This window comes from Nesoenas mayeri, assembly GCF_963082525.1.
Source record: "Nesoenas mayeri genome assembly, chromosome: 26".
Taxonomy (NCBI): domain Eukaryota; kingdom Metazoa; phylum Chordata; class Aves; order Columbiformes; family Columbidae; genus Nesoenas; species Nesoenas mayeri.
In genome coordinates, this window is record NC_137552.1 from 1464478 (window position 1) to 1536091 (window position 71614).

Sequence of the window (71614 nt, forward strand, 5' to 3'; positions counted from 1 at the left end):
TAAACAGTGGCTTCAGTGGGCCTTAGGAGCATCAGTGTAGCAGTGACTCACCTTCAGCAGGGACTCCAGATCCTGCAGCTCCAAGGGGGTGCTTATCAGGCTCTGACAGTGGGGACAGTGGCAGGAGATTTTCCATTGGCCGAGGGGAGGCAGGATGGGGACAATGGTAGGACAAGGGGTAATGGGTTCAAACTGGAACACAAGAGGTTCCACTTCAATTTGAGAAGAAACTTCTTCTCAGTAAGGGTGACAGAACACTGGACCAGGCTGACCAGAGCGGGTGTGGAGGTTCCTACTCTGGAGACATTCAAACCCACCTGGACACCTTCCTGTGTAACCTCATCTGGGTGTTCCTGCTTCATGGGGGGATTGCACTGGATGCGCTTTCCAGGTCCTTTCCAACCCCTGACATTCTAGGATTCTGTGATCTCTCAGTTGAAAATGTCCCTCCAGGCTGGCAAATTCACAGGCATAGGAGAGCTGGGGGCACCCCACTGGGATCCTGGGAGAGCAACAACTTGCTTGAGGCTGTTGACTGTCCAGGCCTCCTGGAGAGATTTCACAAAGCCTTGAAGGAGGGCTCCTTGTGTCAGCAGGCAGACTAACAGGACACATTTCCATGGATATGCCTTCAATCCTTGGGTCCTACATTCACCTGAACCAGCTGCAAATGTGTCTCTTTGAGAGGGACTTTCCAGCTCAGAGCCCTACTGGAATCGGTGAAAGGTCATGGCAGAGATGCAGCCCTGGAAGCCAAATTGCTCTAGATGTGCTTCTTGGGCAGTATCTGCATGGTGAATGAGTTTTGTGCCACCGGGATGTGATGTTCTTGGCTTGTTTTGATTCTTCTTTTTCTTTTTCAGTGGAGCAACACAGTGGAATCTACACTGATCTCCAATGAGCAGTAAACTTTGTAGGTGTTAGCTGTGAAGAGAAGCTGCTAAATTAATATATACTATGATTAAGTTACAAAAGACATACCCATCATTAACCAATGACATGGTAAATGCTTTCTAACCACCTGCAGAAGGAGGGGATATTTTTCAAGTTTTAGGTTCTTCTGCGTGAGAAGAGGGATACAGAAGATGAAGTGATACATTGTTTAGAAGGAGAGTGCTTAGCTTATATTTGACTAGTAATTAATAGATGTTTTGTAAGTAAGAAACTAATCAATGATAACGAACTTCATACTAACTTTATGCAATTATTTCTTAGTGTAGATGTATGTTAAAAATTTTCAAAAATTGTAATAAATGTGTGTCCTGGTTTTGTCAAAAACAAGTTTCTCTTTTAGTGAATTTCCCTGTCAGCTAAAGCCTTCCTACTGACTGCACTTTTCTGAAAGTTAGAAATATGTTTTGGTAGACATAGCAATGGTATGCAAGATCGCTGGACTGATAAGGATGGATGCACGTCCCGTGAGAGGGGCAACGAGAAGTAGTGAACTGAAACTGACCAACTAAGTATTCCATCCCATTCACATGATATTTCATATAAAAGTGGGAGATCATGACAATCTCATCCCTTTTTCCTTATGGCCAACATTAGGAGAGGACCTTGTGAGTCATCCCTGCGAACTGAGGCCTAGTGACAGACTGAATCCAGCTCCGATTGGCTGCGTAATCCAGTCCAGGACTTCCGGGTGCCAGCCCTCCATCTGCCAGAGCGGTTGCTGGGACTTTCAAGATTGGTTTTGTGTGTTTTGTATTATTTTCTCTATTTTTATTAGTAGCATTAGTTAAACATTTTTAATTTTTCCAGCTCTCTTCTCTCGGTCCTTCTTTCCCTCCCAGTCGTCTGTCCATAGTGGGAAAGGGGGAGAGGGACGGGTTAGAGAGGGAAAGGGAGGAATAGGGGGTTAACAATATATCTGCCATGGTTTATTGTCACCCTGCAATCAAACCTTAACAATATGCAATAATTGTGTGAAGATAAGCAACTCAAGAGTGTCCAGACATTGGAGTACTTGTGGTGGATGATCCCCAGCGCTGTTAATAAAGAATGACTTCTTATCAATACAATTTACTTTGCTGTTGAGTTTCTTTGTTTCAGCTGTCTCTTTTTGCCCTGGAAAAAGGGGGACTGTAGGGAGACACCAAGACCATGCTGCAATGGAAAACACATCTCTTCTTCCAGTCACTCACCTTTCCTTCCCTCATCCCTGAAAGGCAGCAGGTATCACCAGGGCAGGGATCCCCTCACTGAGCAGAGCATGTCTGTGCCCCTGGGGAGCTCAGGAACCCCATAACCAGCACATCTCCACACACATCCACGCTCTCCCGGCCTGTGTGTCCCACTCCACAGCCGCACAGGCAGGTCTGGGACCTGCTCTTGGACACAGCCCACGCAAGCCAGCGCTCGATCGGATGCTGCGCTCTAACCGCTGGGCTGCACCCCCGTCTTGTAGCCAGAGGGACTTGAGTTTGCAGAATCCAAGTCCCTGCATCATTAGCCATCTGCTTTGATAAAGTATCTCTCTGCTGATTTCTTCACCCACTGAACATTTACATTTTGGTTGCAGAACGATGCAATCATGAGGCAGACAATTGGTTAACCATAAGTATTGGACAATAAAATCATCACCACCACGACCAACAACAACAAAAATCGCTAAAGACACAAACAACAAATTCACTAGAGGCACAAATGACAACAAAATCACTAAAGGTACTGAAAAAGGTTATTAGGAAGGTGCTGGAGAGGGACTCGAACTCTCGTGGGTTACTCTGAGCAGTATTTATTGTAGAAGATTTGCAGCAACAGCAGGGTTGGATCACCTCCTCAGAGAGTGACAATCATACAGCCATACAGCTAGCCATTATATAGGGTTCTAACAGTTATTATGCAACTAAGCAAAATTTATCACTGTCTATCACTGTCGATGTCTTCAGGTTCCTTACATCCCAGTGGTCTGCAGGTTTCACTTTTTCCTTCATGTTCCACTTTGGCAAGTACTGAACTAAAAGTCCTCGGGTTGCAGGGCTAGCTTTGAAGTTCTACCTGTCTCATTTGTTATCCATAGTTCATCAATCTAGTACAGAAATCAGCAAACCTAAGAATAGCATTTATCAATGTCTAAGGGTACAAAGCAAGCATAAGGTAACCACACTCGTGGTTCTGGGCAAGGGCTATACAGGAGACAAGCTGAGACTTGCAGCCTTAGCAGCACAGCTTATAACACTGATATAGTCCTAAAATCCTAATTCCCTATTTTCCTACAAGAGGTACCTTTATCAAATTACTGTTTTCTTGTTTTTCTCCATTTTTTTTTCCTTTTTTCTCTCTTTTTTCTATTTTTTTGAAAGTTAGCAAAGACCCAATGCACTGGTGTTCCCCCAAGAGGTAGACAAATCCACACATCTCTCTTCGGTCACAATTATCGATACAACACATTCCGGAATAGACTAGCTCACCTATAGCACTGCTGTCACCACACGTCTTATGTAGGTAGTATCCAAACCAAACTAAATGTTTTAAAAAGTGCCTTATCTCTATTGATGGCATCTCACCTGCATTCCAGGCTGGTCCAAGGATCTGTGGTCCCTTCCAGGAATTCCCTGGTGCCAGCGTAATGTTCCAGAGATCCTGGGATCCATGGAAGGTTAGGCAGATTGGCCATCCTGGATCGCCAGGAAATTATACTGAAAAGTTGGCAAAAAGACTCCTTAACACTGTTTTGAAAGCGCCAAACAGCAGCAGTTTTATTGCAGCACATCAGACGCAATTTCCCTCCTCTGTTCCCTATTGGTTGGTACTTCAGGGTTTACAGACTACCCTGACACACACAATACCCTTCCCCTTATCAATCTATTTAAAATATGGATTCCTGGTAATTTGGCTACCCTTCCCCCTAAATTGACTTGTAAATACAGGTATCAGTATGCATACAAGTATCAGTATATATTTCCAGAAGAAACTTTGTTTTATATTAAGGATTCATAGTCCGATGTCTCTCGGTCCTGTGACAGGTCCTCAGTTATGTAAAAACAACAGTTCTTTGTTAAATGTTCCTTACAATGGTTTTAAACTAAAAGAGGGAGATTCAGGCTGGCCATGAGGAAGGAATTGTTGTCCCTGAGGGTGGTGAGAGCCTGGCCCAGGTTGGCCAGAGAGGTGGTAGCTGAACCATCCCTGGAGACATCCCAGGCCAGGCTGGACGGGGCTCTGAGCACCCTGAGCTGGTGAATCACAGAATCCCAGAATGTCAGGGGTTGAAGGGTCCTGGAAAGCTCATCCAGTGCAATCCCCCCATGGAGCAGGAACACCCAGCTGAGGTTACACAGGAAGGTGTCCAGGCGGGTTGGAATGTCTGCACAGAAGGAGACTCCACAACCCCCCTGGGCAGCCTGGGCCAGGCTCTGACACCCTCACCGGGAACAAGTTGCTTCTCATCTTTCAGTGGAACCTCCTGTGTTCCAGTTTGCATCCATTGCCCCTTGTCCTGTCCCTGGTTGTCACCAGCAGAGCCTGGCTCCATCCTCCTGACACTGCCCCTTTCCATATTGATCCCCAGCAATGAGTCCCCCCTCAGTGTCCTCTTGTCCAGCTCCAGAGCCCCAGCTCCCTCAGCCTTTCCTCACACGGGAGATGCTCCACTCCCTGCAGCATCTTGGTGGCTGCGCTGGACTCTCTGCAGCAGTTCCCTGTCCTGCTGGAACTGAGGGGCCACAGCTGGACATGATGAAGATATCCCTGAGGAGTTGGGAAAAGTCCCTTCAACCCAAACCACTCCATGCTCAGTTTATCCTGCAGGGACGGGGCTCCGGGCCCGCACAAGATGGCGCCCGTGGCGTTGCCCCGGCAACAGCTGCGGGGCGAGCGGCGGCTCAGGGGGCGGGGCGCTTGGCAGGAAACGGCCGCGGGGGCGCTGAGGGGCGCGGGCCCTGCGCTGTGAGGGCGGACCCGCCTCAGACCGGCCCTGTCCGAGCCTTGTCCGAATCCTTTCCGAGCCCTTTCCGAGTCCTCGTCCGCCATGGAGCTGGAGGATGACTTCGGTGAGGCTCGGGGTGCGATGTCGCGGGAGGAAGGGGGAAGAAGAAAGGCGGCCGCCTGCAGCGGGTCTGTCTCCATCCCCGTGTGCCTCAAGAAAGCTCCAGCGGGTTTCTGGTTATTTGAACCGGGCCAGTGTTTTAGGTGGTTACCACAGCAGTTGTGGGGATGGGGTCTGGCTTTTAGGAAGTATCAGAACGAAGCAGCCGAGTGTTCCGAGTGTTCGTCCCGCCCGGGGCCGGCGCCTCAGCCGCCCCGCGCCCCCGGGCTGTGCGGGTTTGTGTCCCCATGGAGCGCGGCCGGGGCCGCTCGCAGTCGCACTTGGCCTTGCTGTGGTGTCTGGGAGGCTTTGCACATTGCAGCCTTGTGTTAACTGCATCTCTTGGCTTATTTTTGTGTTTGCTGGTTTATAGACTGTGGCGACGGCTTTCCTCTTGCTCTGCCGCTCATTTCTGTTGCCTTTTATTGATAACACGCTTGGTCTTGAAATAAATAACTTAATAACTTAATAACTTAACGCTTTTTCTATAGATAAACAACATTTAATCCAATTCCTTGTATTCCTTAAACACGTGTTCATTAGAGCATAAGCAAAACAGCGCTGGGTGCGCGGGGATTCGCTCCGCCCAACACGCACCCCTTTAAACAATAAGAGCTGTGCTTAAATACAGTAAGGTATCACATATTCATAATGACCCCAGGAATGCCTCTACATATTCATAACCTTTCCCCGCTTCTGATTAAAATGAGTCTCAGAGAGCCATTTCCATAGACCCTCCCCTGTTGTGCCTGCGTAGTGCCACTTGGTGAATTTGAGGAGGGGTCTTTGGATGAAGCTCCTTCAGCTTCGTCACAGTGAATGTTGTACCTTAGGCTCATTATGCTGAATTGACTGGGACCCAAGCTGCCAAGTCGATTGAGACCAGACTGGCGCCCCCTTTTGCTGTAAATCTTCGTTATCTTGTCTCCTCAAGTTTACAGCTAGGTGCAGTAAAACTTCTTATCTTGGCATTCGATGGGGTTCTGTTCTTCTTAACATAAAGCTCTAAATTAAGCATTTATTGTGTGACTAAGCCTTAAAGTGTTAGTTAGTAGGCACCCATTATAAGTTTTAGTTAACCCTTAAAATGTTAGTTCCCTCTGTCAATATAACTTCATATAGAAGTTTCATGGAGCTTAACCACCTTTTCCTTTCTCCAGGTTCAGAGTCCGTGCCTCATTTGGTTATATCTGTAAACATTAAACATCTTAGCACGAATCACAACTGTATTTTTCGCAGTCTGATCTTGTCTTGAGTCAGCTCAGAGAGAGGAAACCCCTCTGAATCTTCTGCGATGGCTGAACCAGTCCAAAGCTTGTCAATCCTTCTTAATAATGAAGAATTCTCTAGTTTTTGGCTGTTCAAATGGCCTGAGCTGGCTAATGGAGGTGAGAGGTGCTCATAGAGCTGACAGCTCTGAACAGCTGAGATGAAAGAAGGATGAAGTCTGTCCTTCCTTCCGTCCTTCCTTCTTAGTGGTTCACAGCATGAAGCTGTGACTTGTGGAGCAACATCTCAACTAACCGTCAGCCACTGGGTTCATATCTGTCCCCAACGTGGCCATTGGGACAACTGAGCAGCACTGGATGGGTGAGAGAAGGGGGTGTGATGGCAGGAGAGAGGCCGAACAGCAGCAGCGGGTATGTACCCTGTTTCCCTGAAAATAAGGCAATTTTTTGCTCCAAAAGGTGCTTACTTTTTTTCGACGTATAGCTGCGTGGACACTATTTAAATTGACTTTTTAATGAACTGTAACTAGGGCTTATTTTTGGAGCAGGGCTTATATTTCGAGCGTCCTCAAAAATCCTGAGAAATCATGCTAGGGCTTATTTTCAGGGAAACAGGGTATCTCGACCTGGCTGTTGAGCACCATTGCATGGGTAAGAGAAGGGGGTGTGATGGCAGGAGAGAGGCTGAACGGCAGCAGCTGGTACTGAGATCTCTTTAAGCTGCTGTGTAATCTAATCCTAAATGCACTAAAAGCTGCTGCAAAAAGATTGGCAGAGCAGAAAGGGTGGGAAAAGCCCGGCTGGCTCCCTATGTACTGTAGGGAACGATCACCCTGCCAATATAACAGGCTCAGGCAGGATCTCTCAGTAAAGCAAATTTTATTAACGATTTTGCCAGACCAGGTGTTCTACGTAATGGTGGCACATGAAACAGGGCAAAAAGCCGCTGCTTGTATCCCCCCCAAATCCCAGCTGCAAATTCCCTCCCTGTAGCCCTCTGGCTGGGTATTGCAGGGTTTGCAGACTATCCGACAGTTCCCAGGTGTCCTGCCTCAGTTTACCTGTCCCACTACTCTAATTCCAACCACCCCCTCCCAGTATTTATTTACTTCCATTTTAGGTGTTGCAAACCTTCCCCCAGCTTAACTTCTAACCACAGGAATCAATTTGCATTCCTTAATTAGCTCTAAGAGGCTTTGTTTTACATTCAGGGTCTGGTTGCCGGATGTATCTCAGTCTTTATCAGGTTTCAAATGGACAGTTGCAAAACCAACATTCCTCCTTCAATGGCTCCTTACGTGTACCCCACAAACAGACCCACAGGCAGCAGAGACCAGTGTCTCCTTCTGCCTCACTGAGAATATGGAAATGTGGGGTTTTTATATATATATTAACATTTATAGGTAAAATATATTAAAATATAGATGAATAAGAGTTTATATAATGTCTGCATGCACTCATGCTGCTCCAGGGTTCAGGTGGTTTAGCCAGTTTAGTAACTCCTCAGCTCTTAAATAATTGCATGACTTATGAAAAATTTCACTTCGAAGTCACTGTGGCGGACACGCTGAATTGCCTGGTGTTCTTTGTCCAGAAAAACCAGCTGTTGATCAAAAACAGTCTTGGTTCAGACTGAGGATGCTCCTGAGGGCACTGGTGGGTGTGTGCTCGTCCCACTGATTCTCCTCTGGGATGGCTGGTAAAGCTCTGCTGTCCTCGTTCGCTCGGAGGGAGCGTGGTGACCTACTGAACACAGCAACGTAAAGAGTTATTATGCTCAGTGCTGCTGGCTGTTCTCTGTTTTCACCAACATCCCAGTCACTGCAAACTTCAAAATGAATTTGTTTGGTTATGCAAAACGTGTACCAGCCTTATTGAATGGTTTCAAAATAAGAACAACTGGTTTAACTTCCTAAGATCACAGCCCTGATGTGGTGGTGAGGTGGGTTTTTTTCCAGCTTTGCTGTGCTGCTGATGCTTGATCTTGTCTCTTAATTCATTTGTTCGTTATTTTTTTTTTCCCTCTCTCTCTGTTCTTCCATTCTACTAGATGCTTTGGATCCAGAGCGATTAATACAGTGTCCATATAATAAGTATCATCAAATACGAGCCTGTCGGTTCCCCTACCACCTTGTGAAGTGTCGGAAGGTAAGCGGGACTGCAGGACAAGGCACCGAACGGGAGGAATTCTGTGCATGTAAATGACATGCACGTTCTCATTCTTGTTGCATTTTCTGTCTGGAGCAAGTTCCTGACAAATAGCCTTGTTTGGCCTTTATTTCATACCACTTTTTTATTTGTTTAGTAATAGCTTCAAGTACATATTCATTCACCCAAGACTAATTTGACCCTGTTGAAAGGAGATAGATTGTTCATGGTAGGTCAGGGAGGAAATTCTGGTCTCTTCCAGCAGCTCACACAAGTTCATATACATTTTTTTTTTCCTTTTGAAGTTGAAAAGATAACTCAGTCTGAGTTATGAGCATCCATTCTTGCTCATGTTGTGATGCTGCAATTCATTCTTGAAGTGCTGGAAATGCAACTGCATAGCAGGGTTTGGGTTTGTTGTTTTTATGGCGGGGCGGGAGGGTCAGTGTTGGTTGGTTGGTTTTGTTTGTTTGGTGGTGGTGTTGTTTTTTCTCCTATATAACTGTTTAATGTACATTTGGCAGAAACTGCACATCCTGAGCTCAGCACATATGAGAGAGGTTTGTTTCTTTTCCCCTCTCCATCTTTTATCTTTCCAGTATATGAGGGGCTGAAATTTTCCTTGTTGACCCTCTGCAATTTTTGGCGAGAATGAGCTGGGTGAACAATGTTGGCAAGTAAACTTTTAACTATGTTGGTTTTGTCCTTAACTTGCATAACTGATGACCAGACAGTTTTGGCAAGTTTACCTGGTTAGGAGGGTGAGGTGAGCGATCAGACACAGTTGGTGTCTGTAAGTAATTAGCAGAAGGTTTTGAGGATTATCATCTGATCTATCTGAAGACGCCACTGCGTAATTATTCGCAGTGGCAAGCACCTAGGCAGAGATTATCCTTTTCGCGTGGTGGTTTGTTGAATTCCCTTTGCATTCCCTTTGCATAAAATCCACTTAAACGCTTCCTCCTGCGTCGGCTTCCCATCGCTTTGTGCAGCAGTCGTGTATCAGTGGTGGAGGAGCCGCTGCCTCGAGCAGCATCTGTACGAGGCATTTCTGCCTCGGGTGCCAATCTGGTCCCTGACCAGCGGAGCCGCGTCAGCCAGAACCAGGTCAGCACTGGGACAGTGGTAAATTGTGCCTTTCCCAGTAAATGCTGCATCATTTGCAGCGGGCCAACTATTAATAATTTACCGTAGCGACAGCTGAGCGCTGCCAGTGGAACCTGTGCGATCAAGTTTTACTTGAACAGTAAACCTGAAGTACCAAAGCCTGCAGGTGGAATGCTACCAACACCCTCGCCGTTTCGAAAGGTTTAAGGAATTTCTCTGCCTTCGTGCCTGTTTTTAAAATATCTCCATCGTTTGGATTTGCCTAACATCTCTCTCCTGTTGTGTTTAAAATAGTTTCATCTGTGATTTAAACCATGCAGCCGTATTGCCAGCGTAGGGAGTTTAGCTGAGGGCATATTTCATTTCAGCCGGCTCGTTTCTCACTGAATTGTGATTTAAAGAACAGTAACTTTTATTTCCTTTGTGTTTTTAGTAAGTGTCTGAACAATGTATTGCCATTTTTTGTTTACTTTTTATTTAAAGCAACATCAGAAATATCCTTGGATTTTTTTCTTCTATGGATTAGCAAAACGTAAGTGAACTTGAGAGATATAGCACATGATTTTTGGTTTTCCCTTCTCTAGAGCTATCCTGAAGTTGCAAAGGAATTGGCCACATGCCCCTTCAACGCTCGCCATCTGGTTCCTCAGGCTGACCTCAGCGATCACATAAAGAAGTGCAATGACAAAGGGTTCATTGAGCAAGACATAGGTAAGAGAACCACCCGTGCTCTGAGATGTTTGTTCATCCTGGGGACTGAGGTCTCCTGTTGGTAAGTATTGCTCATAGAACAAACAAAAAGTGAGAGTCAAATTATTGCCTGTAGTTTTGTGTGACACAGCAGCTTTCGGAAAACTTGAGTCCTGCTTTGATTCACTGGGTAGGTTCATGTGAATATTGCAGGTGCTCCTGGAAAGCCTTGTAGTTATTTGGTTACCAGGCTTATTGAATAAAAAGGTTGTACTCTAGATGGTGCACACTGAAGTTCCTCCAGCAGGAGCTGGGATGCTTTGATGACCAGAAGGACAGGCTCTTCTTTTTGTAGAGCTGATCTCCCTTTGGGGCTTGACCACTGGTGCCATGGGGAGAGTTGGTTTCTGCCAAACACGTGTCTAAGCTCTGGGAACCCGTACAGCTCTTCTCCTCCTGGGCAACCTGAGCACGTCTCTCCCACCAAGAGATAGGGCAGCTCCTCTTCCAGGGTGCTCTGCTGCTGAACTTGCTTCATCTGCCATACAATTCAGATTTCAGTCTCCTACCCAATGAGACAAAGTGAAGGGGCTGCCCCAAACCCCCAAAATATTTAGGAAGGTATCCTGTACTACGTAGTGTCTTCTCCACCCCCTGTGGTGGCTCTTTATTGCCACGCTGCAGAGCAAAGAGATGGTTTTCTCTCTTCTGTAGAGTTGCACCAGGGCTGGCAGCAATGCCTGCGTCCGTGTGAGCAGGTTTCCTCTAAACTCAAGCATTCCTGCCACAGAGTTCCAGGGGGCAGAGTCTTCTGTTCATTGAAAAAGATGAACTCAAAGTTGCTCAGTTTCAGATCAGTATCTGGCTCCTGGGTGTACTTAATGTGCCTGCATCGTGTGGGGTTTCCTCTAAAGCCAAGAGCTGTTTTGCAGCTTGATCCAAAGCACTTAAAGCACCTCCCTTATGAGGAAAGGCTGAGGAAGCTGGGACTCTTGAGCCTGCAGAAGAGGAGACTGAGGGGTGATTCATTCATGGGGGTCAATATGGAAAGGGGCAGTGTCAGGAGGATGGAGCCAGGCTCTTCTGGTGACCACCAGTGACAGGACAAGGGGCAATGGGTACAAACTGGAACACAGGAGGTTCCACTTAAATGTGAGAAGCAACTTGTTCCTGGTGAGGGTGGCAGAGCCTGGCCCAGGCTGCCCAGGGGGGTTGTGGAGTCTCCTTCTGTGCAGACATTCCAACCCGCCTGGACACCTTCCTGTGTAACCTCATCTGGGTGTTCCTGCTCCATGGGGGGATTGCACTGGGTGATCTAACATTCTGTGATTCTGTAATGCTTCTGAAGTGGAATTTACTGCTAATCACTGCGTTTTCTCTCTTCCTGAAGTGAATGAGTCCTCTGGCTCCCAGAGAGAGCAGATGAACACTGTGAGCACATGGCAGGCACCTCCCTGCGACGAAGACTGGGAAACAGGTGAGGAACTTCTCCATCTGCCACACTGCTGCCTTCTCCCTGGTCCTGTCCTTCAACTCCACTGGGACAGGGTGAGTCCGGGGATGCTGTTCACGGAGGTCTCACTTGTAGGACACCTTGTGTATGCTCATTCCTGAAAAAACAGATCTCTGCCCCCAGCGGGCTATTTTTGATATAGAGGACTATTCAACATGCCTGTCATAACTGACATGGAAGCATATCATAGAATGTCCTGAGTTGGAAGGGACCCACAGGATCATGGAGTCCAACTCCTGTCCCTGCACAGGACACCCCACAGGTCACCCCGTGTGTCTGAGGATGTTGTCCAATCTCTTGTTGAACACTGTCAGGTTGGGCCTTGACACCTCCCTGGGGAGCCTGTTCAGTGTCCAGCACCTCTGGGTGAAGAACCTTTTCCTCATGTCCCACTGACCCTCCCTGGCTCATCTTCTGCCATTCCCTGCTATATATTCCTAAACACCTGCCCCTTTCCATATAGGCTTTTGTCCTTTATGTGCAATGATGACAATGTTTATGTTCCTCAGTTAATGACAGTGAAGATGACACATTCATCATTAGATCAACTTGTAATCATGTGCAAATATGACACAATCTGATGGTGGTTGCTGGAGTTTCTTAGTTCGGAGCCACAACATCTGTTTCCTTTTGCAGAGTCGCTGGAACAGTCAGATCCTCCTTTCATTTGGGGCATGACCAATTCTGGCATAAACAGGTAACGAGTGCGAGTTTGATTCTTTACAACAGTGTTTTGTGTAGAGGAATGTTGCAGCCTCCTCCCAGCCTGGATGGCCGGACACAGGCTGACTTTGCTGCTGTGCAAACTCTGGGAGGAGTGGGTGCGGATGAACAGAGAACGTTCTTAGGATGCTGGTTTTGTGTCACTCATTTTCGGATATAACTGACCCGTGCAAGAGAAAGAAGCATTCAGGAGCGCAGATACTGCATGTGGCAGGGTGCCCTTCCTGACCGTGGCCTGCGTTCAACTCCTGCTGGATATCTGGCCAATGTACAGGGGAGAAATGTGCTGAGCCTTTGTGCTGGCTTTGGAAATGTGGCCAGGAACCTTCATCTGGAGCCTTTTCAAACAGTCGCTGAGCTTCTCTGGTCAGCAAGCAGTCCCTTGTGACCTCCAGTCACCTTAGACTGTGCTGTTGTTGGGGCCCTATGTGAGCAGAAATCCCCTCCTCTTGCCCTTTGCAAAGCATAAACGCAGTTTGGGGTTGGGGGAGCGAGGAGCTTAATGGCCATCGGTGAACTGAATGGAGCTGTCTTGACAGGTTGCACTGATCCGACAGTGGATCATGGTTGCAGGCTGTGCACGAGATCTGGTGACAAAACCAGAGTTGCCACAGCGTGTTTTAGGGTCTGTCTAAGCCCATATGCAGTGGCCGTCCTGCACCTGACAGCTCTGCAGTTCTGTATGGGCTCAGACATGATAAACCTCTCCTTCCACAGCAAGACATCTGATTTCACTTTTTACACTTTTTGGAAAACTTTCTAGTGTTTAGAGCGTACGTCGCTCTTCTAAGCACCACCACCTCCAAGTGGCAAAGTACCATCCCCTTGTGTCCCTGCTCCCCTCCATGCTATAACAAAATGCATAAATTTGAGCAAGTGCATTTGTCAGGAGAAATAACTAAAGTCTTTCAGTTCCAGTGCCACCTTTGAAAAAAAGAACTGCTTGCCTTCGAAAGTCCGTGCCCCTGGGTCCTTCCCGTACTCTGCATCATGGAAAGGCTGTAAGTACTAGATGTGTGGCATTGGCACTGTGACTTCTGAAGGTGGTGGCAGCTGCTGACACCTCTGGCTGCAGCGTTGCTTCATGGCCACCACTGCATGGACCAGAGGAGTGGTGTATAACACCTGCCTCCTTGAGAGCGCCTTCTGAGGGCATCTGATGCTTGGATCATACTCTGTATCCTTTCTTTGAAGCATCCTCTGTATTCTTTATTTCATATTCTTTACAGTGGTCTGACTTACACAGCCCCACACCCACATAGAATCAGGAAATGTCTTGAGTTGGAGAGACCCACAGGATCCTGGATTCCAACCCCTGTCCCTGCACAGGACACCCCACAGGTCACCCCGTGTGTCTGAGGACGTTGTCCAGTCTCTTCTTGAACACTGTCAGGTTGGGGCCGTGACACCTCCCTGGGGAGCCTGTTCAGTGTCCAGCACCTCTGGGTGAAGAACCTTTTCCTCATGTCCCACTGACCCTCCCTGGCTCATCTTCTGCCGTTCCCTGGGCTCTGTCACTGTCACAGAGCAGAGCTCACCCTGCCCCTCCTGCTCCTGCTGAACCTGCAGCCCATGAGCTCTGCCCTCAGTCTGCTCTGCTCCAGCTGAGCAAACCCAGGGACTGCAGCCGCTCCTCACACGGCTTCCCCTCCAAACCTTCACCAACTTTGTAGCCTCCTCTTGGACACTCTCCAGTAGCTTTATATCTTTTTTATGCCGTGGCACCCAGACCTGCACACAGTGCTCTAGGTGAGGCTGCTCCAGTGCAGGGTAGAGCCACTTTGTCTCTCTAAACAAGTCCTCCACACCGCCCTCACTAACCCCTTTCACCTCCATGTACCCACCCCCCCACTTAACCAAATTATTTCCTTGCTTTGTGCAGCTCTGCTCACCGTCAGACACAGCCAGCTCAGAGCAGGGCTGAACTGGGCCTGCTTAAACCTGCACTACTGCGGAAAAAACGATCAGGCTACATCTGGAGGTGGGAGGGAGGGAGGGAGCTGCTTCTGCTGAAGTGCCTGATGCTGAAATCACAGACTGTTCTTTGCCGTTAACAGCAAAGCAAAAACTTAAAGGTGCTTTGAGGAATGACTGTCTTGTTTGGCAGTTGGAGCAACTAAACCCAGTACTTCCTGGGCTTTGCAGTCAGGGCTTCTGCACAGTTGTGTAAGTGCCATAGGGTCAGGTTGAATTTGCCAAACCGAACTGAAATGTCAGTTGTTGAGAAGTGTTGTTGCCAAGTGCTACATCAGCATAGGTCACTCTTGCTTGAGGCAGTGGAGGAAATTCTTGTGTTTTTCTCCATCTCGTGCTAAAAATGTGTCTTGTCCTTTTCAGAGTTTGGAGTGTGAGTGTCTCTTCTCCCCGATGTTCGTTCCCTCCCAGGACTCAGTGACTCTGTTCCCAAGACCATAGACCTCCTGCAATGAGCAGATATTCCCTGGACCTAATGGCAGGACTCTGTTGCTGCATGACATGTTTTTGCAAAACTTGAGTTTTAAAAACTACCCTTGGTTGCCAAGTCTTTCTCCCAAGCACTTGTTTCACAAATTAACCTAATCTTCATTTGGTGAGCGTTGTTACTGTTATTGAGTAAATGGGCTGATCAATTTATGCAACGCCAACTTGGAAATCCTCACTCCTTGGACAGGAATTGGCAAGTCAGGTCAGGTCACTTCTTAAATGGCAGCACTGATGATCTGCAAAGTTGTTTGTTTGCTCCAGTGATCTGGGCAGGCAGAGCTCTTTTGAAGTTGGTATCAGTTTTAAGTGGCAGGCGTGGAGAAGGGGGGTGATTTTAAGTAGAGGAGGTGGGGTCTGATTAGGTTCCTAATTATAGAAGCGATAGTGGGGAGCAGAACAGCATGAGGTCGCATGTATCACTAAAATCTTGTCCCTTAGCACGTGCGTTTGCAAAAGAGGCCCCTTCAGAGTTTGTACTTAAGATGTTTTGTGCTAATTAAACAAAGGGTTGCAATTATACCTAGGGATTGCAGTGCTCTGTAAAATGGCAGATTTATGTGAATTCAGGCCTTGGTGTGGTATGAACTATTATAGTCCCGTTTCAGCAAAGGTCAGGAACCAAATACCAGAGGAATTTTTCTAGGAATTTGAACCCTGCACCTACAAAGCAGCACTACATATTCCCGCTTTCAGGTATAATTATAGGGTGTCTGGAGCGATTTCTGTGGGACTTTTACGGGATGCTTGTGAGAACATTTGGTTGTTTGCTGGGGAGGCGCAGAAAATGTTCACTGGGGTGAGCTGTGCTCACAACATCTGTAGCTGGTGAACGCACATTTGAGGGCCTGTTAGTGCCTGGAGAGCGTAAAGTAAATTCTGAGGGTTTCTCTGGTGCGTAAAGCAGCTGAGACTTCCTACTGCATAATGTTTAATTAATATCATCTGGATCAGCCAAAACTAGAAGTATTTCTATGCACATTTACATTTTGCTTTTGATCTTGTCGGTGTCTGCGTTTATGCACATAGGGTATGTAAAGTGGACAGTTTGGGTTTCAAACTACATTTGTCATCTGTAGAGGCTTCTGTCTCCTTCCTAGAAAACGTCCCGATCGCACCTTTGCAGCTTCAAACCTGAACCCCTGTCATGTGGGTGCCTGGTGCTTTGAGCCATATGGTAACGAGGAATCCTCTGTGAATTCACTGCAATACATAGAATGCCACACAGGTGAAGTTTAAAGGATGTACTTAAGTATTTGTGTAGTTTCCAGCAGAGTTTTATAGTTTTCTAACACTTAAAATATGTTTGAGAGCTCTAATGTAACTTTGTTGTGGAGGTGTGGGGAGGTAGGAATGCTCCTAATCACAAAAAATACACATTTGGGACTGTGTAGATGTTTGGATCAAGCGGTATGTTTCTGAAAAGGGGTGCAAAGTACAAACAGGATCTAAATGTACAAACACAAAACACTTAAGAAACCAGGTATGGTGTTTGTCTAGAAAGAATTTAATGCCTTTCACGTTTTGAAAAGAATGTTCCTCAAAATACTGAACTTTCACCAATGTAAAATACATGTTGACTACTGTGCAAAATTAGGATTATTTTCAAGTTAGGTTCTGTCAAATGTTCTTGTTGGCAATTTGGAATAAAAATGTTACAAATGCTGTTGGACTCATATTTCTGAAAGGTGGTGATTGGTACTCCTGTTGAATACATAAATGCTTACATAGTAAACCCTCCATTCTACCTTCATTTAATTATTGGTTTTGTCACTTTGAAGGAAAGTGGTGACAAATATCAGCTGCTTGATTGTTTCTGGTATAACTGCAGCAGCTTATTTGCAGGATTCATGGGCCAGAGCACTATAATTTTACAAATAGGTGCCATAATTGGGCCCTATTACTGTAAGTTCCTATAATTGCCAGTTGATGGAAGACTGGCAGTAATTAGTGCAGTAACTACCTGCTTTTGTTGGGTGTCACCGCTTTCCTGCGCCACAGAGATGAACTATGGGTGCACCTACTCCCAGGAGGCACTTTGTCCCATTCCCCAGCCCAGTGTCAAGATGTCTTGTCCAACAGCTCTGCCGTCCCCAAAAGGACCAGGTGGCCTCGGAAAGGTGACGGTTGTGCCTTCAGAATGTCCCCTGGCCACGGTAATCAGGGAAAAGCGACCACAAGAAGTGGATTTGTCTCGCAGGGTAGGTGCAGCCAATATGACGGAGCTCTGAGATCTGGAGTCCCACGTCTTTCTGGGCAGCTTCTCCAAGCACGTCCTGCATGGAGACCCACAATTTGACTGTTCCCTGCAGTGGTTTCAGCGTGGAAGATTAACAGGTTGTAGGGATGTAAAACAGAAAGATGATTCACCTCCAGCATCGTGACTGTCTGAACTCCCAGTATTGTCTGTCATGGGGCTGTTGGGATGAAGCTCCGATTGTTTTCTGTTTACCACAAGGAATGTTTTTAACATGTCAAATGGCACCTGGTCCAACGTGGCACAGCAAGGGCTTTCATGGGACAGTCACGGTGGCCACAGTCACGTATTCCTCTGTTAAATCCTCACTCTCTTTTCACCCCCTTCCCAAGAGGCTGGATGTGTCCCTTGGCAGGAGAAGCTGATGGGAGGTGGAGAGGTTGAGGTTGGACCCTGGGAACAATTTCTTCCCCAAAGGGCTGTGGGGCATTGGAACAGGCTGCCCAGGGCAGTGCTGGAGTCACCATCCCTGGAGGGCTGGACAGACGGACATGAGGTTCTCAGGACATGGGGCAGGGACAGGGTGGGGTAACGGCTGGATTGATGGTCTTTTCCAACCAAAATGATTCTCTGATTCTATGAAATATCAGCCCCTTTTGGCCTGCCAGGGAGCGCTCTCCTGGGGAGCAGAGCCCGACCCCCCTGGCTCCAAGCTCCTTTCAGGCAATTCAGAGATCAGAAGGTCTCCCCTCAGCTCCTGTTCTCCAGCTGAACCCCCCAGGTCCCTCAGCCGCTCCATCACACTTGTGCTCCAGCCCCTCACCAGCTCCGTTCCCTTCTCTCCACTCGCTCCAGCACCTCAAGGGTTTTCTTGGTGTGAGGGGCCCAGAACTGCCCCAGCATTGGCGGTTTGGCCTCCCCAGGTCCCAGCACAGGGACGGTCGCTGCCCTGGGCCTGCTGGCCACACCAGTGCTGGTACCAGCCAGGATCCTGTGGCCTCTTGGCCACCTGGGCACACACTGGCTCATGTTCAGCTGCTCTCACCAACACCCCCAGCGCCTTTTCCAGCTGCTGTTCCCCAGCTGCAGTGTCCATGGGGCTGTTGTGACCCAAGTGCAGGACCTGGCACTTGCCTTTGTTGAACTTCATGCAATTGGCCTGAGCCCATTGATTAATACAGGGTCTTGAACTGCCTTGGCTCCTACCCGGTGCAGAATGGAATAGGGTGAGAGAACAAGAGGGAACAAGGAAGACATTCCATCATGGGGGTGTTTATGAGCAAACATAACGTGCTGGAGGTGGGAGAGAGCGAAGGGAACAGATCTACCTGGTGGGGCAAGGAAACACCAGCTGCAAAAACACCCCATCACTTTGGTTCTGGAGGGTGAACAGTCTCTGAGTGTCGTTTTGCCTCTGGAGATCGGTGTCCAGCTCCTCCATGGTGTGGTCAGGAAGGCTGGAGGAGAAGAGCTGGGTGGTGGTGTGGACCTCACTGTCCAGGGACTCTTCAGACCACAGCCGTTGTGTTTTGGGTTTACCCCTCGCTTTGCAGCGGTGGTTCAGCCTGAGTTATAGTGATTAGTTGTATGTGGGGGTTCCTTTAACTCCCCAGGGAACCACCTCCTGCTACTGAACTTCAGGTTCCAGCAGGTGAGACCACCTTGGGGTTACTGGAGGCGGCACAAAGTCTCCTTCTTCTGGGAGTTCAGGCTCTGGCCCCAGATCTCAACATCACAACCAAACCACATTTAAGAAGCCAGTTCCCTTTCCTGGCTGTTAGTCCAGGTTATAACTCAAGCCAGTTTCAGCTCAGAGATGATTTACAGGTGCTCGCTCAGCAGCAGGTTGGAAATCAAAGCGGTGGCTGCGTGGGCTGCGGCGGCTGCAGAGCTGAGTGTTTCTGTGGAAGCGTTGACCAAACGGTGCAGACAAGTGTCTCCATGTGCAGCTCAGACACACACGATCCAGAGCAGGTAGATGGAACCAGCCCGTTCACCTCACGTTCAGGAAGGACCTTCCTGCTCGGAGCTCCCAGCCCTGCTGAAGTCTGGGTGTCTCGTGGCAGCTGCTCCTGTTCCCTGGGGTGCCCAGGTCACCGTGGGAAGGCCCGTGGCCACCGCGTCCCATCCTTGCTGCTGTGACATCCCTGTCCTGAGAACGCTGCTGTGAGCCCCTGGGTGTCACCTGCTCCGTGACGTCCGTGCCCCTGCTCCAGATGGTGCCGGTGCTGGGGTTCCGGAGGCAGACGGGCACGTCCACGCCCATCCCAGAGCCCCGTCACCAAACCGGGCGCGACCCCAGGCCCTGCAGACAAACGGGGTCCCTGAGGATTTGCCTGGGGCTCTTCCCACCGCCCCGGCCAGCCCGGGGATGCACCACACCGGTACCCGGGTTACTGTGGAGACACCGCGATAGCCAAGGGCAGCAGCGCCACTTCGCTGGGTCCAGCACAGCTGGTGTGTCTGACAGTGTATAATACCTGCCATATATTCTGTGAGTCTGATAGCATATAGAGTCATAGAATGACCTGAGTTGGAAGTGACTTCTGCAGGTGGTGGCAGCTGCTGACACCTCTGGCTGCCCCGTTGCTTCATGGCCACCACTGCACGGACCAGAGGGGTGGTGTATAACACCTGCCTCCTCGAGAGCACCTTCTGAGGGCATCTGATGCTTGGATCATACTCTGTATCCTTTCTTTGAGGCATCCTCTGTATTCCTTATTTCATATTCTTTACAGTGGTCTGACTTACACAGCCCCACACCCACATAGAATCAGGGAATGTCCTGAGTTGGAAAGACTCACCAGGATCCTGGAGTCCAACTGCTGTCCCTGCACAGGACACCCCACAGGTCACCCCGTGTGTCTGAGGACGCTGTCCAGTCTCTTCTTGAACACTGTCAGGTTGGGCCGTGACACCTCCCTGGGGAGCCTGTTCAGTGTCCAGCACCTCTGGGTGAAGAACCTTTTCCTCATGTCCCACTGACCCTCCCTGGCTCATCTTCTGCCGTTCCCTGGGCTCTGTCACTGTCACAGAGCAGAGCTCACCCTGCCCCTCCTGCTCCTACTGAACCTGCAGCCCATGAGCTCTGCCCTCAGTCTGCTCTGCTCCAGCTGAACAAACCCAGGGACTGCAGCCGCTCCTCATACGGCTTCCCCTCCAAACCTTCACCAAATTGGTGTCCCTCCTCTGGACACTCTCTAGTAGCTTTATCTCCTTTTCTCCTGTGTCCCCAGCCCTGCACACAGTGGATGCTCCAGGTGAGGCCACCTCAGCGCAAAGTCCAGCCGGGCTGTCATTTCACAGAATCACAGAATGGACTGGGTTGGAAAAGCCCTCAGAGATCATCCAGTCCAACCCTTGGTCCAACTCCAGTCCATTCACTAGATCATGGCACTGAGTGCCATGTCCAGTCTCAGTTTAACAACCTCCAGGGCCGGTGAGTCCAGCACCTCCCTGGGCAGCCATTCCAATGCCTGACCACTCTCTGCACAGAATTGATTCCTAATCTCCAGCCTAAATTTCCCCTGGCAGAGTTGAAGCCCATGGCCCCTTGTCCTATTGCTGATGCCTGGGAGAAGAGACCAATCCCCACCTGGCTAGAACTGCCCTTCAGGTGGTTCTAGAGAGTGCTGAGCTCAGCTCTGAGCCTCCTCTTCTCCAGACTAAACAAGCCCAGCTCCCTCAGCCTCTCCCCATAGGGCTTGTGCTCAAGTCCCTTCCCCAGTCTTGTTGCTCTTCTCTGGACCCTCCAGCACTTTAATCTCTTTCCTGACCTGAGGGCCCAGAACTGAACACAACACTCCAGGTGTGGCCTCCCCAATGCAGAGCACAGGGGAAGGGTCACTGCCCTTGTCCTGCTGACCACGCTAGTTTGGATACAGGATTTTTGATTTCTGCTGCCCATTTCCAGAACACCGACATGACTGAACTGTTCTCTCATCCCCTGTCACTGTTTTATTCCCCTCCCCCCCATCTCTGCTGCTCTTGGCTTTTCACCTCCCTACATCAAGATACAAAGACAACGGAGGGTGGTAGAACAGGAGCCCACCCAGGACTGTGAGGCTGGTGGTGCCGGGGGCGCTGGAGCTGGGCCGGGATGGCTCAGCACCCCGGGCAGGATGGGACAGGGCGAGGCAGCAGCACCCCCTGCAGAGCAGCTGCTGAACCCCCGATGCTCACACAACGTTACTGTGAAAATACGACACCGTCACCACCGCCTTGTGTTACAGCTCACAAAGAGACATCTTTTTGCTCCTGCAGTTGCGACATTCAACATTATTATAGTCACAGGCAGTGTTGCTATTGCTTTGTGTTTTACGCTAAAGGACGTGTTGATTTTTAACACAACACTGTTGTAATTGTGCATTATATGGTTAACATTTGGCAACAGTACACATATATACGCATACATATTAAGCTTTGGTTATTAGACAAGTACACACACCCTCTAGTACTTATCTGTACTGTCTTCCTTCTAAATTAATTTTTCCCCATCAAGTCATAATCTTATCATCCATTATCTCCCCCTCCAATCTGTATATACGTTGGCCACATTTCACTCTGTTTTAATAGCTAAAGCACTGACTGCACTTAGTCAAAACTAAGTCAAAACCGTCTCTTTTAGACCCTCCCGGATTTCTCTGACACAGGCGGTCACACCGTACAGCACACTGATGAATCAGCGATGTTGATTCCAGGTGTCGAGGTTTGATTGCAGGGCGACAATAAACCCTGGCAGGTGCTTTGTTAAACCCTTCAGCCTCCCCACTAAGGAATGGCGATAGGACAGCAAAGAGAGGCAAAACCAGAGAGGACTTGCAAGTTGGAAAGAATTAAAAATGTTTTATTAATGCTACTAATTAAATAGAGAAAATAATACAAAATATACAAAGCCAATCTTGAATTCCCCGGCAAACCTCAGAGCTGCTCCAATAACTGCAGGGCAGGCACCTGGAAGCCTTGGGCTGGACTCTGCAGCAAACCGGAGCTGGATTCAAGGCTGCAGGGGCTGTCACGAGGCCTCAGATCTGCAGGGACGGCAGGCAGGGTCCTGCCCGGATGTTGGCCATAGTCGAAGAGGGGCCGAGACCCTCGTGGTCTCCTACTTTATGGGATGGAATACTTAGCTGGTCAGTTTTAGTCACCTGTTCAGTTCGCTCCTCCTTGCCCATTTCACTTATGGGACGTGCATCCTTATCAGTGCCCTCGCATTCCATCGCTGCGTCTACCAAAACAGGTATCCAACTCCAGAAAAGTGCAGTTACTAAGAAAGTCGCTGAAAGAAGAATTCACTGAAAGAGAAACTGGTCTCATTTGTAACAAAACCAGGACACCAGGCTTGAGCTGCTGCTCATCATTTAATCCTTCAGGGCATCACCTGAGAAGATAAACTGTGAAGACCTTGCTCACCAGGCTGCCAAAGGCTGCTCTGATCTATTTATCTAATTCATACCCACATCACTGGATGAATTTTAAAGTTTTCACATTCTTCGCTTGATATTCTCTGATTTAATAAGTGTTTTGTAGCTGTGGGGAACTTGAATTACTGCAAAACAAAACATAATTGCAAGAGAAAGTTAATCTAACCCCTTGATCTCGCATTTTAAATCCATGAACTCTTTATCAACAGCCACATTTTGCCCTTCAAGTTCTTCCTTAACTAGAACGTAGGAGGGTTGATCAGGACACGGGGGCTCCAGCCACCTGCATGAGCTGGCCGAGGGCAGGACGGGAAGGTCGGTCCCCTCTCCAGTGACAAAGAGGGACGGGGCAGAGCAGCCCCAGGTCCTGGGTGTCATCCCCGCAGCGTCTCCCCTGCACCAGCACCCAGCCAGAGACCCACCACCATTTCTACCACACCTGCCGTGTTGTGCTGGTTTGACTGGGTTCATTTTCTTCGTGCAGTTAGAAACCTTCCTATTTCCTAGCTAGCACGGCCATTGTTGGACTTAGTTTGAGAACAAGAAGATATCAGCCCAGCACAGAGTTAATGTTTGTAACTGCTCCGGTCTGAGAGCCAAGGACACTCTGAGCTCTGCCCACAGGTGTGAGGCAGCGAGGAAGGGGATGGACGGACAGAGCTGGACTGACACCCAGACTGAGCGATCAGAGTGTTCCAACCCGACAGGAAGCTCAACATGAGCCACCAGTGTGCCCAGGTGGCCAAGAAGGCCAATGGTGTCCTGTCCTGTATCAAACCAGCGTGGTCAGCAGGCCAAGGGCAGTGATCCTTCCCCTGTGCTCTGCACTGGGGAGGCCACACCTGGAGTGTTGTGTTCAGTTCTGGGCCCCTCAGCTCAGGAAAGAGATTGAAGTGCTGGAGGGTCCAGAGAAGAGCAACAAGACTGGGGAAGGGACTTGAGCACAAGCCCTATGGGGAGAGACTGAGGGAGCTGGGCTTGTTCAGTCTGGAGAAGAGGAGGCTCAGAGCTGAGCTCAGCACTCTCTAGAACTACCTGAAGGGCAGTTCTAGCCAGGTGGGGATTGGGCTCTTCTCCCAGGCATCAGCAATAGGACAAGGGGCCATGGGCTTCAACTCTGCCAGGGGAAATTTAGGCTGGAGATTAGGAATCAATTCTGTGCAGAGAGAGTGGTCAGGCATTGGAATGGCTGCCTAGGGAGGTGCTGGACTCACCGGCCCTGGAGGTTTTTAAACTGAGATTGGACATGGCACTTAGTGCCATGATCTAGTGAATGGACTGGAGTTGGACCAAGGGTTGGACTGGATGATCTCTGAGAGCTTTTCCAACCCGGTCCATTCTGTGATTCTGCTTAAGGAGAGTCGGGACCTTCCGTTCTCTCTGTCTCACTCTTGTTCAGAGCCAGGGCAGTTCGGTTCGGGACGTTCAGTTCGGCCTTTTGCTGTTTGCAGAGGCCCCTGGGCCTTTCTGCCTTTTTCCTCTTTTCTCTCTCTGGGATCGGCTGTTTGGGACCAGGTGCTGGTTCCTGGGACTGGCTGCTCGGTGTGGACGGAGGTCATGAGAAATTGCCTTGAGTATCTTTTATTTCTATTATATATATGTTTACTAGTAGTGTATTAGTATTTTGTTATTTTATTAAGCTGTGTTCATTTCAATCCAAGTTTCTCCCTTCCCATTCTCTCCCCTATTTCAGGGGGGTGGGAATGGGGTGAATGAGCAGCTGTTGTGGTTGTATTGAAGCTCGAGTTAAACCACAACACGTGTCACCACCAGTCCCCCCAGTGAGAGCATCACTGGGAGCACGGTGGGACCCATGTCCTCCCAACAGACAGACAGACAGACAGACACAGGCAGTTCCACAGCCATGACCTCTCCCTGCTGGTGCCTCCTCCTGAATCACGGTAAAAAACCCTTCATTTTGGTTGAAAAATCTTTATTCACATAACACACCGTATGAATCACAGTATGTCCCACCCCTGCCCCTTCATGTATAAAATACTGGTAAGATGTTTGGTTTGCTTTTGTTTTTCTTTTCCAGAGGCAAGTGAGTTTCCACAGTGTTCCCCCATGAGAGAGTTCATCCAACAGCTCAAACGCTTGTTGTGCCACAGACATTCAGAAGCAAAACAGCTCTGCCGAAGGAAATGTGGCCTTTAGTAAGACAAGGAACTTCACATGGAGTTGAAGCAGCAACAGGAGTAAAACCACCGGGGTTTCAGCTCTGCCTCATGTTAGTGGAGGTCTTGATCCCACCTGTGCTCCCAGTGGCCAAGCGCAATGGTGTGAGGGTTTTACACCGATTGCCTGAGAGCGGATGCTCTTGTAGATCATTTTGGACTTAACATCTGGTACAGATTCATCTGAAGTTGCGCGTCATCATATCCACTTACCCAAGTGGTTCCTTCGAGCCCCACATCTCACCTTGAGACAGAGCGAAGAGCAAGGGCGCTGCTTAGAAAAGGGACGTGAGCAAGGAGAATCTAAAAGGGCGGAATAAATGAACACAGAGACACGTATGAAAATGCCCAGATAGTCTAAACAACAACAAAAAAAATCCAGTTCCAATTATTTTATGGCTCCTATCACAAGCCAAGAAAGGAAACAAATAGGCCAGAGTCTCACTTTGGTACAAGACAATCCTGCTACGCCAGGTCACAACTATATAAACTCTAAACACTGCCTAATGCCGTCCTTTAAGCACTAAACCATAAAATTGTAAAATCAAGGTGGAATTGGACCAGTTTATCAGAACAGAAGAAGATCTGCCCAGGATCCCAGACAAGGTAACCAGGTGATCTCATAGAAGGTGCCCTCTCAAGTGCGTAGTATCCTAAACCTATCAGATTTCATATTTTAAATAAATTTAAGGTAAACTTAGATATAAGATTTAGATTAAAGATACTCGACGAGCTCTGAGGCTTTCCTGGTTTCTTGTGCCGAACCATCCGACAGGATTATTTAGGTGCTGATGGTATCCTGGCCTCTCTTCTGGTGTCTTATGGTGTCTGCGGCTCATTTCCCTGCCTGGGGCTCCAGGTGTGAACCTGATCATCCCACTTGCCCATATTAACTTAAATCCACCTTTTACAGCTATTTATACCACTTCTCCAAGTTTGCAACAGGCTACATAATAAAAGCAAAGCTTATTGCAGCAAAGACAGAATGCAGAACTCGTAATCTGTTGCTCATTAAAAGAGTCATTCCGGACAGAAAGAAAAACGAAGGGATTGCCAGCGTTATGCCATGTCATCTAAATGTGACACTTCTGTGCAACTGTCACACATCTGGAAACGCTCTGGACTTGCGCACAAATAGGGATGGGAATGTCTCTGATGGAAATGGGTGATGCCCAAAATCTCAGGGCGGCTGTTCAGTCTGCAGGGAAAGCGGTGGCACGTTTAAACACGTAGGCATTTCACAACTGCGAGTGTTCACGTGTGGACAGACACCTACAACCTCTGCGAGGTGACACGAATTACAACATCTTTCACAGTAATTCTGCGGGTACAAAGGATAATGCAAAGAAAGCCTTCCCGAGGATGAGGGATGTTCACCACCCCAAGGCACGTAACTTCATGAAACTCTTCTAACAACTGGTTTTAAGTGAAAGGTTCGTTGCCCTGATCCCACTGTGATTCTGAACATAAAGAACGGCAGAGAGAGCCCGTTCCAGCCCCGTGAACGTAAAAGTCACAAAGGTGATTTTGAGCACGGTGAGGACTTGCCTGCTTCATCAATGCAAGAAATACCAGCTACAGAGCACAACCCAAATCAGCCACCTCGGACAATGAATATAACTCACCAAAACGTGATGTGCACTAGCATTAAAAATGGCAGTTTTACAGTTTTCGGAGGCTGGATTGGGTACCAGGCACAGTGAGATGACACAGGCCTGATGTGCATCAGCCTGAAAGCAGCAGAGTACAGCGATCAGCTTCCACTGGGAAGCAGCGCGGCATTAAAAGGTACCAAAACACACCTCACATGAGAAGCATTTCGGCATAAAATGGGAAGATTTGTGCTGGTTAACACTGTATGCGCAAATAAAAATGGTAGCTGAGGTTATAACCGTGCTTTGAGAGTTAAGACCCTTCCCCACAAATCCTTCTCCCTCCAAGTGAAGCGGTGAGTTTGCAGATGGGAGCCCTTCCCTTCCCACCTCTTTTTGCACGCTTAGGCAGGAACGTGCCCACAAACAACGCGGAATTCTCCTCCGCGGCGTTCTTTTGTTGCAAAACACTGTGATTAGGGCCATTTCTGGCTCACTACATCTACTCGGCCTTTGCACCATCTCATCCCTCTCTACCCAAAAGGACACTCCTACCTCGCAATACAGTGGGGCCAAATTTTCACTTCTGCTTCCTATTCAACCAGATTCGTAAACCTGCAGACAATCAGGCGAGAGCAGTAAGGCCAGGGTTATTTTTATAGGGCTATTCTCAACTACAGCTTCCCCAGAGCAATGTGTTTCCCTACGTGCTTTCCACAAGACGCGTGTCCGAGTGCGATTTGTAAACTCTGAAGGTCACAGGAGGGGCTCATCTGAAGCAGGACCCAGAGGAAAGAACAGTCTGGAGGACAGTCCGTCTTGCTCCAAAGGACAATCTCCTCTGGCTCATGTTCAGGAGCTCATGTCAGATACTGCACGACCAGAAACATAATGACACAAGTCAAAATCATTCCCCCGATCATGAAGTATTTATCCTGAAAGGCTCGCTTCTCAATCAGCCGCATCACTGTATTGGATAAACCCAACATGTTGGCAACGTCCAGGATCTTCTTGTGAGTACCCTAAGAAGAAAAAGCAAAGAAACAATTAACCTCATGGTCCATCGCTTCTTATGCCACAGTCCAAGAATATTTCATTAGGGTGGCAAGTGATGAATTCTGATCGATGGAACTTGCTATCAGCCAATACAATTTAGGAGGAGATGCCCTGGAAATATTAATAGCTAGATGATGAGGCTAATTAATTCACACATAAACAGGAATGTGGTTAAAGATACAAAACAGTCTAGCTGGACAGAGATCACAAAGAGTGGCTCACAGAAAAGGCATTAAGAGTTTTCTGGCCCTTTTTCAGGCATTCAAACAAGAGCTTGGAGCTTCTTGATCAGACCTTTCTTGCAGAACTGCTGGAGTCCAGTTCATACCAACAAGAGACCGAAAAGGTTGTCCAGAAACTTGTAAGGCTAATGATAGAGTGCAATGAAAAGGCATTAAAAAAGTGTAATTAATGCAATTTCAAGAAATCCTTCTGGAGAAAAGCACTGAACATACACTGCTAGCAGGGGAACTGCAGGCAGGGACACACCTCAATTCGGTTTCACTGCTGACACAGTTGGTATCGTTAATAACGTGGATCCCACCACAACAGCAGTAACCACAAAACAGATGAACCCAGCGAGCTGCAGAACTGCAGGTGCCAGGAAACGACCTGGGGAGTCAGCACTGCAGCGCAGCAGGAACACTCCAACTATTTCTGGGCAATGGTCAAAGACAGAAATACAGACACGTAGATGGACCTGGGCGCAGTTCGGAGCTGGATCGTCCCCTCTGGGATGGTCATGAAGCATTGGAACAGGCTGCCCAGGGCAGTGCTGGAGTCACCATCCCTGGAGGGCTGGACAGACGGACATGAGGTTCTCAGGACATGGGGCAGTGCCGGGGGTGGGGAACGGTTGGACTCGATGGTCTTGAGAGGCTTTTCCAACCAAAACGATTCTGTGATTCTATGACGTGCACCAAGGTGGGTTCTGCTAGAGAACAGCCTTGTCACATCATGGTGACGGTAACGGACCTGTGGTCTCTCTCAAACGGAATCCTGGTCCAAGTCCTTACAGAACACCTCGCTCCAGAAAGCTGCAAGACTTCAGCTATTTGTTCTCTGAGCGAGGTCAATAGCACAGATTCCATCACAATACTCTATTAGCACACTTCAAAAACGCTCTGGTTTCTGTTCTCACACTCCACCATATCTTTGGTCTCAAAAGAATAAAAAGCTGAAATCTGGGAGTTGTTTTGAATATCAACCTGACTTAAGATCAGAGAAGCTGAGGACAGAATTCATATCAACTATATTGGACACACACGCACAAATGGTTTCTCAATCCTTAAAATCTGCGATACCAAATGAGATAAGTGGTTTCTTCTGTAGAACACTGTGTAGGTATTCAGGTCCTTGGCTGAAATCAGGTTATGTCTCAGCTGATAAAACGTAATTGCATTTTTCACCTTCATTTCATACACCTCACGTTAAGCCCCTGGATACTAAACGTTCATGTTCTGCACTTTTCCTGTTTCTAGGGAAATCTTTTCACACTACATCAGAATAAAAGAAAAGCTTGCTTGGAGAAGAGAAACCAAGTATTAAGTTTTATAATGAAAACAAACAACAGGAAAGTGAAGACTTTTCAATTCTTGCAGTCTGTGGAACAGTGGAATTGTACAATTGGAATAATTAAAACCTTGTGACAATTTGGGAATACTTGGCTCATGCCTGTCTCTATATCCAACACCAAAGAGGCTACATAGATTAACATGCTTCCACATTAACCCATTTATCTTTAGAAGCTCTCCCCATGCTAGCTGCTTCTGCCAGATGTATAAACGGGCAACAAAGCCTTTGATAGTGTAAGAAAAGCTGAGGGGAAAATGAATATGAACAGATGTTTCCTTATCTGTGAGTCAGAAGAAATATCCTCTGAAAGCGTAGGTACATGGCACTCCCAAAATTAGAGTAACAGCTGCAGTGGGCAGAGACACCAACTGTTCACTATTATAGTTCTGACCCAAAGTATCCCTGACTTGCCCCAAGCTGAGGGCAATCACATCTGCAGGAGGCCCATCACGATCTAAAAGGAGTCCAGGCATGCTACTGCAATCTAACCAGCAAATGCAGCAAGTCAGGAGTTTTGACCACAACAAGAAATAGCATTTTTTGAGGCAGTAGGTCGTGCAAGAGTTCCCTTCTCATATGGGCCAGCCGTGGTGAAGTTCTGACTTGTGATGTCCACACTTCCTTCTCAGGAACCCTCCAGACACCAAGTGCTTCTGTCATTCACAGAATCACAGGATGGTTGGGGTTGAAGGGATCCCTGTAGATCCCCAGCCCCACCTGCTCACGCAGGATCCCAGGGGGTTTGAATGTCTCAGAGAAGGAGACTCCACACCCGCTCTGGGCAGCCTGGGCCAGGCTCTGGCACCGCAAAGGGAAGAAGTTTCTCCTCGTGTGCAGATGGAGCCTCCTGTGTTTCAGTCTGTGCCCGTTGCCCCTCACCCTGGCGCTGGGCACCACTGAACAGAGTCTGGTCCATCCTCTGACACCCACCCTGAGATACTGATCCCATTGAGCAGATCCGTCTCAGCTTCTCTTCTCCAGCTCCACAGCCCCAGCTCTCTCAGTGTCTCCCCAGCACAAAGATGCTCCAGAGCCCTCAGCATCTTTGTGTCCCTCCCTGGACTCTTCCAGGTGATTCACAGAATCACAGAATCGACTGGGCTGGAAAAGACCTCAGAGATCATCCAGTTCAATCCTTGGTCCAACTCCAGTCCATTGACTAGATCATGGCACTAAGTGCCATGTCCAATCTCAGTTTAAAAACCTCCAGGGACGGCGAGTCCAGCACTTCCCTGGGCAGCCATTCCAATGCCTGACCACTCTCTCTGTAAAGAATTTCTTTCTAATTTCCAGCCTAAATTTTCCCTGGCAGAGTTGAAGCCCATGGCCCCTTGTCCTACTGCTGATGCCTGGGAGAAGAGCCCAATCCCCACTTGGCTAGAACTGCCCTTCAGGTAGTTCTAGAGAGTGCTGAGCTCAGCTCTGAGCCTCCTCTTCTCCAGACTGAACAAGCCCAGCTCCCTCAGCCTCCCCCCATAGGGCTTGTGCTCAAGTCCCTTCCCCAGTCTTGTTGCTCTTCTCTGGATCCTCCAGCACTTCAATCTCTTTCCTGACCTGAGGGCCCAGAACTGAACACAACACTCCAGGTGTGGCTCATGTTGAGCTTCCTGTCAATTATCACTCTGAATCAGTGACTTATCGTGTAGAACCACCAACCTCCCATTCCCTGTGTGAACTGCACATACCCTCGTGCACTTTAATGACTGGATGCCCCAAACCAACGTGACCAGCCACCAAAGCCACGCACAGTGCACAAGCGTCCTCTGCCACTGCGCCCTGCGCTGGCCCCGTCCCCTGCATGGGAACACTGGGCAGCCTGGTCCTCTGTGACCGGGACAGGACACACCTGGCTTGTGCATTGCAACATTAGGATTAAAATAAGCACTGTCAACTCTGCCCTGTGAACACTCAGCTCTGGTAACTCCTAAGAAAGGGCACCACAGGTACTAAAAGTTGCCCCAGGAAAATGTCTCTGCGCATTAGGGGTGAGACCCACACGTGTACATGACTCGGTTGTGTGTGGCTCGCTGACCGCAATCCACGGGACTTAATGTGCGATTCGTCTCATCAAATGTAGGCATTTATCTTCTCAATTAAGATGTCTAAATCCTCTGGCAGGTACCTCTCAAACTAACACAATATCACAAAACAGACAACAATCATTATCCTCCTCAGAAGACAAATACAACACAGAATCTCCCCCCATTTTTTAGAGATCCAACTTTCCCCCAACAGCTACTTCTTATTAAAAAAAGCTTTTTATATCTTTGAGCTATTTGCTTAAAATTTAACACCACTTTGAATGGTCCTTACAATAAAAGGCACATATTTAAGAGACATGAAGAAATACAGCTGTTGTTAACAGTATTTGGGGAAAGATATATTGTTGAAGTGCACTGGACCTCAAGGAGTACTATCTTTATTACTCATCTTAAACACAAGTACTTTATGCCAGTTTTGGGGTTGCTCTGAGTGATGTTCAGCTGAATCAACATCTATCTGCAAGTTAACCATTATTTCCCATTCTGCATTTGAACAGAAAAACCCCAAACAAACACCCCATACCAGAACAGAACATTAAGATTTTAACTGCTATGCAGGTAAAGACCTCTTGGCTGTCCAGCCACAAAAAGAGCTTAAAGATGTTCCTAATCAGATGATAAAATAATTTCAAAGAATACTTCAGGTTCAGTTAACATGGAGTTTGGGCCTTTCCGGGCATTCTCAGCTCAAAGCAGTGTAATGAAACAAACTCATGGATTTATTTTACTTATCCTGGTCATCATAAACGCAGAAAAACGTGGGGTCTTTTTGGTAAAACGTGATGCCCCCACCTTTAACGTGACTCTCTGGTCCCTCAGGCCCTGCAGGATGTTGGTCCCACTGCCAATAAGATCATCCATGCCACGATGGGCATTCTGGAGGGATTCATTAAACTGTAACGTTTCGTCGATCGGGATGGTGGTGTCAGAGTCCTGTGGGGGAAACGCAGGGTCTCAGTTATCTCGCCTGCTCGCTCACACAGATCCAGAAAAGAGAACATGCAGAAACAAACGTGGTGAAAACTTGACAGGGTTTGGAAGGATGTATTAAACATCATAAGGATCATTAAACATCACAAGGATAGTAAGTACAACAGTGATATTCGAGGGGAAAAGAGTAATTTAGAGAAGGTAGGAAGCAAGCCAAAAGGCAAAGTTCATCTGCAATTAGAACTCAAGGAATAAAAGGTCAGATTAAAAGTGGAGATCTTTTTATAATCTCAGTTTATAATATATGTAGGAAAGGGTGTTACAAGAGAGAACATCAAGAGGAGGTGTTTAGCAAGGAGTCTATTGATCATCGCAAGTGAAAGACTCTTGAAAGATTTAATACCACATTTCTAAGCAACAAAAGGCCTGCAAAACACAACATCTGGGTGATGACGTACTATACATTTACAACATGGCGCACATTTCTGATGGTGAGGGCAAGCAGACATGAACGTAGTTCCCTGGAGGTCTGACTCACTCATCACCCAAGGCCTTATCTAAAAAGAAAATAACTATTTTCCATTGAAGATGCATTCGCTCAACTAGAAACTATGAATCTTGAAATGGGAATAACTGGATAAAATTCTGGAACCTACAAGAGGTTAGAGAACGTCACTTTTGTCCTTCAAAGGCCTCCGGTTTAATCTTCTCCGGACACATTCCATGGAGAGAGGTAAGATAACGGCTCATCTCTCCCATATGGTTTTATAAACAGGATTCACAATCCTGGTAAGAGTGGAGACATTGGCTTACCTGAGTCCACGTACTCAGAACAAGAACTAGCAAAACCGGGAATTCACATTTCGGTGGTTTATACCCTACAGCTGACTGTCAGCATTAAGTTACGTGCGTGTCACAATGCCAAATTGTAAAATAATATTAATATAAGAATGACACGCACGGTCTGGTGTCAGATGCTGGACTGCCTGGGTGTGTTGTCTGCGCTCTGTAAGAGGAGGAAGAATAAAGGGCAGAGCTGTCAGCAGCTGCGGGGTCAGAGCTGATGAAGAAGCCACGACAACACAACTATCTCTGATCAAACAGTCACAAAGCCCCAAGCTTCAAACAAGCGACTTGTTTTACACGAGTCTGCAGAGCAGAAGCACTTGGATTTGCTTCTGAATGGCTATTATTTCAGATATTTATCAAACTTCCAATCATCGGGGATTCCATTTCCCACACGAAGCGTTTGCAGGGGTTTTTAAGAGACCACAAAGCAGCAAGAAAAGTAGCAAAGCAGATTTTTGATCCTCCTCATCATCCATTTCATTTGCTGTTAGTGGTTTTCTCCAGAATGGTACAAGAAAAGGCGTTAAAGACCATATTTATCTTCAAATTAAGCACGATGTTCACAATACCGCTACAGCTTTAAAAGCGGTTAGTATGCTACAGTGATTTATTCAGGTTGCTGACATGCTCAGCTGACTTCTCTATTTAATAGAATAGGGTAGTATGTTAATTGAAACTGTGTAAACAGACTGGCCAATAACTGACAAATAAACCATCATTTTCCAATTAAAGGAGATTGTACTTTAAAAGTCACATTTTTACAACAATGATGTTTGCTTTTTTTTTCACCTTCAGGCACTTTTCAGCATCTAAAGGAGGAAAACAATAACTCGCCATCTATTTTGTATTTGCAAGGCTGCTACTGCTCTTCAAAACTGTTCCACTTACACATGGTTTCCTACAGGAACTTCCGTCCATATTTGCAGAGGAACACCACAGTGTTTTGAAAAGAAATCAAGTTTCAAGTATCAGTGTTGCTTTCAAGCCTTGTTTGCAATTTTGAAATGGCCAACAAAATGTCATCTTTGTGAAGTACACCAAAATTGCCCAGTCTCAAGGAAATAGGACCGCTTATATTCGCTCTTCCTTGCCCTAACAGTGAATGATAACACAGAAATGGAATGGTAGGTGATATGCTTTTAACAAAAAAAAACCAAAACAAATGAACAAACAAATAAAATAGCTTTTGAGTTACAGAAAAATGAAATCTGAAAGCAAACCTACGTTATTCAGAGCAAAACTCCTCCAGAAATTTGCACTGGGGGGAATTCCCAATGCAGGAACTTGTCCTGGTTTTATTAAAAACAAGACCGGTTCTCTTTCAGCTCAGTTCTTTAGGTGGCTGTACTTGTCTGAGTTTCAGCTGCATATTTTTCCTCGGATGCTGCACTCGGTGCTGTTAAGAGGCCAACGGAATGCTGAAGAAGCTCGTGTTTAGATTAATTACTATGGTAGCCAAGACAGACTGATAAGTTTTCCCACATTCCGTTGTGAGAGGGGCGTGTTTGAGGAGGGGTGGATGGAACAGGTGACTGAACTGACCAACGCAAGTATTCCATCCCATAATCGTCATACCCCTATAGAAGAGGGTGATCACGAGGGTCACGCTCTCTTCGCCCATGGCCGGCATCCAGAGAGGCCCCTGTCTGTTTGTCTGTGATCCACAGCCCTCAGGCCCTGCGTCCTGCACCCAGGTTCCGCTTTGCTGTGAATTGTCGCCCACGACTTCTGGGGGCCTGAGCTGCAGCTGCTGGAGCCGCCAGCCCCGCACCCCCGGCTCTGCTGCTGAGCGACGCCAGCGCCACATCCAGCACTTGGATTGGGTTTGTATATTTTGTATATATATTCTCTATTTATTAGTAACACCCTTTAAAACTCTCCAACTCGAAGTCTAAGTCTCTCTTCCTTTCCTCTTTTCTTTCCTATGATCTTTCCGATCTAAAGGAAAGGGGTGGCGGGAAATGAGGGGATAACAGGGAGCGTCTGCCACGGCTTATTGCCGCCTTGCCTTAAAACTTGACAGAACTAAAAATTAACAAGTGGAAACACATTCCCATCATTAAAAACTTCTGAATCGTTTATAGGTTAAAAGGGATTTCCTCCAGCAGTGTGATTTATACTTGGATAAATGAAAGCTTGCTGACATCTACTGACAGCAGAGCGTATAAAAGCCAGGTATTTGACAAATCTCAGGATTTGATTAAGATATTTGACATAAATCCAAGTAAAATGTACACTTTGGTACCCACCTCATTTTGAAGTTGCCATGTAAGTCAGGCAGAACTGTGATGGATAAAACAGAGCAGCAGTTTCTGGTGTTTTTACCGCTGCCTCTAATAGACAAACTTCTCCTCATGAGGAAGTTGCACTTTTTCAACATGTATTGTTATACTTTCCTCTCTTTGTTCCGTTTACATCTCACAGCAGCAATTTAATCAACTCAAACCTACGTCCTGCCTGAAACTTCTCTGAAAGGCTACGGCATCTAGAACAGACATCTACAATAAAGAGTATTTACATTAGTAGTGAATGTACGCGCAAGCAGCTCCTCCCGCTGCCGCTCCTGCTGCTCCCGGACGTAGCGGCGGTGCTGGAAGTTCCTCAGGGCCGTCTGCAGGTGCTGCACGTCGTACTTCAGCTGGTCAACCCGCCTACGAAGGATTAACGACAGGAAGACATTCCCAGAGATAAAAATGCCGTTCGTTTCTGGTGGTTTTATATAAACAATGGAGCATTATAAATTAACAGATACAAATAATAAAGAATGATGGGTTCTACTTATTTAGAAGATAAAGGACATTCAATGTTAGGCCTGTATTCCAGACTTATATCCTCCATGCCTCGTTTTTCTGCTGAATAGGTGGATATTAAACAGAATGTGGAGCAGAATTTCTGAGCTTGGACATCCTATCCCATGTCTCTTCAGGAGTTTTATATACACATTGCTCATTTAACACAGATAAGGAAAGATATTGAAAGAGCTTTATTTTATGACCCCCATTTACACAGAAAATTAAGCTTTGGACTTTCATCAGTTAGCACCATGTTCATGAGTTTTCCATTAAAAGGGGTATACAAGTCAGTGGCCAATACAGGAGATATCACCATTCGGCCACATCAACATTAGTAGCAGAGTCATAGAATAAATTAGGACATAAGATCCTGAGGTCTCTGACCCGATCTCCGGCTCAAACCAGTGCTCATGTCACAAACCTCCTTATTTCAGTCACCAACAGCCAGGAAAACGGTTCAGAGAAAATGACACCAACTGAGATAATTTTACTCCTTAACTCCACAAAAGACACTAAATCAAACGCCATATAAAGTAGAATTTTATTAAGCATCCAAGTGCCATGTGCTGCTCATCTCAGAACAAAGCCATGAATCCAGCTCCATCACCAGCCTGTGGTGAAACGCAGGAAAGTGATTTTGCCTCCCTGCCTCAATTTTGCTACAGAGTTAAGTTACGCAAAGGATTCACTTAAAACAAAGGCAAAGGGCTTCAATAAGTTCAATGAAAATAATTACAAAGACAAAACTATCATAGCAAAGAAGGTGAACTTACAGCTTAGCGTTCTGCCGTTTATTAGGAGGCTCTTTGCTCGACAGGATTTCCAGACGCTCCAAGTTGCTGAATATATTGTCTATTCTTGCCTGAATCTCATTTTCTACCACTGCAAGGAAATCAAAAAGTGATTTGAATTAAAGACCTGCAATCTGAGCGAAGGTAAAAGTTCAAAAGCATTCCAACCAGTATGTAAAACCTGGCAGACACAAATCCTTACAGGATGAAAAACAATCAGATAACTGAGAATTATACATACCATGAAAAAGCTACTTATTTAACTCAATAATCTGAGACTCCTGCATTCTCCTCCTTTGAGAAGTGAGCCAGGAAAGGTATTCTCTTTCAAGATATCTGAGCCCGTTTCCCTCTCAGCTCCATGTATTATGATTTAAAGCTCCCACTCATCCCTGAAGCCCCGTCTTGTTGCCTCAGCAGGATTAGCTCACACAAGATGATTCTCACAACGACGGCAATTTAAACCTCCAAGTTAATACAGCTCACCCATTCCTATCGCAGGAGACACTGACAGAGCGTGGGAAGGATTAAGAGTTGATAGGAACTGGCAGATTGGACAAACTGCTCAGAAAGACATGACCAAAAAGGGTTGAATATCCCTGGCAGGTGGAAAAACAAGGCCACAAAATAATTACCTCTAATCACCTACGCTGCAACTGTTCCTGATAACGTGTGTAGAAATAGTAGAGGGGCAAAAGTACATGACACAGACTCATCTAATTGTACTTTAATGAGGTGGGAAACTGATACAACTGGAGAAAAGGAGGCACAGGCTTTTGGTTACTGGAGTCGTTGTGCAGCAGAATTGGTACAAACCACAACCCCCTTCACAGAATCACAGGATCCCAGCCTGGCTGGGGTTGAAGGGAGCTCTGGAGATGATCTAATCCAGTGCAGATCACACAGGTGGGCCCAGGGGGTTTGAACATCTCAGAGCAGGAGACTCCACACCCGCTCTGGGCAGCCTGGGCCAGGCTCTGGCACCGCAAAGGGAAGAAGTTTCTCCTCGTGTTCACATGGAGCCTCCTGTGTTTCAGTCTGTGCCCGTTGCCCCTCACCCTGGCGCTGGGCACCACTGAACAGAGTCTGGTCCATCCTCTGACACCCACCCTGAGATACTGATCCATTGAGCAGATCCCTCTCAGCTTCTCTTCTCTTCTCCAGCTCCACAGCCCCAGCTCTCTCAGTGTCTCCCCATCACAAAGATGCTCCAGAGCCCTCAGCACCTTTGTGTCCCTCCCTGGACTCTGCAGTGATTCCTTGTCCTCCTTACACTGGGGAACCCAGAACTTCCTCATCTGCCAAGCGTGTTTTCTGACCATGTCACAATCCAGCATGTCACAACTAACAGAACTGCACAGAAAAGGAGCGCTATTAATTATCTGACACCTTGTGTAAGGAAGGTGAGCTGTAAGCTGACGCTCCGCACCCTCAGAGCGCGCCCACAGGATGATTATTCGAGGACAGCAGCACCATCACGTCCGTGCAGCTGTGAGGACAGTCCTGACGTCTCAAACTGCCACGGCCAGACCCAGCACAAATCACCACTAAATTCTATAGACTCTATTTATTCTTATTTTGCACTTAGACTGAAGAAGTATATAGAAAAATATTATTAACCAACTAAGCACTTCACAGTGTCTCAGGACTTTCCAGAAAATCACATTCTATGGAACCGGGAAAAGCAAACAACACATACAACCCTTTTCTTTGCCCTTTGATCTCACACAGAGTAACCAACTCACACACACAGACACGAATCAAATCATTCTAATTCATTTCTCTGGCATTTAGAACCGCTAAACTAATAGGAAAGCAACTGGGAGAGCAGACAGACAATTACAACTGGTTTTGCCAGTCCCAACAGCAATATCTGGGTTGTCTTACTCTTTTCTGAGCAAGAAGGGATGTGCCCAAGTTGGAAAAAGAAAGCAGCAACAGAAACTGTGATTTCCTGGCTCTTATTCCTGCTCTTCAGGCAAACGATAATCCTTTTTCCCATAAATTTGGAAATACTAATAGATGTATATATATAAAGGTATGTGTTCCAGATATAAGTACAGTACGTTCATCTATTGACTATGGAAGATGGTACATGATCCTATCCCCAGAAATGGTCTCAAGTAGCAGAGGCAAGATGGCAAATTACATTAATTTTCAAAAGGATCCAAAATCACGGCCAGTGAACAGCAGCCCAGGCAGCCTGGTATTGTACTAGTAATACAAGCACCACAAAAACCAGAAACAATTCATTATTTTTTGATAGGAAAAGTTATCATAGCCAAAGTCATGCTTCAGAAATGTGTTTAGGGTAAGAAGTCAGTCAACATGTGCATAAACTTATCCCGTGAGTGCTGTCACTGCAGCAGTTTCTGCTGAGGTCCATTAGCAATTACTCACAGAGGAATTAAGTCTTCAAACACAGGTCCAAAATACACCTGCCAATGTCATGGTGGTTTATTACGGTCATTTTATGAGCCCGGGGTCACAGTCCAAATTTACTGAAGCCATTTCAGACGTAGCCGTTCTACTTATTTCTCGTACAGGTTCTGACTCTGATGCAAGCAGGAACCAGCCAAATCATCCTACTTCAATTCCTGCACACCAAATTACAGCATTTTCCCCAGAAAATGGACTATGCATGTTTGGGAGAACACTGCCAATTAGTGGATGCTTAAGGAATAGCAAAATAACAGGACAGATAATAGAATCACGCTTCTCAGCTTTTTGAGTCTGTAGTAAACTACCCCAGTGATGTCTTAAATTTGCAGTTCTGTCCACATCCACGTGTTTGTTTTACTTCCATGTGTACATCAAAATGGGGCTTTTTAACCTGTTTACATTGAGCGTATCTGGCATTCCTGTATCAAGCCGCTGTAGAAGCACCCAGAGTTAACACTGTCAGTTAAAGAATTGCAATATGAAGATGATTTGAAGTAAACTCTTGTTCTGTCTTCTCCACTCTGTCCTTCACACAAAACATCACCTCAGTGAAGTCAAATAGTAAAACAATGTTAATGCGTTCCAAACCAGTGTCTCACCAGCTAGCACAATGACCGAAGGGCCAAATTTGTTCCGATAACGACTGTAAATACAATGATAAAGTATGCAGGGTTAAAGACGCAAGTTAAATACATCAGTACTAGAGCGGGATTTTTCTCTCCAAATAATTCTCAAGTTGCGCCAGGGGAGGTTGAGGTTGGATGTGGGAACAATTTCTTCCCCAAAGGGCTGTGGGGCATTGGAACAGGCTGCCCAGGGCAGTGCTGGAGTCACCATCCCTGGAGGGTCAGACAGACGGACATGAGGTTCTCAGGACATGGGGCAGTGCCAGGGCTGGAGGAACGGTTGGACTCGATGCGCTTGAGTGGCTTTTCCAACTACAATGAAATGAAATTAATTACTTACGGTGCACTGACTCTTTGTCTGAAGTCTCCAGGCGCCCCATGTAAGATTGGACTTCATGGACTTGCCTATCGAAAGTAAAGAGTAAATTAACAGGAGAAGTCAATCATTTTTCAATACCTCAATTTTCATCTTCTTTAACCTAAAACTACTTTTTAGAACAGAACAGAAATCAGATACATGGTATTCAGTGCAGACAGCCCACCACTGAACACAAAAATACTGCCCAACTCTTCAGTATGTGCTTTCACTTAACACGCATTTACAAAACAACATTCTGTTTAAAAACAAAAAATCAAGGTGAAAGTTTTATTTATGTAGTTAGTATTTTATTTATCTTTTATCTCAAAGATTTCCAATGCAGTTCTAGCTCCCTTTTCATATTTATGACATGAACCAGGGCTCAAAGTCAATAACATCTGCCTGCTCCAAGAGAAGCACAGAGACAAGACAGCAGATTCACAGCAGGAACTCACAAATTCAGAGCAGAGGGAAGATGTGACAGGGAGAAGAGCTGGCACAAGCGAGACCTTAATGACAGACCTGCAGGGAAATCTACCTACATACGCCACTAAAGTCAGGAGTGCTGAGGAGACATCACAGCTTTATGTCACTGTGTAAACGGGTAACGCATCTTCCAGACTAAACACAGGTTTTCTCCCTCTCTTCTCAAAACCAGACGCACTGGCAAAGGGTCAGAGAAGGACAAGAAATGTTATGAAAAGTACAGAGAAGCTTTTATACAAGAAATGGTTGTTCAGCTTGGACTGGAGATGATAGCAGGAGATGTCCTAGAGTACAAATGGCACAGGAGAACATGGATAAGGAATGACATTCACTGTCTCTTAAAACATATCAATTACAGAAGCACAGGAGAAGGCGGATAAGAAACGACTTTCACTGTCTCTTAAAACATATCAATTACAGAGGCATTAAATGAAATTAAAAGATCACTTAAAACCAAAGAGGACAGGTGGAGCTTTGGCCATACGTGGGGTAAACAATCTTACAGCAGCTTGGATTCAGACTTCAAGAAATACACTTAAAAATGACAAAAAATATCATGATGTACAGCACAAATGTTTATGAAGCCAGAGCTCTGAAAACAACTTACCTTTCAGAGTGATAAAATATTCCTTTTTAGTTATTATATGAGATGTTTTTAATAACTATCAGGGCTACCTTCCAAATCACAACACTGCTGCTAAAGAGATAACTGAGTATGTCACAAGCGTTATATTACTTGGATTTAACCAGAGAATCCCAGAATATCAGGGATTGGAAGGGATTTGGAAAGCTCATCCAGTGCAATCCCCTCATGGAGCAGGAACACCCAGATGAGGTTACACAGGAAGGTGTCCAGGCGGGTTGGAATGTCTGCACAGAAGGAGACTCCACAACCCCCTGGGCAGCCTGGGCCAGGCTCTGCCACCCTCACCGGGAACAAGTTGCTTCTCAAACTTAAGTGGAACCTCTTGTGTTCCAGTTTGCACCCATTGCCCCTTGTCCTGTCCCTGGTTGTCACCAGCAGAGCCTGGCTCCATCCTCCTGACACTGCCCCTTTCCATATTGATCCCCAGCAATGAGTCCCCCCTCAGTGTCCTCTTGTCCAGCTCCAGAGCCCCAGCTCCCTCAGCCTTTCCTCACACGGGAGATGCTCCACTCCCTGCAGCATCTTGGTGGCTGCGCTGGACTCTCTGCAGCAGTTCCCTGTCCTGCTGGAACTGAGGGGCCACAACTGGACACAAGATTCCAGGTGTGGTCTCCCCAGGGCAGAGCAGAGGGGCAGGAGAACCTCTCTGACCTACTGACCACCCCCTTCTAACCCACCCCAGGTCCCATTGGCTTCCTGGCCACAAGGGCCCAGTGCTGGCTCATGGTCACCCTGCTGTCCCCAGGACTCCCAGGTCCCTTTCCCCTACATTGCTCTCTAATTCCCCAACTTACACTGGAACCTGGGGTTGTTCCTGCCCAGATTCAAGACTCTACACTTGCCCTTGTTCTATTTCATTCCATTTTTCCCTGCCCAGCTCTCCAGCCTGTCCAGGTCTCTGACGGCAGCACAGCTTCCAGTGTCACCCACTCCTCCCAGCTTGGTGTCATCAGCAAACTTGCTGACAGTCACTCTGTTCCCTCGTTCAAATAATTGATGAATATATTGAATAACATCGGCCCCAGCACTGCCCCTGAGGCACTGCACTGGATCCAGGCCTCAACTGGACTCTGCCCCATTGACCACGACTCTCTGGCTTCTCCCCTTCAGCCAGTTCACAGTCACCTCACTACCCAAACAAATTCAATATCCAGTATCTTACAATCCATACTGGTTCTATAGTTCTGTTTTCAATACGTTTCTGACACCCCAGGCAGCTTGAGACTTGTGTTGCTCTTAAACTGACTGTTTAGAAACCCAGGTGCAGGAACCAAACCACATTGTGCGCAACCAGATCAGCAACCTACCTCACACTCATCAGGACCCTTCACCTGCCAGAAAAGGCAGGAAGGCTGAGAAAAGGTGGGAAGAGAGTTTAAAAATTCAGAGTATCCACAAATTACAACAAAAATACAACTCGGTGACTACGATCTCCAAAGAAATTGTGGCTGAACCATCCCTGGAGACATCCCAGGCCAGGCTGGACGGGGCTCTGAGCACCCTGAGCTGGTGCAGATGTCCCTGTCATGGCAGGGGGGGCACTGGCTGATATTTCAAGGTCCCTTTGACCCAAACTGTTCTGTGATCACAGAATAAGGCAACATGGAAACAGGAACAAGACGAGATGATTCCTTTGCCATAAGTCACTGTTCTGGGGATGCATTTCTAGACCAACAGTGGATTCCCAGCTCTTCCCCACGGGTCACTCTGTGTCATTATTCAATGAAAGTCTCTTAGTTACCACACAACCCTCAACAGCGCTCAGCAGGGACACCCATTACCACAGAAATCTGGAATATTTGGATTAAGTGCCTCCTTTGGCCTCTTTCCCACAAGTTACTCCACATCATTCCAGACTTTTTGCCTTATTTCGCATTTTTTACACCACTTCTACCTCACCAGCATCATCTGGGAACAGCGATCATTGCTCACACACTTCCCGAGGTGGTTTAAACTGTGTCTGCTGCTACAAAACCCCTACACGCCATAAACCCCCAACTAAATCAGCCTGCACGAAAGGTACATAAAGCAGAATCCCTTGTTTTCTATGAACACCTGTGAAAATCCCGCTGCATTCGGGCTGACGTGGCTCGACCCGGACAGACACACGGACACCCGGGGGGCTCCTCCCGCGGCTGAAACACCCACAGCGACGCCCCGGGATGGAAAACGAGGATTTTTATGAGGGAAAAGCAGCTTTCAAAGGGCGCTGTGCCGCGGGAGGGGTGTCCGCCCACCGGCTCTCCCCTCAGGGAACCGCTGCGCCCGGCCCCGGGCTCCCCGCGGGGTCGGGCCCCCCAGCCCCCTCCCCTCACGCACTTGTTGGTCTGGTGGTACAGCCCGTCCATGGCGCGGCCCGACCGGCCCGCTCCGCCGCACACGTCGCCTCCGCTTTCGCTTCCGGCCCCGCCGAACTTCCGCTTCCGCCGGCGGCCGCGGGCACCCCCCCCACCTCCCCGCTCCTGTTGCCGCCAGGGGGCGCTGCGGGATCGCGGTCCCGGGATGTGAGAGAGCGGAGGGGGGGGAAATAGGAGCGTTCTGGTTAAAAAAACCCTCAAGAACATCGAGTCCAACCCTTCCCCACCCTTAGCACTGCCCCGTGTCCCTGAGAACCTCATCGCCTTTATTTTTCACTGTGTTGGAGGATCAGATCGCTCTCAGCTTCTCTTCTCCAGCTCCACAGCCCCAGCTCTCTCAGTGTCTCCCCATCACAAAGATGCTCCAGAGCCCTCAGCACCTTTGTGTCCCTCCCTGGACTCTCTGCAGTGGTTCCTTGTCCTTCTCAACCTGGGGAGCCCAGCACTGGCCCCAGTTGTGCAGATGTGGCCTCCCCAGGGCAGAGCAGAGGGGGAGGATTCACCTCCCTCACCAAACCGTCCCCGCTGTCCCCGCTGTCCCTCTCATCAGAGCTTCACCCCACTGCCTCAGGAGACGCGTCCTCTCTCCAGCCTCCCCTCACACCAGTTCCAGAGCACTGAGGAAGGGATAAGCCCCTTTCCTCCCATTCGCATGGCCAAAGCCTGCACACATATTGCTCTATTTTCACTGTGTAGTGGGAAGCAGAAGGAGCTCTGCCCCCAGCTGTGTTGGGGGAAGCAGAAGGAGCTCTGCCCCCAGCTGTGTAGGGGGAAGCAGAAGGAGCTCTGCCCCCAGCTGTGTAGGGGGAAGCAGAAGGAGCTCTGCCCCCAGCTGTGTTGGGGGAAGCAGAAGGAGCTCTGCCCCCAGCTGTGTTGGGGGAAGCAGAAGGAGCTCTGCCCCCAGCTGTGTTGGGGGAAGCAGAAGGAGCTCTGCCCCCAGCTGTATTGGGGGAAGCAGAAGGAGCTCTGCCCCCAGCTGTGTTGGGGGAAGCAGAAGGAGCTCTGCCCCCAGCTGTGTTGGGGGAAGCAGAAGGAGCTCTGCCCCCAGCTGTGTTGGGGGAAGCAGAAGGAGCTCTGCCCCCAGCCGTGCATCTTCTCAGGGTCAAGGTCTGGATGGCTGGATTTAGTTCTTTCAGCCCCTTCTGGTTTGCACTGCTGAGGTCTCTGGGCCCTTTGTTGCTGACACACAAGTCATGCAGTCCTCCGGTCACAGCCAGTGTCACCCCATTCTCCTTCTGTTCCCCCCACACTTTCCCCATGATCTAGAGATGAACACAGGCTGACTGTGATCCCACAGATATACACTCATGGCTGCAATCTGTCCATGTATAGAATCATAGCATCATTTTGGTTGGAAGACACTATTAAGATCATTGATTCTGACCATAACCCACCCCTGGCACAACTCCATGTTCCTGAGAACCTCATGTCCGTCTGTCCAACCCTCCAGGGCTGGTGACTCCAGCACTGCCCTGGGCAGCCTGTTCAATGCCCCACAGCCCTTTGGGGAAGAAATTGTTCCCCACATCCAACCTCAACCTTCCCTGGTGCAACTTGAGGCCGTTTCCTCTGCTCCTGGCGCTTGTTCCTGGGGAGCAGAGCCCGACCCCCCTGGCTCCAAGCTCCTTTCAGGCAGTTCAGAGATCAGAAGGTCTCCCCTCAGCTCCTGTTCTCCAGCTGAACCCCCCAGGTCCCTCAGTCGCTCCATCACATTGTGCTCCAGCCCCTCACCAGCTCCGTTCCCTTCTCTGCACTCGCTCCAGCACCTCAAGGGTTTTCCTGGTGTGAGGGGCCCAGAACTGACCTCAGGATTTGAGGTCTCTATGGGGAGGTCTCTGTGCCTCCTTTTTCAGCCTGACACCAGCTGTGTTCCCTCGATGTCCAGGTGAAATGGGCAGTTGTCCTTTGCTTGTGTTTTCCACGCCTTTTGCCTCCACATCCCCTCATCGTCTGGCTCAAGGCTGCCAGGAGAAAGGGATCAGGCCAGCACAGGTGTCTGAAGTGCATCTGAACTGCTCCATGAGTCTCACAGAAAAGCTGTGGATGCCCCATCCCTGGATGCGTTCAGGGTCAGGTTGGACAGGGCTTTGAGCAACCTGGTCTGGTGACCGATGTCCCTGCCCAGGACAGAGGGGTTGGACTGGATGATCTTTAAAGGTGCCTTCCAATTCAAACCAATCCAGCTGCCTTTGGTCATATAAACTCTATCCATTTCATAGAATGAGACAATGGTAACCCACCTGCCATGAGCAGGGACACCTTCCACTAGACCAGGGTGCTCAAAGCCCTGTCCAGCCTGAACTTGGACACATCCAGGGATGGGGCATCCACAGCTTCTCTGGGCAGCCTGTGCCAGGGCCTCACCACCCTCATGGGGAAGAATTTATTCCCTTTATCTTGTCTTGTCTTGTTTTATCTTATCTTATCTTAATCTAATCTCAGTTTAAAGCCTATCAGTACATAACCTTGTAAAAAGTCACTCTTCAGCTTTCTTGCAAGTCCCCTTTAGGTACGGGAAGGCTGCTCTAAGGTGTCCCTGGAGCCTCCTCTTCTCCAGGCTGAACAACCACAACTCTCTCAGTCTGTCTTCACAGGTTAGTTGCTCCAGCCCCTGATCATCATTGTGGCCTCCTCTGGACTTGCTCCAACAGGTTCATGTCTTCCTTATGCTGAGGGCCCACAGCTGGACACAGTATTTGTGGTGGGGTCTCCAGGAGTCAGGTCATACCTAGAAGTCTGGGTGAGTAGTGCACACGCAAACGCAGATACCAAGCGGGAAGATGAATCCTGCATCCAGGCATCCCTCCTAAAACAGCAGTTCCAGCTCTTCAGTCGTCATTAGCGCCTTCTCTGAACTTCACCTAGCTGTCCCAATCAGTCTTCCATTTTCATAGAACTAATTTAACTGCGAGAGCTTGTTGACGAGTGGTCATGGTCAGCTCGGGGCATCCATTGTGCATCTATGTTTTCTTAATAATCCTGTTTTTCCCCTTACCTTCACATACCTTAAATTCCCCACACCAGATTATCACCCATTCGTCATGTAACAGCAGGTTTCTCCGTCGTTTTTCACAGGGCTGGCACTTTAGGCCTTGCTCTGGGGTCCTGTGAAAGACTGTTTTCATTTAGCTCATCTTTACGTCATTCCTTAATTGTTTTGACCAGATAACCAGCCACAGCTGAAGCTCCAAACCTTTCTTGTGTGTGTTGGATGACAAAACCTGACGTGCTCTATGGTCGTAGGCTGCTGAACCACCTGAACTCCTGCAGCCTTTTAATGTCATGAGAGAATCAGAGGGAAGGTGAATTATCAAAAAAAGGGTAGATATAGGCCAGTTAGTTTGAGCACCAGGACATTAGAAATGCCAATGAAAAAACTGATTGATTAAAAAGCTAAAATTAGGAATATGGTTCATTCTTGTCAGTGTACTTTAATGGAAAATAGTTCTTGTCAAGAAACATGACTTCACACTAACAAGACAATGAGCTTGATTGGGAAAAACTGGGAAAGATACATATGCTCTAAAGTATTCAACTAAATACCACAAGATTGGTTATTTAAAAATTAGTAGGAGAAGCCTCTGCCCTCACCAACCAGGCAAACAGGGTACTTGACTCTTTCCTTCTCCACTATTTCTTCTCGCTCTTAAACATTGTCTTAGGACGATTTAGGTTGGAAATGACCTTTAAGATCATTGAGTTCAACCAAGTCTAACTTGCATCTGAGATGATGCATGAAACTTTCCTTGTCTTTCATGCCCGGCCATACAGCCAACCGGGTCTTGAGCAAAAGATTATCCCCTGGGTGTCTAACAGTAACTCGAGTCACAAAAATCACATCAGTCTGAGAATAAACAGCATGTCTGTAAAGCAGCAGTAACAAGTACATTCAGTTCTTGGTCTTTGCTCTCCCTTATCTGAGGCATTATAACCTGTTTTCAAACACTTTCTGGAAATAGAGAGGTTGAATGAAAATAGATGCTGGGAGTTCCCCTCCTGGCCAGGGCTTTGAGAAGTATCACAAGAGTTTTGATGAAGTGGCAAGCACCGAAATATAAGAACGAATTTCTGTTCTTTTGTGAAGAAATTGATTTTTGCCAGAAACAACATGCTGCAACCGAGTGTCTGTTCTTGTTAGATTTCAAGACCTTCAGCAAATTGGCTCATTTAGACACAACAGCCAGGAGCACGGAGAGTAAAAAAGTGTTTTGTTCAAGGAAAGCCTCTGTATTGTAAACAGGATAAAAGGGGATGGAGAGAGTCACTTATCACTGTCTAATGTGTCCCCAGGTCATTCCTGTGTAGCACCTATTGGAAAAAAAGAAAAGGATTTCATATTCAGTGCTCTCTCAGGAACCCCAACCCAACCGTGGGGATTTTCTCTATCAGACAATCTGCAGACACCATGTGCGCTCAAACCCCCATGGGTGCATTCCCCGTCGCCCTCCCCTGGCTCGGAGTTTAAAGCCTTGCAGCGGGGAAGGCTGGATCCTCGCAGGGTCCCCTTTGTTCTGCCTGCACCGGCCTGTTTCCTCCTCATAGCCAAAGAAAAAAAAACACCTTGATTTTCCATCTAAACCCAGACCCTAATAATGTGTGCGTCCCTGTTTCTCTAACTAACAGACACAGAAACTCTTTCCCCCTCCTCTCTCCCTCCCTCTTTTTCGGGCACACAAAGTATTCCCCAGCTCTTTGCGTGCTTGCTTGATACTAATAACTATGGCTTTAAAAACAAAGGAGTGCCGAACCTGAGGGCATGCCGCCGAGGCAAGACATTTAGATGGATGCTTGATGGAGACTCCTGGCTCAGCCCAGCTGCAGGCTGCGCGTCCCGGCTCTGACAGGCGCCCTTACACAAGCCAGACCTCACAGCGCGCCTCCCAGCATCTCCAGGCTGTGCAAGCAGTGAAAAAGAGAAGGAGAGACACGACAAGAATGTCGGAGACTCATCTATCAAATTTCTCAGACTGTTGGGTGATGTGCTAGACCCAGGTCTTCCTGGGCAGGAAGCTTTTTAAAGACACGTTGCGCTGTCCTCCTCGTTTTCCCAAATTAAGGATGTTTCTGCACAACTGTCATGGTCAGTTTTCAGACCGATCTTTGGGCAGAAGAGTCACAAATGCTTGGATCGTCATTCCCTTCTTCATAAAAGTATCAGGGAAAGGGGTATGGAAAGTGTGAGGAAGGTCAGGACAAGAGAAAAAGAGGTCATGCAACATCATCATTGCACTAGTTCCCTCCCTCTGCAATGACATCAGGGAAATATGACAAAAATAGAAGAAAAAACACTGCAGCATCCCCCAGCCGTGGGGATCTTTGAGACACAAATGGCTGGAGGTTCGCAGAATATCCTGGGCAAATATATTTATATTTATTCTTCCCCGGGCGACAGCCACAGATCACTGCCAGAGACGAAATACTGACCTCGATAGGGTTTTGGTGCACGCACTACATTGGGTATGTTTGCTACCTCCATGCCTCCATTGCGGTATGATGTGTTATGTTATCATAATGATGATTAAACGTGGCTCAGTTCTTCCAGCAGGACCGAGATCCTTGTGCCTTTTCTCTGCTGATCACGACTCAGTTTGACCTTATCAATGAAATTCAGAAAACATGAACGAAAGAGCCTCCTCCAACAAAGCCAAGGAGGCAGAAGGGGCAAGAAACAACACTGATTCCCCAATTAATGAGCAGATGAAATTGCGATAATCTTGCCAAGAAATGTAGCACCTCACATCCACTTGCCCAGCGCCAGGAACTCATCAGGAGCCTCAGGTGTGTTCCACTGAGATGGTTTTCCCCCTGAATCCAAATCCCATCACAACCTCTGCGTTCAGGCTTTGAGAATCTGAATTTATTTACTGGGCGGCCCTGTTTGATACATAAATGTATTAGAACAGATTCTGTTTTGTCACTAATGTATCCCTGAACTGTATGCATAATTTAACACTTACATAGGAAAATGTGTGCTATTATCCTGATATTTCAAGCTGTCCCTTCCCTGACAGTCAGTCTCTCTGAAATGTGTCAGGTTTAGAATTCCATCGGAATTAGACAAAATCATCAGCCGCTTTGGGAAATTTTAAGTGCAGTTCTTTTATGTGCTGAATAAACCGAATAAGTGCCCCTTTGCTCGGTCTAATTTTGGCAAACCGATCCAGATAAGTATCCTGCTTTGTTCAGTTGTTTAATAGGTTAATTGCTTCCCAAGTCAAATTTGGGTGTCAATCTGCTTCGTGCTCATGTTTTCTCAATATGGATGATCTCAAAATTAAAAAAAAAAAAAAAAAAAGGTAAAAATTGTTTTCATCCAAGTTTCATCAACTGAGTAATCCAGGCGTAAATAGATGGACGTGCTGAGCTTCTCACATGCTGGACTGGATGCTCCAGGGGCTGCGAAATGTTTGTTGTTAAAACAGTCTGACACAAAGAGGCCCCGGGAGCTGCATGCACCCACAGGAGAGATGTCTTCTTCTGTCAATCCAGCTGGAGTCCCCCATGAGGGAAAACAGGATTGTCTGTATGGGCGACGGGAGGGCGGGGAGAGTCCTCTAAAGAATGTCATAGAGGAATTTTCCTGAAACCTTCTCCAGTAATCACAGAACCATAGAATCAGAGAATCGTTTTGGTTGGAAAAGACCCTCAGGATCATGGAGTTCAACCATAACCCACCCCCGGCACTGCCCCATGTCCTGAGAACCTCATGTCCGTCTGTCCAGCCCGCCAGGGATGGCGACTCCAGCACTGCCCTGGGCAGCCTGTTCCAAAAATCTGAACAAAACCTCACCAAGTCTTTTGACTTGGAAAAAGTGAGGGGACTGAATGCAGATATAAAAGATGGCTTTTGCCCATCGGTCCAGCCTGGTGGTCCTGGTGCTGAAGAGTCCGTAAGAGTCAGTTTGACTGGGGTTACCTGGTGCGTGTACATGACAGTCTGGTGCTTTTCAGGCCATTTTCCAGTCCCCAGGTGAGACTGATGTTTTGCTTAGATGGTCCCAGGAGTTCCTTATTGTCCAGTTGTCCTGGTTTTGTTGAAAAACAAGTCTCTCTTTTAGTGAATTTGCCTGTCAGCTAAAGCTCCATATTATCTGCATTTTCCTGAAGAACCAGATACATGTTTTGGTAAACACAGCAATGGAATGTGAGGTTCTTGATAAGCATGGATGGACATCTCACGAGAGGGGCGAGGAGAAAGAAGTGACCAAGAAACTGACCAACTGTGTATAACATTCCATTCACATGAATACTTCATATAAAAGTGGGAGATCACAAGGATCTCGTCCCTTTTCCTTTCTTCTTTTCCCTTTTCCTTATGGTGACATTAGGAGAGGACCTTGCAAGTCGTCCCTGAACTGAGGCCTAGTGAGAGACTGAATCCAGCTCCGCTTGGCTGCAGAGTCCAGTCCAGGACTTCAGGTGCCGGCTCTGCAGTTGTTGAGACTTTCAAGATTGGTTTTGTGTATTTTGTATTATTTTCCCTATTCTTATTAGTAGCATTAGTAAAATATTGTTAATGTTTCCAACTCTCTTCTCTCTGTCCTTCTTTCCCTCCCGATCGCCTGTGCTGAGTGGGAAGGGGGAGAGGAGGGGCAAAAAGGAGAAGTGGGGAGAGGAGAGGAGGTTAACAATACATCTGCCAGGGTTTTATTGTCACCCCGCAACCTAAAACCTCGACACCAGTAAACTATGGACTCTAGTGGCATTCAGGAACGTGTAGCGTAGGCTCCAGACAGCAATCTCCTCAGAGGTTATTTTTTTTTTCACCAAAACATCATCCAACACACTCCACTATGTAGAAAATCCAGCCCTAACACTTTCTGTTGCTTTTGCAGACTTTCTCCATGGGAATTTAATTTTTACGTCTTCTCACAAGACAGATTTGGTACCTGTAAGTAACTTAAGTTGTATTTGAGCCTGGAAAGTACCTGAAAAGGGATGGAGAAGCAGATTGTATCTCATTAGCTTTTATATTCTTTACGAGAGAGGCACAGAGCACAGGCAGAGTAGCCTCATTTGCGCCAGTTTGGTTCAGTGTCCTGGACAGCAGGAGTGGACCAGGCACAGCTGGAGCTGCAGATGTGCCCTGGGAGGTGAGGACACTGCTGCTGTGGTGGCATTTACCTGCTTGCCAGGGTGTTTGCGGGAGAGAGAAGGTGCCACGGCAGGACCCGTTGGCCTTGGAGATCTTATCTCCAATGATTAGCTTGGCCCCGCTGTCCTGCTCTGCTCACTATCCTGAGCCATCTGTCAATCTGCTACTTCTATTTCAAATTCAAACAAGGGCTTGTTTTTCCTAAAGCTTATCTGCTTTTTCTGACCAGACTAGATGGTCTATGTCCAGCAACCAGCCTTGCATCTCTTTTGTTACAGTTCAGTCGCCTTCCAGGGTCAGTCGCATTTGTCCCCTCCAGTCACTGACTACACCAGCAGCAGGGGCTTATGTGCCCGAGTACAAGGCAGGTTTATTTAACAACAAATGAGATCTGCAAAGTTACATCTACCAGTATTCCCTGTTTTAATGAAATTTATTTATTTTATGGCTCGTTCAAGTTTTCCAATACTGTTTTTATAAAAATGGAGACATATTTTATAAATAACAGAGATATATTTTCTAGAAGCAGAGATAGAGCTCAATGTTTAGGTAAAAACCTCTATTTCTATTTAAAACTCGATGTGTGTTTTCTCTCCCTCTTGGAACACCCATTTTTGAGGTGTAATTAAAAAGTAATTTAAAAAGTCAGGGCTTGTTTTCAGAGGTGGTTTCCACATAATTCGGAAGGAAAACTTCCCGGTAACTTGAGATAAAATATGGAACGCTTCACGATTTCGTGTGTCATCCTTGCACGGGGGCTGTGCTAATCTTCTCTGTATTGTTCCAGTTTTAGTGCAGCAGTTGGGGCTCTGCTGGGTGGCACATGCTGGGTCAAGAGCTCCAGAGTTCATTGAGCCTTCCAGTGATTTTAGGTTGCCCATGTTGGGAGGAATCCATGATTACTTTAGTCCTGAGACTAGTCAGGGGTGCTCACCCCTGGTCTTGCCGCCTCCGGCCAGGGCAGCTCTGCTGACAGCGAGCAATGCGCCCAGTGAGATAAACTGGGCATGAAGTGCCAGTGAAAGGTGGGGAATCTATGGAGAAAGAGTGAAGGCTCAATGTGCAAGGTGACCAGAGGAAAAGGAGACTGATGTATTATTAAAGAGGTTATTTTTTTAACATGGATTTTGTCATTTTTTTCTTCCCGTTTTTGGTAAAGTACCTGAAATTCAGGATAATCTTCTGTTGGTCATATCCTTCACTGACTTGGTGGTAGCTTACTATCCTTGTGGATCTGAATTTCTTAAAATATAGTTTCAACTCCTGCTGGATGATTTGATGAATTGTATGGACTATACAATATTCTACAACTATATAATTATAAAATTACAGAATATGATAAAACTGTGCTGGTAACTGGCATTCACAGCTTATCTCTACCTGTCCAGCCACAGATCTTTCTGCATGACTTCCCCGCAGCATCCAAACCAGAAAAGTTCTTTGTTTGCAGCAAGTGATGCAAAATCAGCCCGACTCCAATGATGGCAAAAGACTTTGGTGCATTTCCACCTGCCAAGACTCTTCTCCTCGGTGTCTGTATCACAAGCTGGTTGGGAGAACCACTCGTGCTCCCCCAGGCCCACTTCACTGCCCTGCTGAATCTCTTCTAAATCACACGCTTTTTGAGCATTTTGGATGTCACAAGCTTCATTTTCATGATTATGAGTTAAAACTATAAATATTACATGTATTTTGGGGAGAATCTTCACACCAGAAAGAAAAATACCTTATCATTTTTACTACAGATGCTGAGGTTAATTCCTCTGGCCTGTGTCAGGCAAGGTGATCACCCAAACCTGCCTGTTAGCATAACATTATTTCAGTTGTAAGGCTGAATATAAGGATGCTCACAAAGTCTCCACTTTTTCCCTGAATCACTATCCACCTGTCTGAAGTGAGACAGAGGAAAAGCAGGAAAGAAAAAGTGGCATCATTATGTAATTACCAGACACGCTCTCAGCAAGGGGAGCTGTTTGCCAAGACCACACTAATGACTGCGCTGGCCCTGAGCGCCTGACACTCAACCTTGTACACATTTGCGGTGTAATTCTCTTTCCCTCCTCCTCACCAAGGTTGTGTTATTTGTGTCCATGGCAGCACCAGGTCCATTCCTGCATCCTGGCAGGTGTGATGTGGGAGCCCTGCCTTGCGTGCACTCCAGCCAACGCTGTATTTGTCAGGCAGACACAAGCGCTGTCTGCCTGTGCTCTGCCATGAGCAGAAGGGACGTGGCCACCGGTGCTTCAGCGTGTGGTCCGACACCTTCCTACGTGGAGCATGGCTCAGCATGGGGTCCCACGCTGCCCACTGATCAGACTCTCTGAGGCTCCACGGGAGGCCACCACAGCCATACAGCTGACTCAGCATCAGGAGGCCACATTTGCGTGCAGAAGCACCAGCTATTTCTTCCCTCAAAATGGTCATGAGGGTAGCCAGTGACACCATGCCTTCCCCTCTCTGTCACCCTCTTAGGAAGTGGGGATGTTCTTTTGGCCACAGTGCCTCAGAGTTGCTTGCTTGAGCTGAGGACTGCGGCTAGAACTTGGACAGCACCATCCTTACCTGGGTGACACCATCACCTTCTCCTGCCCCTCAGCCAGGTTTCAGCTGAGTGGGTGCTGCTGCATGTAAGAGTTGGAGGGAGAAACAGCGTAACACAAGGGCAAGAGAAATCCTTTGAGAGGGGAGGCCAGGACCAGTAGCTCTGTGGGCAACTAGAGACCAGTGATGGACCTGGAGACTGAGGGGCTCAGCGCAGGTCTCTGGCCCTTCTTCGGCTGCTGACATCTCCTAGATGTTCCCAGAATGGGGTCTATTTTGAAGTGCTGGTTAAGGCATCAATACTGGGTGGGAAGAACTCAGCAAAAGGAGGAAGGTGGTAGCTGCACGAGATGGCCAGGGCACAGGAACACATTTCTGCTGTGTGGGAGCCTGTTCCTGGCTGAGGTCTTGCTGCCAGGTCCTGCACAGCAACACCTCACTTTCCTTCATCATTATACTACCCACAGATATCAAAGCGCTAATGGTTCTTTCTTGGAGAATTTGAGGCAGAAGGAGGAGAGCTGAGTTTTCTAGTTGCAGACTTGAGGAAGGAGTAGAGCATGACCTTCTCACCCCTGCTGCTCTGACCACTGGTCCCCACTGGTGTCTCCTCTCATCACGGGGGTGCTGAGTGTTCCTGCAGCCCTGAACTGGGATGTTTTCCCCGGTTGCAGACGGGGACAAGCAGCACTGCAGCTCCTGCCAAGATCTCCAGGAGCAGCAGCGCCTCGGGGCACCCAGTCAATGAATAAAAAAACAGAGTCAGAACTGATTAGGGAGCTCAGGTTTTGGCTCGGACTCTCTAGAGCCTCCAAGGCATTGCAGAGGCTCAGAACCTCATTACTTCTATAAAGTGAATTCAGTAATTAGCTCAGGTCAAAAGTTTAAGGCTTGGAGGCTGCTGCTGGGGAAATGGTTCCTCCTGGACATTAGAAACTGAACTACAGAAAGCAGCAGTAGTTGGCATCAAGGCAAAATGCTTCATCAAGGATCCTTTGGATGGGACTGTCACGCTGTACGGTCCTGTTGGACAGTGAGCGTTGCAGTGATGTCCCCTCAGAAGGAAACATGTCGCACTGGAGGAGCAAACAGGACGTAGCCACAAACACTCGTGGACCTATGAACTGCCTGACTGAGTGGGTCCTGGTCTAGCTAAGTCAAAACCCTGCCATGGCCAGAACAAGGTTTTTCAAACAAGGCTGCGAGTGGCCTGTCCCATCCCCACTGCCTCCACACAGACCAGCTGAAGATAAGCTGAGACCTAAACTAGTAATTCATTCTAATGGGATAGTGTTGTCATCAGTTTAAATAGCTGATTTCTGCTTAAATGCTTCTATGTTCCCATTTTCAAACACAGCCCAAGGCAGCAGTTCTACATCCTTGATTCATCCTCCATACAAAAGTCTTTCAGTGGCTGAAATTCTTTTTCATTTTCCAATTTCAGGTAATACCCCCCAGTGATATGTTATGAGACAGGAAAGCTCAGCATCATTTGACATTTAATAATTTCTATTACGTTTTTAAGCATCCACCTGGCTCCCAGACAGTTAATTTTCCTTAAAATGATCAGACCCTTGGGTCTCACCCAAGGGGTCTCTGCAATTCTGCCACTTCCCATGGGATGCAAAGTTCGTGCTGCACTTGGAGCTGCACCGCTGGGCTCTGATGTGGCACCGGGGATTTGCCATCCCAGCCCGTTCTTGGGATTTCGCACCCTCACATCCTGCCCCTTCTGAGACCAGAACACAGATTGTGCCACACTGCCCAGCACCACCCTGCTTGCTGTGCCACAGAGAAAGTGGGACGGGGAGGAGGGAAGGGAGGGACTGAAAGATTAAACAAGACAGACCAGAAAGCCTTGCATTTTTCCCCTAATACTCAGCTATTTAATGACTCGTTTGATGATAAGCATGAAATTAAATAGACAAAGAGAATTCTCTCACGTCTAAGAAGTCAGCAGATAATTAGGCTTTGATGGGGACATTCTGAGATACTTTCTACTTATTTTGTGAGTCCAATTTAATGCTGTGCTGGTCTCCGTTGTCCATGCACTTGAACTCTGCTGATCTCTCCTGGCCAGACCTTGGATAGACGCTGGTGCTGGTTAATGGATCCTTTGTTCAGGGAGGTACTAGTCCCCTCGAAGAACCTTCCTCAATAGGGAAAAGCTTTCTGTTCCTCTCAGTTTCCATTTTCCCAGGTGCAAAAATGTTCTTTCCCTTTTAAACTCACTTCAGAGCAATATCAACACAAGGCTGTACAAAGAATTTGGTATGCATATTCGTCTACTTCCCTTGTGAGGGTAAAACCAGTAGCAACAATGTGAGGAACAGTCCTTCAGCATCTTTGAAACTCAAACACATCTTTTCTGTACCTATTTATACTGGAACAGTATATTTATGTTTCTGTACCTGTTCATACTGGCCCAGGTTGGCCAGAGAGGTGGTGGATGAACCATCCCTGGAGACATCCCAGGCCAGGCTGGACGGGGCTCTGAGCACCCTGAGCTGGTGCAGATGTTCCTGTCATGGCAGGGGGGGCACTGGGGGGGCTGGGAAGGTCCTTCAACCCAAACTGTTCTATGATTCTGTTTATAGACGTAAGTGCTTTATTTTAAGTCCAAAATTTTTGAAAGCCTGAAAAACAAAATCAGCTCAAAGACCCAAACCCAAAACCACCAGTTTCAGGGGTCTGAGGACTATCTAGATAAGAAACTTTTTGCACACCAGACAGTGTGTGAATTCACAGTATCCTTGTCCCTCTAAAGGCAGCCATAATTTGAGCACTCCTAAGTGCCAGGAAAAAAATCTGTTTTCTCACATGTAAGAACTCCTAAAGATATGTGTTGCTTTCTTTTCAGGCAAAAGCTGGGTCATTATGCCGACACTTCAAGCTAAAATCGCCAAATCCGAGCTAGTTCCAAACCAGAAGCCATGAAATCACAGGTGATACAAGGCTGCCTGCAAAGTAAGGTGAGTTATCTGTTTGCCAGAAACATCTCTAAAACCTCGAGGTGGGAAAGAGGTGATTGAGGCAGAACTAGAAAACAGACCAAAAATGGGAGGAAGGGAAAGACATAAGAAATGCTGTTTGCAAAACAGAAGTGGGCAGTGTGCCTTTTGACACGGGGTTTAATAAAACAATGCAAAGCTGAGTGCGAGAGAGAGGTGAACCTGAGGATTTTTCACAGTAAATGTTGGACTTGGAGAAAAGTAGGGGGTTTCCTGGCACACAGCATCAATAGCCAAGTGTCATCTGAGCGCATAGATAGCACGAGCTTTGATAAAGTCACTGTCCCTAAAGTAGCATCTTTCCAGGTGTTGAAAAGAGGTAACTCTCGTCATTCCGTTCAAAACGTTCCCAAAATGACAAATCTGATTGACTGCGTTGAAAACTCAGACTGTCAGCTCACCCTGCCACTCCACAATTCTCACTTTGATCACAGTATATAATGGGAAAAATTCCAAATGTTTAAAAACTAGCCCTGGGAAGGGAAAAAAAAACCACACACATTTTCTCCTAAGCTCTGATCTCAAATACGTTTTGCTGTTTATTTTCAGAGGGAGAAGACCAGCAAACTTGACAGTGCCCATAAGGAATGTCCAGCTGCCAGCAAGCTGTTCACGGCTTTCAGGCTCCGGGAGGAGGGATGGGAGGGAGAGTCCGCTCGAGGAATGCTGCTGGGGCGTCTAGCGAGGCTGAGCTGCGCCTGACGCTGTAACAGACCCCCAGAGAAGCGCCGAGCCTTATGCATCGCCCGCAGCTATTCGAGAACTCAAAGCTCAAACATACACACAGAAAGGTTAGCTTTTAATGGATGGTAAATGTTTGGGGAGACCTTTGACCACCTCTAATACTGCAGCTGACCATTCAGAAAGTCCGTAATGAATGACCGTGCATTAGGCTCGGCTGTTCGCTTTAGCAGACAATAACTGTCAAACCTTGATGCTTAACCCCCAGCGAGCTCTTCTGCTTGTCAGGTGGTAACTGAGCAGGTATCGGGGGGGTTAGGCCTGGCTTTGGATCGCACTTGTTCTGTACAACCATCAAAGTGGTCCAGAGCACTATGCTGAGTTGGAGAAGATGCAAGAATACTGTTGGTGCCTCCAAAAATGCTTTTTTTCCTGATTTTTCAAAGTAGCCAGAATTGTTTCCTCCTTGGTCATTGTCAGTAGTTCCATCTGCTCCTGGCAAGAATAAGAAAGCAATCAAGTGTCTGGGACATGGATCCTGTCTTGGTCTTTCTGTGGAAGACATGAAAGGAAACATTTTGCTTTCCATGTTCTTAGCATATCCCGTTGGGCTCAAATTCCCACAAGAATCTCACACTTGAGGACATTCGGCATAGACATTTGTGCTGATCCGCTGAAAATGTTCACTGTAGGAGTTTGCACAAGCAGGTTTTGTCAGACTGGAAACTCACGGAGCCCCCAAGTAAATATTGTTCACCGCAGCCATACTTCAGCGCCTCCTTCACTTGTCGTCCATGTCAAAGATTTAAATTTTTCCCTCTTTAAAGATTTAAACACTTTCAAGAGACATCCAGTGTGCCGAAAATCATTCTGATAACCTGAGGCAAAGCCACTGACACAAAATGAGTCCTCATCCCTACTGCTACGTGCTGTCCAAAGAGCAATGATGTCTCCATCTGTAATGCTCTGCTCTGAGGACTAACAGGACAGGACCCTCCATGGCTTTCTGTTCAGTATCTTCTACTAGGAATTTCAGGAAAAATTATTTAACAGAAAAAGGAATTGTGAATGGCTCGTGAGTAGAAAGAATGCACATTATTCCATAACGAGGTATCATGGAGGAAATTTGATTTAAATGAATAGGAAATAGCAGAGAAAAGGCTCCAGGCCTGGAGCCAGTTCATCAGGAGACTCCCTGAAGCGAATACTGGCTTTGTCCTGTCCCTCTGGTTACAGGATCAGCATGTGGTTTCGTGATCCTATTGTCAGTCCATTGTCTTGGGAAGCTCGAAGCCTCTGGAAGTCTTCTGTAGTGCCACCAAACCGCAGAACAAATCAGCAATATTTCGGCTTAGTAAATATCCCAGAGCTCTTCAGAGTGCCTGGTGTTGAGATCAAGTAACATGAGGGTGTCACTGAGCCTTACACATGGGGCGTGATGCCAGTAGCGACTGTTGTTAAGCCCACCTAGATCAATAGATCCACCATGCTTCTTTCAACACCAGTCATCCTGCCTACCGGTAGCCCCAGTCCCTTGGATCTGCTTAAATGTCATCTCAGGCGCTCTGCATGGCTTTGCAGTGCGCATGGTGATCTGAAGTTAGGATGGAAGACCTTCAGTGTCAGATCTGACGTTGACCATCCTTTTCTTTCCCCAACAGTGTTTGCCGGCACATGAGAATGGGAGCAAAACGAGCAACTAGCAGAAGAGGTTGGATTACGGCCAGGGAGGTCACCTGAAACTACCAGTAGCTACACAAGCTGTGGTTGGATGTCACTGCTTTGAGAACCAGGAAGGTAAATCAACATGATGAATTTACAGAGAATCCCAGATAAATGCTTGCTATAACCTGACATTTTCTAGAGTGGACAGAAACAATAAACTCACGATTTTGCTACATTTCTTATTGGCAGGTGGTATTTTCCGTTGCAGACCCTTGGATCAACCCTGCGGGTTCCGCCAACTACATCCTTGTGACTTTTAAAATCCCAGCCACAGAAATAATCTCAATTCACATGAAAACTGAAGCATTTACTGGCACTGAAGTGCTAGAACCAAAGTCAGCGATGTGAAGAAGTTGACTGGAGAGGAGAAAAGAGTGTTCAAAGGGTCACTCTACAAGAGTCACTGTAATGAATGTGCACAGCTTCATGTTGCCTGACTTTGCTTCATGAATACAACTCAGATCAGACTGCAGGAGGAAGATGAGATGCTGGGAAGACAATCAGGTGATGAGTCCTGTGGAAGATATCCCATATGTTATGCTTCAGACTGTCTCATAGAAACCAAGCTGAGGCTGATTCATGCATCTGTGAAATGCTTCACTTTTTCCAGAGGTACATATGTTCCTTTTCACTCACCGTCACAAGTAGCTTCTTCCTTACTCGTCAGATGCTGCCACCACAGATTGTGCATCCACACAGGGACAGTTCATCTGTATCCTGTACAGTCCAGACACAGATATCGAAGGAGAATTCAACAGAGCTGGTGAGGGGCTGGAGCACAAGTGTGATGGAGACTGAGGGACCTGGGGGGTTCAGCTGGAGAACAGGAGCTGAGGGGAGACCTTCTGATCTCTGAACTGCCTGAAAGGAGCTTGGAGCCAGGGGGGTCGGGCTCTGCTCCCCAGGAACAAGCGCCAGGAGCAGAGGAAACGGCCTCAAGTTGCACCAGGGGAGGTTGAGGTTGGATCTGGGAACAATTTCTCCCCCAAAGGGCTGTGGGGCATTGGAACAGGCTGCCCAGGGCAGTGCTGGAGGTGTTTAATATCCCTGGAGGTTTTAAAAGACGTGTAGATGCGTTGCTTCGTGGCATGGTTTAGTGGCAGACTTGGCAGTGCCATGTTAACAGTTGGATTTGATGACCTTAAAGGTCTTTTCCAACCTAAACGATTCTATGATTTAGCCATTAAAAACTATAGAGGCTTTTGCAGGATCATGCACAGCAGTCTCATTGACAGGCTGAGAATATGTAGGCTGGAAAAGCAGACAATTCAGCTCAACTGCTGGACTCAGAGGATGGTCATCAATGACAAGACATCCAGCTGTTGGCTAGCAGCGCTGGGGTCACTCCTCAGAGGTTGATACATGGGCCCATATGGATCAAGGTCTTTACCAGTGACTTCTACTGTGATATGAACTCATCTAGAATCACAGGATCATTCATGTTGCAAGGGTTCTCCAGAGATCTCTCATTCAACATCCAACTCAAAGCAGCACCAGCTACAAGATCAGACCAGGTCGCGCCAGACTTTAAACTTCCAGCATCTTTCTGGATGATGCTAAATTAGAGTGGGGGGGGGCAGGGGAGGAGCATTTTTGACAAGCTGAAAGCTGAACCTCAGTGCAGAAGGACTTTAAACTTCATGCCTGGGCCAAGCAAAAACCTCATGAGGTGAACAGAGGAAAAGTCAACTACTATTATACCATCTGTTACCTCCTAGTCTTCTTTTCACTCACTCTGCACAAGGCTCAGTGTTATCCCCTGGTGCAGAGCAAACTGGTTAAGCAACAGTCCTGCTGCCAAATACCAGTGGTGATGGTGGATGCCAAGGTGAGTATGAGCTTGCATTGACTCTCATTGCAAATGAGACAAGCTGTTTGCCAGACTATACATGGTTATCATAACATACATGAGCGTAGCCAGAAAGCAGAAGGAAGTTTTTGTCCCTCTGCTCCGTGCTGGGAAGGCTGCACCTGGAATACTGCATTCAGTTTTGAGCTCCCAGTTCAGAAACTATGTGGAGAAAATGGTGAGAGGCCAGTGAAGAAAACCAAGATGGCTAAGGCCTGGGGCACAAGATCTCCTTCTCCTTCTCCTGGGAGATCTTCTTCTCCCAGGCAGTCAGCAATAGGACAAGGGGGCATGGGCTTAAACTCTGCCAGGGGAAATTTAGGCTGGATATTAGGAAGAAATTCTTTACAGAGAGAGTGGTCAGGCATTGGAACGGCCTGCCCAGGGAGGTGGTGGACTCACCATCCCTGGAGGTTTTTAAAGTGAGGTTGGACGTGGCACTTAGTGCCATGATCTAGTAAACAGACTAGAGCTGGACCAAGGGTTGGACTCGATGATCTCTGAGGTCTTTTCCAACCCAGTCGATTCTGTGATTCTGTGATCTGCCAGGAGATGTAAAGAGAGAAGAGCTGCTTTAGCGTGGAGGTGGTGAGAAGCCTGCACCTCTTCTGCTGGGTGAAAGGAGACTGAACAGTGTCTACAAACAGCCTATAAAATTTTGAAGGGCTGTTACAAGGATGACAGAGCCAAATTGTTCTCACCAGACAACGTAGCAAGGGTCAACAAACATGAACTAGAGCTTAGAAGGTTCGGGTTAGGCATTAGGAAACAGTCAGTCTCCAGGAAGGTGACACAGCCTTGGTCCAAATGCCAAGACTGTCTTTATCCTTCAGTGTTTACAGGTTCAATTGTACAAAGACCTGGTTATCCTGATCTAATCCTGTCCAGGGAAGACTGAGCTCGAGACTTCCAAGCATCTCTTTCCACCAGGACTGTTGTGATTCCTGTGGTTCAATTTCTTTGAGAGTTGCTTTCCCATGGAGGTGCATTCATCTTCAGGTTGCTACTCTTTCATGAAGAAGACTTTCCCATACACTCCATACAAGGTCTCTGCCCTGTTAGAAATTCCAGCTAAGATCCTTGTTGTACAGCCAGAATTTCTGTCCAATAATAAGGGGCCACCACTACCCTTGGCCTTCCAGGGCTTTGACCTCGGTCCTGCACTTTTCCAATCCTGCAGCACAGCAGCCATCCTACGTGAGACTGTGCCTGGGTGTTTTCATAACTGCAGTGAACAGAAATATCTCTGCAGGAGGTAAAAGGAGGGTGTATCGTTTGCAGAGCATCCCACTATTGCTGGGGATGGGAATCCAGCTTGGGGAGGATACTAAACTGCAGTATCAGAAGGTCAGTGTTATTGTGACAGTAAAGCCTGATGTGGAGTCAATGAGCACGGCAAGGCCCATGTGAAGGTCCATGACAAGGACAGGACCAAAAATATCAAATATCTGAAGTGGAAAGACACATATAAGGCTCTGAGCTACATGTGAAGAGTGTGGTGATGCCTGCAGGCAGTGACTTGAAGATAACATAGGTGGGAAGAGAGCAAGAGGGGACTGATGAAAAGGCCTACAGATGAGCCAAGTGTGGTCCAACAAAACACTACTTGTATTCACGTGCTGATGGTGTCCCTGATGTGAAATACGCTGGCACAAAGTTTAACCAAAGAGCCATATTTTAACAAATCTCAGCTGACACAAAAAGTTTACTCCAGATCAGCATGTTGAGTTGTGAAGCTCTGGTATTTCTGCTGTAGCACTAAAAGCCCTCAGGTTAGATTTAGCCTATCACTGAACTGCAGGTTTAAATCACAGCTTCCCCATGGACTCATTCCATTTGGGAAAAAACAAGCATCAAAGGACTATTTTAGGATCTTCCCCTCCTACTCCTTCCATCTCATTTTTCAATTTGAGGAAATATATTGTAAGCTAATTTCACCTCCCTTTTCTCAGTTTCTTCCATTTGGCTGATGCCTTTCGATACTGTTCCAATTGTCAGTGAATATGCAAATACCATTTTGTTTGTCTTGCCTTGGGACAATGAAGTCTTTGAAATGTAGATGTGGAATCTTCAATTTGTCTTCCTGTCTAAGAACCTACTTTCTCTCTAACTCTTAATTTCTGATGCAATTCAGCAGAAGGGTTCTTCTCTTATCTTTCACTTTCATTGCCAACAAACCATTCATTCCCATTTAGAAAAAATGCAATGTATTTCATCTGGTCATTCTTTTTCTTTGCTGAACTACATCACAAATCATATATTTTTATAAGCCATTCTTATTCAATGCCTTAGCAGCAAGACAGCTGCTTATTTCTTCCCAGAAGTACATGAAGAGTGAACAGTCTACCTAAGCATAGCTGAGAGATGAACAGACTGTGCAGAGCCCTCCTGGTTAAGACATGTGGACATAGGATTGTCAAATCTGAATCAAGCCCCAGACTATTTTAGCTCAGTGCTGTGTTGCTGGCTGTGTCCAGGAGAAATCTCTGAATAAGGTAATCAGGAAAAAGAGGATGAAGCCAATGCAGTGAAGCACCAGGGCACTGAGGTATCAGGAGGTACCTGGGAGTCTGGGACCTCCATAAATGTAGTGAATCTGTATTTGAGAAAGGACCAACACTGAACAGGGACATGTGCCAGCAGAGATCTACCTGTCCCCGGCGACAGGACCTCATCCCTCACAAAATACCCACATAGAAGAACTGGCAATCCCAATGTTATGGAGGAAACATGACGCTGTCTGGCTAAGTGATGTACCCCATGGTGCACTCTGCACAATCCTTTCACACCATGAGAGCACAGAATCACAGAATCCCAGATTGTGAGGGGTTGGAAGGGACCTGGAAAGCTCATCCAGTGCAATCCCCGCATGGAGCAGGAACACCCAGATGAGGTTACACAGGAAGGTGTCCAGGCGGGTTGGAATGTCTGCACAGAAGGAGACTCCACAACCCCCTGGGCAGCGTGGGCCAGGCTCTGCCACCCTCACCAGGAACAAGTTTCTTCCCAAATTTAAGTGGAACCTCCTGTGTTCCAGTTTGAACCCATTGCCCCTTGTCCTGTCACTGGTTGTCACCAGCAGAGCCTGGCTCCATCCTCCTGACAGTCCCCTTTCCATCTTGATCCCCATGAATGAGTCACCCCTCAGTCTCCTCTTCTCCAACCTCCAGAGCCCCAGCTCCCTCAGCCTTTCCTCATAAGGGAGATGCTCCACTCCCTTAATCAACTTTGTTGCCCTAATTGAATTAGCACAGTGAGAGCTGATTGGCTGCACCAAGATTAAACTTCTTGTTGGTTTTTTATAAGAAGTGCCCACATCTTTCATGTGGTTGTTTCAAGAGAGAACTACCCAGCTGTCATGGCCTGTCCACTGCTGAGACATCTCCTCAGTATGGTGGAAGTCCATGATAAGAAGCTAATCTGGCAGGTGCCACCTCAAGAACCAAGCTAGGAGCTCACTGTGTCATGAGTCCCCTGACTGAACATTTCAGTCTCATCAACAGCCTGGCTGGCGACTCACAACTTCCAATGACCCAGGGGTGACACACTGCTCGCTCTGCTTCTAAGAGGGCAGCATGGTGGTTGCTCAACTTGCTACAAACCATCTCCACTTTACCCTTCTCCACAACCACACAAACTGCTGCAAATGATTAATTTAGTTCTAAATGTCAACTGTCACCAGCAATTTCACCCTGCCTGCCCATGTCTGATCTTTTGACTACAGTGATCAGTTTTTAATGTTTACTGAAGAAGTTTCTTCTGTCTGCTTTGTTTACTCACAGGGCTCATTCTGACAGGCAGACGTGCAGGTTATTTCTAGTCCTTGTGAGAAAATTTGACGGCATCTCATTATCCCATCCAGATAACATTATTGGATTATGTTAACTGAGTTTAGAAGAAAGTCACAGATTGAATTCTCAGATGAGTTCTTCTAGCTGAATTTGCTTACAGCTATTCCTCTGTGTTGCAAACCAGGATTTTATTTTGAGTGTAATTCTCACCTATGGGTTCAAATGTCCTAATAGCATCTCTTTTTTTGTTTTGTTTTTGTCTTCTGCTTATACGGTACAACGTTTGAAGAGGCTAGGGGAAACTCAAGACATGGGCCAAGAAGAACTGTAAAACAATACATAAAGAGCCACAGGATGTATTTACCACTATGGCTTGGCTGCCAGAACTGAAGCTCTCCCACAAAATCTCCAACATGCTGCTCTCCACTATGTTGGTATAATTTTAAAATCTTAGCTTAAAATAGATCCTCTTTCCTTTGTCTTCCTCAATGAAAATGTACCTAACTTCCCTTGTCATCCTTTGATAAGCTTTTTCCCACAAAATGGACTCACCCACCTCAGATTGCCAACTGGTTGAGTTCTGGAAGAGATTTTTTGACTGATCTTAACAAAAATCTTATCAAGTCATGGAATCATAGAATGGTGTGGGTTGGAAGGGACCTGAAAGATCATCTAGTTCCAGCCCTCCCTGACGTAGGCAGGAACACCTTCTACCAGACCAGGTTGCTCGAAGCCCCATCCAACCTTACGTTGAACATTTCCAGGGATGGGGGGTCCACAGCTTCTCTGGACAACCTGTTCCATGTCTCACCATCCTCAAGGTGAAGAATTTCTTCCTTATATCTAATTTAAACCTGCCCTCTGTCAGTTTTGAACCATTGCTTCTTGTCCTGTCACTACAGGCCCTGGTAAAAAGTCTCTCTCCAACTTTCTTATGAGCCCCCTTCATATACATTGAAAAGTTACAATAATGTCTCTCTGGACCCTTCTCTTCTTCAGGCTGAACAAGCCCAACTCTCTCAGCCTGTCCTCATAGGGGAGGTGGTCCAGCCCTCTGATCATCTTCATGGCCCCCCTCCAGACTTGCTCCAACACATCCGTGTCTGCTTTATGTTGGGGACCCCAGAGCTGAATGCAGAGCCCTAGGTGGGGTCTCATGAGAGCAAAGTAAAGGAGACAATCACCCCCTTCAACCTGCTGGTCACGCTGCTTTTGGTGCAGCCCTGGATACATTTGGCTTTCTGGGCTGCAAGTGCACATTGACAGCTCATCTTGAGCTTCTCATCAACTAACACCCCCACGTCCTTCTCCTCGGGGCTGTTCTCAGTTTCTATTTGTGCTTGGGATTGCCTCAATTTCTGTGCCCATTGATAGGAATTACAATCTCCAATTGACCAGGACTTAAGAGCTAAGACTCAAAAAGCGGACATACAAACCCCTATGAACTAGTCAAGATGTAGTTGTGGTAAAGAATTCTTTCCACACGTGTGCCCATTCTTCACTCTGAGCCCACTCAGAGGGACCCAGCAGAGCTATTGAGGCCTCACTCTTACCAGGGCCAAATTTGGTCTTCCTGAGACTTTATCGCCATGCTTGATTATCAAATACCCACAGCAGGGGCATCTCTGCTGCTAATTCACTATGAGCTACTCGGAAGTGACAAGGTAATTTGTGATTTTACTCTTGGCTTTCAACTCCAGTTCCCGATTCCTGGCCTGACCTGGCTTGTGGCTTCAGCGCTGTCCCCATGGTCTTCTTGTGACCCCAGACAGGTGGGATTAAGCCTCAGTCCTTTGCTCTACCATTTCCTGTAGCCTAATTAGCTACCCCATGGTATCCTGCTTTGTAGGCAATCCAGTCCTCACCAGTTTGGGATTGTGCGTGACTAAACACCCCGAATCATTCATTGCAGAGTTTGGTCACCCCTGCTTGAATCCCCCTCGTGAGTCTAACCTAAAGTTTACAAAAGGACCCAGGATCAGATTTCCAGCACAAGTCAGAACTAGGGAAACAAAGGCTACAACAGGAAACACAAAACAAAATCTGACAATAGAAAGTGCTTAAAATTGAAGTACAATAACAGATTGTCTTCAAAGACAATTTAGGGAAAGTTCTCATGAGGCCCTGTGTGTTATCTTTTAATTTCATGATAGGTTTATTCATTATTGCTCCAAGTTCTCCAGAATTTAAGGATGCTTGGAACTCATTTAAGACAAAAAAAAAAGGAAACTCTGTATTTCATAATACAATTGCAAAGCCTCTTAAATATACTTTCAAGAATAGAAACAGCCTTGTTAAAAGAATGAACTGCCAGTGCAATGAAGGGTGAAATGCAATAGGAAACTGACTTGATAAAAGGATAATTCCAGTAAATGAATAACACTTCCCTTGTATCATGCAAAATACATAATGCTCGGCTCATAAGAACAGCAACTGCAGCCCATGTTCTGAATTCCTCTTCTGGCAATGGCAAACCTGGATGGGAACCTGTCGAGAGGACACTTTCCAGTTGAGTCTGGCTGAAGAGCATGAAGGCCCATGATCAAAAACAATCCTAGACTATAATCACTGTTAAAACTGTTTTAATTCCTGTAATCTAATGCCACTGAAAACATCACTCCCAACCAGCAAGAGGAGCATGCAGGTGGGTGTTCAGAGCCTGCGACCTCGTAGGTGGGGTTCATCTCAGTTCTGGAGCTGGAAAAAGAGATGTCAAGTGTGAGCCCGTTACTTTAGGCTCTGTTCATACTCAGTGAAGAAAAAAGGCTCAGGACAATTCATCTGGCCCTTCTCAGAGAGCATTCATCCTTTGAGGGCATGATTCTTCCACTGACCATAAAGGAGCTCAGGTGGGGACACTGAATTATTAGTTGAGGAAGCTCTGACAAAGAGCCCTCTCTATGTCAGGACTCCTTAGGAAGGATCTTTGACAAGATGGCAAGTCTTGAAAGAGATTATCCCCGAGCTGGACGGTTTTTAATGCCTTTTCCTCCTGCCTGTAACTCTGACTCTGCTCATTACTCTTGATGAATCTCTTCCTCTGCTCTTCTTCTGCTAAGTACACCATGAGGGGCCCGGAGCACAATTCTGATGAGGAGCAGTTGAGGGAGCTGAGGCTGTTCAGCCTGGAGAACAGGAGGCCAAAGGGAGACCTTATTGCTGTCTACAGCTACCTGACAGGAGGTTGTAGCATGGAGGATTTTGGTCTCTTCTCCCAAGTAGCAGGCGATAGGACAAGAGGAAATGTCCTCGAGTTTCACCAGGGGAGGATTAGATTGGATATTAGGAAAAAAAATTCTTAAAGGAAAGGGCTGTGGGGCATTGGAACAGGCTGCCCAGGGCAGTGCTGGAGTCACCATCCCTGGAGGGGTTTAAAAGGCGTTCAGACGAGGTTCTCAGGACATGGGTTAGTGCTGGAGTTGGATTATGGTTGGACTTGGTGATCCTGAGGATCTTGAGATCCTGATCTCTTCCAACTGAAATGATTCTATGACTCTATGGTTGTGAATTTGAGGGTCAAAAAAACCCCATGGAACTGGGGAACCAAGAGGCAGGGTCTGCAGGATGGCGATCAGCCACTGTCAGTTCCTGAGCCCACACAGCTCCAGACAGTATCGCTGAGCACCAGACAGGTGTTTTTCTCTCTCCATTAAGTGCCAAGCTTTGCAGTCACCTTCTAAAGGCACATCTACTGGCGACAACTCATAGGTACCCAAGCCAGATATGAACGCAGTCCCGTGACCACTGGAGTCAGAATAGACATGTTAACACTAGAATCTAACAATCAACATGCTAATTAGCCTTACAGAGGAAAAAGTGTGTGGATTGCCTGTATAAATCATCTCCGAGACTGACACTGATGCATTCAGAGCCATGGGACGAGCCGCTGTCCCACTAACACACCTCAAATGGAAGGTGTTTTCCTGTTCCTGTGAAAATATTTTTGCTTCAACAGGAACGTAAGCTTCAATGCACTGATTTTGGAGGTTGAAGGCATTAGGAATTAATATGTCAAGCAAGGTGATCATTTAGTCCTCCCACCTTAGAAGAGGTGTCAAGGTCCTGCAATAAATCTGCATGGCACAGTGCTGGCAAGTGACAGACACTCATCTGAGAATAGAATCAAAGAGTATTTCTAGGGTTAGCCAACACTCAGGCCACACTGCGTTCGCTCTTATGCTGAAAGGGCTGTGTGAGGAAGAGGAAGGCTCTGTCCTGCCAGGCCTTTTGAGGAAGTGAGTTTCTGCTTCAGCATGGCCAGCCTTTTTAAAACTCTTCTTCTAGCGGCTATGTTGGTGGCAGAAACAGCTGGAGCCCTTCTGAGGTCAGATAGTGGAATTTTAGCTAGAGGCGTTTTTTGTCTCAACAGAGATGCCGTCGGTTTGTTCGGCTGAAAGATCTAAAGTAGGGGCCGCTGCAGCAGAAATCCACTTGCTTGGGCCAACCACTGCCCACCCACCCTGGAATTACTCCAACACTCTCACCAGACCCCCCCACCTCTTGTTTAATCTTTAATGCACCTCCAATTGCCCCAGGCTGGACACCGCAGCAAGGCAGGCGAGATAGGAGTGATGATTAGCTCCCTGACCCCGCGTGCTATGCTGGGCATTGGGAAATGTATGTCTAATGGCTGACCCTCCATCGATCCCGACCGTGTCCTCCGGGCAGAAGGAATCATTAGCAGCAGCTTATGATGGAGGGGCATGCAATGCCTCATTCTCCTGGGTGTAGGCACATGAAAAAGCCAGAGGCACAGCAGACCTGTCCTACCTGTTCTTGCTCACCTGACTCTCAGTTTGGCTGTTCTTAGGTATCCGGTGTAAGAAGGAATGGGGGAGGGATGGACGAGTGTGGCCTGTGCGTAGCCCCTTCGGTGCTTGCCTAGATCTTTCTTCCTGTGATGCCCATTCTGTGCCATGGGGAACCAGCTCTTGCACTAACAGGACAACTGTCCTATCTACAGCCTGTCTACAACCCCAACGTCTGTTCAGGCACTAACAAAAAATAACCCAGAAAATCCAGGTGCAAATCTGGAAACAACTGCATTTCACTGCTTACCCAACCCCTAATGTTGATGCTCAGTTTTGGTGAAAGACTGTGGTAGAGTGAAGATACACACAGTGGGGGAAAAGGATCAGAGAGTCACTGGCTCCCACCAAAGAGAAACTTCTCAAAGCTGGAGCAATTCAAGATCTAACTCCTATAAGATAAAAGATGGGGTTGCCAACCTCCAGGTATTACCAACAGTGTGAGAATTCAGACCAGAAAAGATAACACAAAATAGCCAAAGAAAAGGGTTTTGTGGCCAAGACATGAAATAAGGGATATTCTGTCTGACCAATGAATTAAAGGAGTGTTTGGGGAGAACAAAAGAAGGGATGAGAACCAAACTGTGGAAGAAGAAAGCAGAAAGAAAATCAAGAGGTGAGGAAGCTTGGAAGTTAACTGGATTGCTCCGTTGCTATTCTGTGCCGTGGGCCATACACCAACAGTGCAAAGGCTTCCTAGAGACTAGAATAAAGATAAATTCCCCTAATTTTCTAATTTTTATAAGAGAAAGCAGCTGGTTAATCAATACTGGAAATGTTTTTTGTCCAGGTTCTCTCCAGGGTCCATCTGGTGGGCACTGCTCTGTGTCTGAATGAAGCCTCAGTGGGGGTACAAGACCAGATTTATGTGGCAAGAAGAAATTACCCAACTGAAACTATCATTCAAGACACCAGTGCAAGAGCCTGCAGTAACTAGAACTTTGTTGAGAGAGACTTACTGAAGTCGTGCATGATAGTACCAATACCAGTAACACTTGAATCAATTAATTGAATACTCGTAAATCATCATGCTCAAAGCAGCCTTAGGCAGTCAAGCAGCCTTAGGCAGTCAAGCTTGGGATGGGGAGGTAGACATTTTCAATATATGTCAGACCTGTATAAATATGTATGCATATATATATATATCAGTGCCTATTCCAGCAGCAGTCACTGATGGCCCTGAGGATATGCAGGACATATTCTCTAATTTGCTCCATAATCTTTAGGTTCTCCACACTAGCTATTGGTCACAGATGAATTTCTCATTTTCTCCTCTGTTCTTCCATTTGGGAAATGGTGGTTGGTGGCGGCTGTGCCCTTATTTGTCATCCAGCAACACAGAGGAGCAATCAGTGCCCAGAGGGTCAACCATACTGGATTAAAAATACTTAGGTTTGTTCTTTGTAATTTCTGACAAGCAAGAATCAGCATGCTCAGAAGATTTCTTGCAGGGTTATAGTTGCCTTGTACCAGAGAGCAGTAGCCACACATAAGACATCACCCTTCTCAATCTCACCATGATGGGCGTCAAACTTATTAACCACTACCAGACTAAAGTTACCTGATCGCAACATGCCTTCTATGTTTGTGCGATTCTCCTCTTCTTCCCCCTTCCTCTTCTCACTTCTGATTTTCATGGCTACATCATATGAGGTTTCAGATTCAATCAGTGGTTGACTCATAAGCTTTTCATCTCCCTTGATGCTTTACAGAGGCAAATTCCAATTTTGCAACAGAAGGTGCTGTTAGAAGTTTGTAAAAGTACATCTTTCCATTCTATACTCTTGAATTACATTTGTTTTCTATTACACATTGTCAGGGATATAGATACAAGCCCCAGGATATCACTATTACTTCTGTCTTGGCAATGCCTCC

The 71614-nt window shown here is 47.1% G+C and overlaps 2 protein-coding genes across 2 annotated transcripts; one reads left to right on the forward strand and one right to left on the reverse strand.

Annotated features, from left to right (window-relative positions):
• Positions 1–4972: 4972 nt before the first annotated feature.
• Positions 4973–14868, forward strand: LOC308049842 (gametocyte-specific factor 1-like; the record flags this gene model as incomplete). Its single annotated transcript, XM_080359712.1, has 8 exons — positions 4973–4994; positions 8309–8406; positions 10098–10224; positions 11594–11680; positions 12353–12413; positions 13352–13440; positions 14322–14420; positions 14825–14868. 8 exons carry the CDS (start codon positions 4973–4975, stop codon positions 14866–14868), a joined length of 627 nt encoding a protein of 208 aa, XP_080215838.1.
• A 9580-nt stretch (positions 14869–24448) lies between these two features.
• GOSR2 (golgi SNAP receptor complex member 2) lies at positions 24449–43284 on the reverse strand. Its single transcript, XM_080359807.1, has 6 exons — positions 43201–43284; positions 39732–39796; positions 36306–36414; positions 35259–35391; positions 31754–31894; positions 24449–27310 (listed from the first exon to the last, which is right to left on the reverse strand). Exons 1-6 carry the CDS (start codon positions 43227–43229, stop codon positions 27149–27151), a joined length of 639 nt encoding a protein of 212 aa, XP_080215933.1. The 5' UTR covers positions 43230–43284; the 3' UTR covers positions 24449–27148.
• Positions 43285–71614: the final 28330 nt, after the last annotated feature.

Bases quoted from the DNA above. Each gene is read 5' to 3' on its own strand.
- GOSR2 (XM_080359807.1), bottom strand. From the start codon at position 43,229: ATGGACGGGCTGTACCACCAGACCAACAA. The intron at 39,797-43,200 runs GTGCGTGAGGGG...TACTTTCGATAG, and splicing joins CTGTACCACCAGACCAACAA to GCAAGTCCATGAAGTCCAAT. The intron at 27,311-31,753 runs GTGGGGGCATCA...TTTTCTTCTTAG, and splicing joins ACCAGAGAGTCACGTTAAAG to GGTACTCACAAGAAGATCCT.